Source organism: Polypterus senegalus, chromosome 11, assembly GCF_016835505.1.
Source record: "Polypterus senegalus isolate Bchr_013 chromosome 11, ASM1683550v1, whole genome shotgun sequence".
Taxonomy (NCBI): Eukaryota; Metazoa; Chordata; class Cladistia; order Polypteriformes; family Polypteridae; genus Polypterus; species Polypterus senegalus.
In genome coordinates, this window is record NC_053164.1 from 149,360,720 (window position 1) to 149,432,808 (window position 72,089).

Genomic DNA, 72,089 nt, shown 5'->3' on the forward strand with positions numbered 1-72,089 from the left:
CAAGTCCTTTTTCCTTCCGGGTCAGGGTAAATAGTCCCTTTCTTCAACCCGGAAGTCCGTCGCTCTTCCTGAGACGAACCTCCGGGTCACAGGGCACGAAGAAGCCCTCGGTCCTCCCTGCAGCTCCCTCCTGTGGCCCCCACGGCATCCAGCAGGGCTTTGCATAAAAACTCCAATGTCCATGATGCCCTGCTGGTCTTCTGGGGACCTCCTCGCTGCAAGGAGGGCTCCACCTGGCGGCTTGGGGGTATTGGCCGGGATAAATGGCCGGCCATCCATTACAATAGATAAAATCATTTGTATGACAGTAAATATGATAGGCATTTTGAAATTCAAAATTACAGCTCAGTACTTTACATGAAGCACTCTTGAAAAAAAAGTGTTAAATTGTGTGAATTAAACTTAAAATGTTATCCTAATTGCACTTTAAAGATTTAAAGCATTTTAAAATGCAGACAGGAGATAAATAAACTATGTGCAAAATCTGTAAAATCGGTTATAGAGCTTTGATTTTCTTTAGGCCTTGCTTGTCTACAATCCCAGCCATACCAGACATGCAGTAATTCATGCACTTTAGACACCTTCACACATAATGACCAGTCACCCTTAATTATGCTTTCCTTCAAAAGACCAATAACAGATTATCCTTGTTAAAAAATAAAATAAATACATGAGAATGTATTGCATTTGTTGATCCATCAGTGGGTGGCACAGTGGTGTGGATTTCCCTCCATATCTGCAAAGATATGGGTGCTAATGTGTGACTCTAAACTGACTGAACGTGTGTGAATGTATGACTACTGTAAAGACTGGTATCCCCTCCAGAGTTTGTTTCTTCCATGTGCCCAGCGCAACTGGAAAAGGCTGAAAGTATGAAATTGGATTAACTGGATTTGACAATGGATGGAATGAATAAGGGTTATTCTTTTGTCATTTGTTTGGATATGCAAGCTGAAGATTTTAGTTAGAGGTACAAATGAAATAACTGCTACTCAACAGATATGATGATCAAAGGATGTTGAATTAGATTTGAAAATATAGCATTTCATATTTGGCAGCCTTGTGATTCATTCATTATAATTTATACAGCCAGTGGAAAATCATAAAAAGTAACAGTCTTCTTTCTAGAAGAATACAGATGTTCCCTGTACCCCCAAAATGCTGCATAAAAATAATAGAGATTAGGAAATTAATGAATGTCAAATTGTTCACTTCTTCAAGAGAAATGCCTCACCTTGTTAATCATAAAGGAAATAACCTACTACACCATGTTAATTTCCCCCCAAGTTTTCAGTTCAGTTTTGTACAGTTTGGTCATGTGATATTGAGTATCAGGTAACCACTTCTGACAGCACAGCATTAAAAACTATAAAATGAAGTTAAATTAGTTGATCACAAGGGATATTTGTATATGATGGTGCTGATACAAATGACAGCTGCTGATGCATGGCAGCACAGGAGAACAGTGTGTGCTAAACAAAGCAGAAATGCAAAGCACATGTTTATTAGCATCACTGACTACACAAATGCTGGTAAACAGGTGGACCGTGTATCAAACTTGACCCTTTCACATCTCTGATTTACTCAAAGGATTATCCTAATTCTGGCACATCTTCAGTGTTGCTGATCCCATCTCTTGTTTAGTCATGACACTTTGATTTAACTTCTCTTTAAATTCTCTTACCAGGTTTAATCTAAACCTTTTTACCTGACACCACCTTTCCTGTCCTTTATACTCTTTAAGGGCTGCTGTTCCATATCATATTTTTCTTACCTACAGGAAAAGCTGGCTATGTTGTAGCTCACTTTTAAAGGCTTTCTTTATTTAACCTGATTATTGCAATTTATCTACCAAAAAATCCACACTTTGGTGAAGTATTGTCCTGCTATTCGCAACTCTTCTATACAGTACTTGAATTAAACCTGGTGCTGAATTGCTTCACTTTACACTATACAGTATTTAGAGGTCCATATCCATCAGCCCTCATTTCCACCTGACCCTACCATATCTCATGTTCAGACCTGATATTGACATATTTCTGTGTATACATAATTCTGTTTCATTTAATTTATAATCTAAGGTTCAAAGCACAATGTTGCCCAGACTAACCTCTTGGCAGATGGCAGACAAAGTACACTGATGTAAGTCGTTCTTGGTTTCTTTATTCAAATAAGTCAAAATGACTATGCAAATGCATGTATAAATGCACCCATGGCTGCAGGGCAATCAGAAGCTGCTCTGTCTTAGGACCTATCGTTATGGCCATGAACTGGCATGTCTATCAAACAGTGCTTGCTCTACTATGGCATATGGGGAATCCCCAAGAAACACTCTTTGACAACAATGAACAGTTCAGGTTGCCTGGAGACTACGTCATTGGTGGACTCTTCTCCTTACACTCCAGAGCTGTAAATCTTGACTCCCGAACAAAGCCGGAGTTCATTACCTGTGACAGGTAAGTGCCAACTGAACATGAGCTGTGTAATGCATAGTAATGCATGTAGTGTCAAGTTAACCACCACAATCTAAGTAAAATGGCAATATCAGCTAGGTCCATTCTTCAGTGTAACTGCCTGAAGAAGGGGCCTGAGTTGCCTCGAAAGCTTGCATATTGTAATGTGTTCAGTTAGCCAATAAAAGGTGTCATTTTGCTTGATTTTTCATTTCATCCATAATGGATAACAGAGTACAACACCCTACCATTGCCATCAAAGTGATAAAAACTGGCCTTGGATGAATTTTCATAGAGAATGATGGCCTCTCTGCTTCACAGTCCCTTTAAACCTCCTCTGGGCTCCTGTGTCAGCCACTCTGTTTTGACGCAGGTACTCGACTCCATTACCCGACTCCTGGGAAACTTGATCAGTTCTTCCAGGTAGGGCCCTTTAGTTCACATCTGCAATTAGCACTATCAGTGATTTGTTTTTTTAAGATATCATGTATTATACCTAGTTAGTTCTTTTTATACATTCATCTTGTCTGCTTTGAGAAGATCCTTGTGATGTTTTTTACCGTGAAAAATATTGCATCAAATAAATAAGAATTTGTTAATGAAAAATAATGAGATACAAACCAGAAAACCTTAGCATTAAGTCTGATATTATTAACCTATCTCTAACTGTCTGGATCCTTTCTTTTAGATCAGCTTATCTGATTTACAATCCTGATTACTAAAAGCCAACTGCACAGATGCACACATACTGTACAGTATGCTGTGATTTTTATTTTTCTCGTATACTGCAAAAGAATCAATAAATTGCCATTATCTGTCTAGCTCAGACTTTCCATATCTACTTATTTATCTAAATGTCTTTCTAGCTGCAGTATCTAAGGATAGCTGGATAAATGGCCTGTGGATTACAGCCAGGAAAAAAGAACACTGGGCAGGGCGGGGCCTAGCATGGCCTTGACAGAGAGAAACAGAAGGATGAAATAGGACATATGATGGTATAGATATGATGTAGAAAACTCTATGCCCTGCATAAGCAGTGGATCCTCCAGGTCAGGATGAAATGGCAATGCTTTTACAGACCTGTACAAGCCTAGCAACCCAAATGGTAACAGTTTTGCTCAGTTTTCCCTATACTATGAAGACGATAACATGTCAGGCAGCCTAGATATGTCTTTTAGAGGTAACTGAAGGCCCGGACTTCAGGAACACAATGGTTTACTAGAGGGAAGTTTAGCCTGGTGTGTTTGATGCAAAAGTAGGGGCTCCATCCCCCTCACTTGGGAAGTGAATTCCAAACTTGACTAGGAAGGCAGAGTAGTAGCTCTTAGGCTAGGGATCTGTGCTGGTATCTGGAAGTTTGCTGGTTCAAATCCCGTTACCGATACAAAGGACACTACTCTTTGACCAAGGCCCTTAACCTGAAATTTGCTCCAGGTGTTCTTTACAATGGCTGACCTTGCACTCTGATCCCCAAAGGTTATGTGAAACAACAATTTTGCCTCTGGGATTAATACTGTGTGCCAAATAACAAAATGATCCCTGAACACAGTATCCAGTGTTAGTCAGGTAAAGAAAATGCCAGAGCACAGAAAAAGAGAAAGATAGGGGAGAACTTGCATACTTCATGCAACTTTGTTGAGCAAGTGGTTGAGCCACCCCATGGGTGAAAAATGTATATTTAGGCATAGAAAGAATACAGGCTTTGTGATGTTGTCTCTTAACTTACTACTAAGAATTCTTTGCCTGTTCAACTTTCCAAAGTGTTTTCTTTCTTTAACACGTATTCAGTTTTTATATTTTTTCTTTTTAAAGTTACAGTAATCTTAATTCTTTTATATTGCCTTCTCTTGTGATACTATATTATATTCTAACTAGTAGACTTATGACAGGATTATGGGATATGTGCAATATGAAAAAAATGAAGAAGTTGAATATTTTTGGTTTAAGCAAATTAAGATTGTGGGATGACATAACTATTTAAAAATAAAAAAGAGAATGTGGGGTGGATAGCAGTTGTCACTTTAACATCTGATCTTTAGTAAGAACACAGAAGAAAATTGGTTGAAAGGAAATTTTGCTTTAATTTTGATTAATATTTCTTTATACAAAGAACTATAGATACATGAAAACTGCTACTGTGTATTGTAGTTGGGACCTTTAAATGTTGACTCAATTATATTTTTCAGATTGCTAAGGTAAATGACAACCTATATTATGCTGAATGGTTTGCTTCTCTTCTCATGTTGTTATGGGCCCATCCAACTCCCATCTCTGATTCTCTCCTTTTTTTCCAATCATTTTCTCCCTTATTGATTGTTTGCTCTGGTGGTCTAAATTTCTCTCCCTCAGCTTCTATCCCTCTGGTTACCGCTACTTCTTGACAATGATCTTTGCCATTGATGAAATAAACCAGGCCACAGACCTTCTTCCAGGGGTTCAACTTGGATATGAGGTCTATGACTCTTGCATGGAGATGTTAGGTACAGTGCCACCAAGCCTTCGCTTTGTGTCCAAGGGAGACAGCAATGGTGTTGCTGTGCAGTGTGATTACATGAACTACCAGCCTCGTGTTATAGCAGTTGTGGGACCAACCACTTCAGAGGAGACCATACCCATTGCCCGACTCCTGGGACATTTCCACATTCCACAGGTTAGCTATTTTTGAAGGGGGTATTGTCAAGGGCATACTGTCAGATAGCCTTATTCTGTGTATTAATGCTGTCTTGCAGATTGGCTATTCAGCATCCAGTGAGGCCCTAACTAACCGCCAGCGATTTCCCACCTTTTTCCGCATGATTCCAAGTGACAATGTTCAGACAGAAGCCATATTGCAACTTCTGCACCAACTTGGTTGGAATTGGGTATCACTGCTCTGCACAGATGATGAGTACGGTCGAGGAGGTTGCACAAAGTTCATCAACCTAGCAGAACAACACAGCATCTGCATTTCACACTGGCAGCTGCTGCCTCAGAGGGTGGAGGCCAAGAGTAACGCTCAGCTGGGACAGATCCTGTCTACTCTAAAGTCAGTCCAGTCCAACAGCACCGTGCTCTTCGCCAATGACTTGTATGCCACCGCCCTGTTGCAGGAGGCTGTGAGCCAGGGCTACGGATCAGGGAAGGTGTGGATCGGCAGCGAGGGCTGGACGGCCTCCCGCAGGGTGGCGGATATTCCTAATGTTGGCAAAGCCGGTGGTGTGTTGGGTCTGGCTCTGCAGAAAGGGCGAATGCCTGGGTTTGAGCCCTTCCTGGAGAAGTGGCTGAAACGGATGTCCAGCAGGCCACGGCAGGAGTGCCAGGCAGGTGGTGATCTTAGTCAGGGAGTTTGCTTCCCCAATTGTGCAGAGTGCTATAGCTTCACCCTTCAGAACTACAGCTATCTACTTGGGGGTACCCAGAGACGCACTTCATTTGCCACATACGCCAGCGTATATGTCATTGCTCATGCCTTGCACTCCCTGCTGCAGTGCAACCAGAGTGGCTGCCTGAAGAGCAAGGTGTGCACTCAAAAGGTAAGTAAGGTGGGAAGGCAGTGAGAGCAAGATTTGGATGGAAATGTTTAACAGTGGGGTACGGAAATACAGCAAACTGCAGATGTGGTATAGTGGAACAGAGAGAATAGGTTAAATATGAAATTCCTTTACAACAAACTGTGTCTTCTGAAAGCTGAAGCAAATTCAAAAATATGGTAGTGGTGAAGGGCAGATGAAATAAAACACTCAGTGCTTATGTACAAATAACAGAGAAAAATTCTTTCTGGTTTTACTGAGGATTTATTTAACAGCATAAAGCCAAAAAATGCTCACCATCACTGTCAATCAGAATGATTTGACAAGCCCATAGAGTCACATCTGCCCACTATTCATGAAACATGCACCTCATCCATCACAGAAGCTACACTTGAAGATGAATGTTCTACAATTTAAAGTTCATTACATTGTAGACTAACACTGGATGAGTTTAAAGAGTTTAAATAAACTACTTGGTGTAAGCAAAATAACTACAATAGTACATTCTGAGAAGACGACTTACTGTTATGTTGCTTCTCATTTTATGCTGTCTTGAACATCCATGGTTAAGTTCTTTTTTAGGATAGGGGCCATTAATGGATTTGGAGTACTTGGCCAGATGTAGGAAGATTAATAGAACTGGTAACATTGTTTTTAATATGGATTCAGTAGGCACAGTGGTTAGCACTGCTGTTTCATGGATCTTGTGTCCTGAGTTCACATCTGTGTCTAGGTAATGTCTTTGTACAGTATGCACGTTCTCCCTGTGTCCTCCTACACATCAAGGATTCTCCTTTTAACATAATTGGTGGATCTAAAGTGTCCCTTGAAGAATATGTTAAGGTGTATGTTCTGTGATGGACTGGTGCCCGATCAAGGATGGACTATAGCAGTTGGTAGACATGTGGTTGCTGAAACACTACATTGTGGTTTCAAATGCTACTGCTAAAGTGATGGCAGTGTGCTGCTCACATTGTCTAAGTTTTTGGATAAAGACATATTATTAATGATTCACAGATCTAAACTTAGGATTTTGGTAACAGTTTTGAACTCTTGCCTTGTTTTTCTCATCTTCATTTTTGTGTCTCATATTTTGGTTTTAGTACTCATGTAGCCCTCTGTTCTGGTTAACAATATTTAACTAACCCTTCATCACCAGAGAAGAATCACTCAGGGTAGACCCTCCCAACATCTCCCCAGCTGTCCACCCTTAGATATCAGAAATGGGGTGCATGATTTTTACATTGGGGTTACAAACTGCTAGTTCTACCTCTGCTCCAAAGTAAATCTACCTTAGCCAGATCTGGCTCTGTTAGTGGTGATGCAGCTTTTCCTGTGCTAAGTCTCTCTCTCTTAGGCTACACTCTAAGATCTTAAAAACACCTTCTTAGTCTTCTTCCGACCAGTTTATTTAATTTTATGCATTCTTGGAACAAGACACTTTCTAACTGGCCATAACAACAAGGATAGGAAGAGGCTTCCCACAGCCCTGAATTGATTTAAGCAGTATAACAGAGGCCATGGTAGGGGCTATAATTGCAAGGAAAATGCAGTAGTACAAGACAGTCAAAATGTTGACTGATCAGGTCACTAAATACACTGCTACTGTAACACTGACAGTGACACCAGACCACCACTGATAGATGGAACTATGTCCAGATGTAATACTATGAGATAAAAACTTCACAGGTACAAATATATTTAAGTAACAGCAAATGTAAATACTAACATGTGATAGCAGGTTTGCCTTTTAGCCTATACATGGCTTCCTGGTACATTCTGTGATGACCAGGGGCCTCATGTATAACGCCGTGTGTAGAACTCGCACTATAACATGGCGTAAGCACAAAAGCCGAAATGTGCTTACGCACAGAAAAATCCAGATTCAGGAATCTGTGCGTACTCCAACTTCCACGTTCTTCCGCTACATAAATCCCAATCAGCGTGAAAACAAACGCTCGTGCACGCGCTTTATGTAACGCCCCAAATCCTCCCAGAATTACGCCTCTTTGAATATGCAAATCAATATTAATCGCCCTTAAGCGCAGCCTTCTGTGAAAAGACAATGGGAAAAGCACGGGGGAAAATATAAGAATTTCAGCGAATACCAAGTGGAGGCAAAGGAAAAACATACTATTTGTTCAAATAAACCGTGGTATAATCAACAAAATGAAGTTGATCGAGTGACTTAGCGTGTTGGAGAAACTTGAAAGCTCACATTCACAAAATCGCACAGTGCCGGAAATAAAAAAGAAGTCACATATCAAAGTCGCCGTGAAAAGCCGAGTTGTAGCCCACTGTCTGAGTGTCATATGAAAGCTTATTAGGGTACAGAGAAAAAAGGCACACAGTGGGGAAAAAGCACGAAATGTCAACTTCAATCTCGAAATTTCCGCTTTAATCACGTAGTTTATTTTGTCATTAAAGTAGAACATCATAAACTTCATCTTAAAATCTTTTAATTAACCAGTTTCTCAAATCACATCGTAATTAAGGTAGCACGTTAAATGCTTTGTTTTGTATTTGATCTTCTATGTGCCTTTGTGTGTGAATCACTACTTGCCTCTTAAACCGGCTCTCTTCCTCCAACTGGACACAGAATCCATTACATTCGTGATATTACAGTTCTCTGAATAACTAAAATACTGAGATGTATACGTGATATCATTTTCATGATGATAGGAGCTAAAGCACATTATTAAACATGTGTTTCACTTCGATGAAATAATTTATTGCAGCAGTACTCAGGGGCGGCTCTAGGCTTGTGGTGGCACTGGGCAGAGGAAGAATCAGTGGCTCCTTCGCCCGTCAGTAAGGTAGCTTATGCACGGTGGATGGCCTCGTCCGTTGCAGACACTGCATAGCCGCCTCGTGCTCATGACACAAGCATTTAACTTTTGCCAAAATGTGTTGCTGCGTTTTTAGCTGTGTTGTTATTTTCTCTTTCTGTTTTATATTCAATATATATTGGCGTAGCCATCACTGCAGTCAGTGCTTTTCTTTCCCCAAGTAACCGATCGCCATACAATCAGCTCTGTAATAGAAGTTAAGCCATCTATAAGCTTAGTGCCGATTCTTGAAAACGTTTAAGGAACATTGAAATATCTTCGTAGTACATGTTTAATTATTCTATCCTTAACGATACTCCCAGTGAAGAATATAGATTATTTAAATGAAGTTAAAGTTTTATCTGTATAATTTAATAAACATTTTGCTGCATTTCACCTTAAAAATTATATCGTCATCATATGTAAATACGCGCTTTATAAAGTGGCTCAGGTTGTGCAATATTATAACTGTAGTGCAAGTTTACAGTGGGGTGATTGTACTTATAAATACAAAACAGTTCTACAAGGAGCAATTGATTGAGTGCATTTAAAGTTTTTGGGATGAAACTGTTTCTGAACCGCGAGGTCCGTACAGGAAAGGCTTTGAAACGTTTTGCAGTGGCTGAGACAGCGTGTCCTTGAAGCTGTATACCGATAATTCTCTGTCCGATCAGCTGCTGCTGTGATTCACACTCAGATACAGTGATATAAATACTCCGAGTTGTGCAGTGAGAGTAATATGGAAAAAGATGATCCGCTGTGGCAACTCCTAACGGGAGGAGCTGAAAGAAGAAGAAGAAGGAGAAGTGAGAGTAACAACGCTAAAGCAGTTATGGTATTTGGAATACTATGGCTATTCCCTGGACCATTATATTGTTACAAGTTAATTACAATCAGATGCATTACACTAATAAACAATATGCGGTTAGTTTCAGTGTATTTATAAAGCCGCCAGGAAAATAAGGAGTAACCACACAGGAACAGTAGCACTGCTTTGATGCTGGGTGCCGCCAGTCTGCAAAACCGAGCGGAGAACTTGCGTACGACAAGCCATGAGGTACCGTGGAAAAGTGCGTGGCTTTACGCCAAGTGTAGGTTTTATACATCACGATTTGAACGTGGAAAAGTTCTTACGCAACATTTCTGTGCGTACGCACCGTTTATACATGAGGCCCCAGGTGTTGGTCTAGCCGTTTATGAGGGAATGTGAGAAAAAAATAGATACATGGGCTTTCTAAGGAGTTCCATGATCCTCTAAGTAATTTCTGGATTTACCAAAGAAACAATTTCATGAGGGGGTCAAATGGGATTGGTATCGATAGGATTAGTGTAGAAAGTCACTTGGTGAGAGAAAAAGAGACCAGAGAAAAGAGGAAGAGAGAGAGAGAGAGAGAGAGAGAGAGAGAGACAGTGAGACAGACAGAGACAGAGACAGATATACAGAGAGAGAGACTGAGAGTTATTGAAGGAAGAGCAATCTCATGGAGTATTGTAAGACAGGAAGGAAGACCATCCACCCTATCAGGAAGATAGGGTTAGAAACTCTATAGAAACTCTTGAAATTCTATAAAAAGCACAGAGGACAGTAAGTCTGATGTTTTGTTATACCACTATTTCCAGTTTGCTGGGTCCTTTTTGTAATTTATTATTTATTTCTGTTATAACAAACCCCATTTTGTTTCTGTACTTCAGCCTCCTTGCATTCATTTAGTTTCAGAGTCTGCTCATGAGAGGCCCCTACCACCCCTTAAGTTTCCTATGGGTTATAAAAAGGGACGATTGGCCTTTCAATGTTGTTATGTTATCCTGAAATGACAAACATGTGGGGGTTGCACTATACTGATTTGCTTATTTCTGGTTCTGAGGACCAATTTTAAAACATGCTGCTTTGCTCTATCTCTTATAACTAAGAAATAAAACCATCAAAAGGTAGCTCTTAATTTTTACATTTTTAAATCTTTATTGTAAATGTACCTTTCAAATTTGGCACACTTTTAAAAGTAGGGTAAACAAAAGATTTAAGTGTCTTTTATGTATATTTTAAAATGGTTTATTTTAGGCACAAATAACATTTCTTAAAATTGCAAACAATAGATATCAGCATGTTGAGGGGGTCTTGACACAGATGTTAATGTTATCGTATGTCCATATATTATACAGTGCAAAACTCACCATTTTTAAGTAAAAAAGGTAATAAATTTCCTCCTTTCATCTGTTCTTCAAACCTGCTTAATCTAATCATAGGCTAAGGATCTGTGCTGGTATCCCAAAGTTTGCCGGTTCGAATCCCCGTCACTGCCAAAAGAGATCCTACTCTGCTGGGCCCTTGAGCAAGGCCCTTAACTTTCAATTGATCCAGGGGTGCTGTACAATGGCTGACCCTGCGCTCTGACCCCAAGGGTTATGCAAAAAAACCCAAGTAATTTCCTTCGGGATTAATAAAGTATAATAAAATAAAATAAAAAAAAAATATATATATATAGTGCATCTGGAAAGTATTCACAGCACATCACTTTTTGCACATTTTGTTATGTTACAGCCTTATTCCAAAATGGAAAGTATTCATAGCCTTTGCTCAATACTTTGTCAATGCACCTTTGGCAGCAATTACAGCCTCAAGTCTTTTTGAATATGATGCCACAAGCTTGGCACACCTATCCTTGGCCAGTTTCGCCCATTCCTCTTTGCAGCACCTCTCACGCTCCATCAGGTTGGATGGGAAGCGTCGGTGCACAGCCATTTTAAGATCTCTCCAGAGATGTTCAATCGGATTCAAGTCTGGGCTCTGGCTGGGCCACTCAAGTACATTCACAGTGTTGTCCTGAAGCTACTCCTTTGATATCTTGGCTGTGTGTTAGGGTTGTTGTCCTGCTGAAAGATGAACTGTCGCTCCAGTCTGAGGTCAAGAGCGCTCTGGAGCAGGTTTTCATCCAGGATGTCTCTGTACATTGCTGCAGTCATCTTTCCCTTTATCCTGACTGGTCTCCCAGTTCCTGCCGCTGAAAAACATCCCCACAGCATGATGCTGCCACCACCATGCTTCACTGTAGGGATGGTATTGGCCTGGTGATGAGCGGTGCCTGGTTTCCTCCAAACAAGACGCCTGGCATTCACACCAAAGAGTTCAATCTTTGTCTCATCAGACAAGAGAATTTTGTTTCTCATGGTCTGAGAGTCCTTCAGGTGCCTTTTGGCAAACTCCAGGTGGGCTGCTATGTGCCTTTTACTAAGGAGTGGCTTCCGTCTAGCCACTCTACCATACAGGCCTGACTGGTGGATTGCTGCAGAGATGGTTGTCCTTCTGGAAGGTTCTCCTCTCTAAACAGAGGGCCTCTGGAGCTCTAACAGAGTGACCACCGGGTTCTTGGTCACCTCCCTGACTAAGGCTCTTCTCCCGCGATCGCTCAGTTTAGATGGCCGGCCAGCTCTAGGAAAAGTCCTGGTGGTTTCTAACTTCTGCCTCTTACAGATGATAGAGGCCACTGTGCTCATTGGGACCTTTAAAGCAGCAGAAATGTTTCTGTAACCTTCCCCAGATTTGTGCCTCGAGACAATCATGTCTCTGAGTTCAACAGACAATTCCTTTGACTTCATGCTTATATATATATATATTGTCACGCACGCAGTAGGAGGTCATGGATTGATTCGACAGCACCTGGGAAACCACTCGCCAGGGAATGGTGGGTATTAACTTTCTCCCTCTGCTTTCTCATAGAAAGAAAGACCTTCCTGCACCATAGGCCTGGATTGACCGCAGTGCGATACTTCCGCCCTTCCTCCGCCATCTTGCCCTGACGCCATCCTTCCCATCCTCCCTTGCGTCCTTCCCGCATCCCTCCACTTCCGCTCCTCCCCAATAATGGCCGCGACGCCAGGAGTCGGCGCGCATTATGAACTGTTTGTTTATAATTTTGACCTGTTTTTGTTGTGTTTACAATATACGGGCCGGAAAACCCCAACCCTTGCTACTGTCTCCTCGGTCCTTACAAGTGGCGAGTCGGCAGGATAGAGAGATCCCGGAATGACGGAGGGACAGGACCTCAACACGTGCTGCAGGAATGAACGACCAGCTCCAGGCCCTGCAGCAAGCGCAAGCCGCCACCACCGGGAGCTGGAGGCCACGGGCAGGTTAGTGGAAGCCCAACGGGCGAGACCAGACCCGCCAGGCAGCCGCCTCCTATGGTCCGGCGGGCCCTTCGAGGACGCCGATGCCTACCTGGGCATGTTTGAGAGGACGCCACCCGAACGAAAGTGGCAGCGGTCCGAGTGGGCGCCCATCTTGGCGCCATACCTGAAGGGACGCGCCATGGGCCTATTATGACCTCCTGAGGAGGAGGCCGCTAATTACGACCTCCTCAAGCCCAAATACTGGCCCGCTACGGCATTAGCCCGGCCAGCAGGCGTCGAATGGCGGAACTGGGTCTTTGACCCGCCCGCCGCCCAGGCGCTCGAAGTTCTGGGGCAAGATGGGCCGCTGGCTACGCCAGAGAGCCCCGACGGGCGGAAAGTGGTCGAGCGGGTGGCCTGTGAAGGCCTGGTCAATGCGATGCCCAGTTCCCGCCCAGCAGGTCCGGGACACGCTTATCAGAACATGTCGGGCCTCCTCGACGCCCTGGAGCGCCAGTTGGCGGTCCTCCACTTGGGGGTCAGAAAAGCCTGCTCGCTGGAACCGCAGGGACGGGCGGCCACCCCGAAGCCCTCGACGCTGCAGAAGCGCCAGCCAGAGCCAGAGAGAGGCCGGGTCCGCCGCTGTTTCAAGTGTGGCGAGACCGCCACCTGCTGCCAAACTGCCCCCATCACATCGCCCGAGCCTATGGACTGCAGCTGGACATCATCGGAGAGGTATTGTACCCGCCGCATCCCTTGGCGAGTCCGGACACGGGAGTGGTGTTGCTAAATGGGCACGCCGTGGTGGCTTTGTTTGATTCCGCAGCAACATTACCATTGTTGCTCGCCGCTTGTCTTACCGCAACAGTGGTTAAAACAGCATTTGTTGGTTACCTGTGTGCATGGGGGACTAGGTCATATCGCTCCGCCACTGCTATGTCACCTGGAAGGGGAACCAATCCAAATGACGGTCGCTGTGTTACCTGACCCCCTTCCCAGTGATTCTGGGACAAGACTGGTCTAAAAGAATCAGCGGTAAGCCATTCGCCGCCCCGGGCCTCGCTGGATCTTGTTATGAGGGGAAAAGGCACCTCCCGCGCCTCCACGCCGCACAAGGGCAGGCCCTATGGGCGCTGGTGTCTCGGGGACCTTCCGTGGCTACGGACCTTGACCCGAAGATTCCGCCGGAGAAGGGACTAGCCAGGAACTCTTCCCGGCCCAGGCCCCAAGACTCCTCGCGCCTGGACCATCAATTTCGTCCACGCCGCCTCCTTTAAGAGGGAGCAGTGGAATGATGACTCCCGCGCTTTGCCCGAATGCGTCGTTCTGCCTAACAGCTCAACAGCGGACGGATCCACACCGCTGAACCCTTCTTTGTCCTTGAGAATGATCTGTTGTACCGAAAGTGGCTACCCATGAGGGCGAGGTGCGGAAGTTGTTGCTAATTCCGCTGCACCTTCCGGGCGGAGATATGCGAAGCTGGCACATGCTCACCTCCTAGGCCCACCTCGGGCCAAAAACACTGGAGAGGATTAAGCCCGCTTTTACTGGCCTGGGATCAATGAGGAGGTCCGCGGTTCTGTCAATCCTGTCCGAGTGCCAGACCCGCCAGATTCCTAGGAGGGACCGTGCTCCTCTAGTCCCTATTCCCTCGTGGACATCCCTTTGAAAGGATAGGGGTCGATTTGGTGGGACCCTGGAGCCCTCAACCCGTGGCCACAAGTATATCCTAGTCATGGTGGACTATGCCACCCGGTACCCAGAGGCGGTTCCCCGCGCCCGCTAATACTAAAAGCATCGCACGGAACTGGTTAATTTGTTTCACGCTGGCATACCAAGGAGGTCCTCACGACCAGGGTACGCCTTCACTTCGGATACGCTCAAGGAGGTAGCCAAATTACTGCAGATAAAGCACCTGAAAGCGCCAGTCTATCACCCGCAAACTGACGGGTTGGTCGAACGATTTAATCAGACGCTTAAGCAGATGCTCCGCAAGGTAGTCAGCGCTGACGGCAGGAACTGGGACCAGCTCCTCCCGCCGTGCTTTTGCCTACCGGGAGGTACCCCAGGCCTCTACAGGCTTCTCCCCTTTGAATTACTATACGGGCGACAACCCCGGGAATCCTCGACATCCTAAAAGAAGGCTGGGAGGCCGAGGCTCTTCCCTCCTCTAACATTTTGAGTACGAGCAACCGCGCCGACCACTCACAAAGATCAGGCCCTCCTAAAAGAGCACGGACTCGGCGCAAGCAGCGCAGGCCCGTGTTACAACCGCAACTCCGCCCTCAGGGAGTTCCGCCTGGGACCGAAGTTATGGTGCTCGCCCCACCTCCCACTCGCTGCTCGCCACTGGCAAGGGCCTTACGAGGTTAAGGAGAGAAAGGACTCGCCGACTATTTGGTGAAACAGCCCAATCGCCGAATCGAAAGTGAGAGGATCTATCATGTCAACCTGTTAAAGCCCTGAGAGATAGAGAGGAGCTCCCAGCCCCGTAGGTCACTCTCCCTTTCGCAAGCACAACTGCCCTTAACCTCGGCGAAGAGCTGACCCCAAGCAGCGCAGGAGTTAGCCCAAACACCCGAGCCATCCCCGAGGTAGTGAGCGAGTCACCCGCCGGACCGCTGATTGAGCACGATATAGTCACGGAGCCCGGGTAATCGTCCGAGAGGCCCTACCGACTCCGGAGGCAAAACGCCGCAGAGGTCGAACTGGAGGTGAAACGTATGTTGACATGGACATAATTGAAGAGAGCCATAGTCCCTGGTCCAGCCCTATTGTCCTCGCCTCCAAGCCAGACGGCTCCTGGAGGTTCTGTAATGACTTTAGACGCCTGAATCAGATCTCCAAGTTCGATGCCTACCCCATGCCCCGCATTGACGACCTCCTTGAGCGCTGGGTACGGCTCGATATCTGACTACCCTTGACATGACAAAAGGGTATTGGCAAATTCCTTTAACGGCATCCGCAAAGGAGAAAACGGCCTTTAGCACCCCTAGCGGCACTGGCAGTACAAGGTCCTCCCATTTGGGCTGCACGGGCCCCGCGACCTTCCAACGCCTGGTAGATAGAGTGCTGAAGCCCCACCAGTCCTATAGCGCCGCTTACCTGGATGACGCTTGTCATCTATTCCGCACCTGGGAGGAGCATCTACTGCAGGTCGCAGCTGTCCTCCTAACACTGGCTAAAGCCGCCTCCGCATAAACCCCGGAAGTGTTTTTGGATTAAAGGAGGCCAAATATTTAGGCTACCTCGTGGGACAAGGACAGGTGCGCCACAGAGCTCCAAAGTTAAAGACATCTTAGAATGGCCCCGTCCGAGTACCAAGAAACAGGTGCAGGCTTTCTTGGGGCTTGCGGTTACTACCGCCGTTTGTTCCTCGCTTCTCCAAAGAGCAGCACCCTTGACTGACCTGACAAAAAGGGCGCCCCTATACGTGGTGTGGACCGACAAAGCAGAACACGCGCTCAGTGACCTAAAGAAGGCCCTAACGCCGGCACCTGTGTTACGGACGCCCATTTTGGGCTCCCGCTTATTCTCCAGACCGACGCCGGACACAGGCCTGGGTGCCGTGCTGAGCCAAAGCGCCGATGGTGTCGAGCACCCTGTGATGTACCTTAGCCGAAACTGATGGACCGGGAGACCCGCACGCTGCAGTGGAGAGGGAGGCCTTGGCCATTAAGTGGGCAGTGACCCACCTCCGTACTACCTGCTGGGTCGCGAATTCGCTCTGGTGACTGATCACGCTGCACTTCAGTGGATGTCCCTACACAAAGAGTCGAATCCGCTGGGTCACCAGGTGGTTCCTGGACTTACAGCCGATAAGTTCACTGTCACTTATCGGCGGGCACCCTTCAGGCCAATGCCGATGCCCTCTCTCGTATTCACGACCTCTCGGTTAGGTCCGCCCACCTGACGGTCCTGGGCTAAGGGGGATCGTGTCACGCACGCCAGTAGGAGGCGCGGATTGATTCGACAGCACCTGGGAAACCACTCGCCAGGGAATGGTGGGTATTAACTTTCTCCCTCTGCTTCCTCATAGAAAGAAAGACCTTCCTGCACCATAGGCCTGGATTGACCGCAGTGCGATACTTCCGCCTTCCTCCGCCATCTTGCCCTGACGCCATCCTTCCCATCCTCCCTTGCGTCCTTCCCGCATTCCTCCACTTCCGCTCCTCCCCAATAAAATGGCCGCGACGCCAGGAGTCGGCGCGCGATTATGAACTGTTTGTTTATAATTTTGACCTGTTTTTGTTGTGTTTACAATATACGGGCCGGAAAACCCCAACCCTTGCTACTGTCTCCTCGGTCCTTACAATATATATATATATATATATATATATAAGTAAAGAAAACTGGGGTATCAAGGAAAAAAGAACATACATACAGGGAGGACATGCAAACTGCACACAGAAGGTAACCAGGCCAGGACTTAAATCAAGGACTCTAGAAATGCGAGGCAGCAGTGCTTGTCACCACACTACCATGCTGCCCAGTTACAATTACATTTAAATATAACTGAAAATTAAAAGGCATAAAACAGCAGCAGCAAATGAGCAAGTTCATTGGTTCAAGCATTAAAGGTTATTTTGAACAGATGGTGTACTTAATAGTCTTTAGAAAATCAGAAGAGTGACATGCTGCTCTAAGCTATTCTAAAAGCAAGCAATGAATAGGATTTACAGTACTACAAATGTCTTTGTCACCCCATATCTTGTAGCTTGACTTTGAAATTAAGTGGAATTCGGAGTATAAACATCAGGGACTGTGGGATGGGGGTGTGTAAAATGTATTCTGTGTGGTAACTTGAGAAAGGACAAAAAAAAAATAGTAAAAGAAAGCTGTCCTTGTAATTTATCGTTCAACAATGGCTGTTGTACATCCATTCATCTAGTCTGTTCATTCCATGTTAGGGTCAGGGACAGCATCAGGAACAAGGCAGCAATCAAAACCAGAAGGCAATGCCAGTTCATTGTACATTTATGTACATTTCATACACACACATATAAATTCACAGCTCAGCCTTATGGGGCCAATTGAGTGTCACCAATTAATTTACTGCGTATGTGTTTGGGATGTGGGTGAAAGAATGGTGTATCCCGAGACTAAACATGAAGAGAATATGAAAATTCCTCAGAGACAGTGACTGGCTCCTAAATTCAAACCCAAGACTCTGTAGCTGTGAAACAGTAGTGTTAATAACTGCACAGCACTGCAGGCTGAATGTTATAAGTGAAATACATAAGTTAAGAAAGGATCCTAAATAGATATTTGCATCAAAAGCTGACAGCACCAACCCTATCATAATGCCAAATTCCCTATCCCCCACCCCCATCCATCCCATCGAAAATCCACACTGTAAAAAGTATCCCTTAAGGTTCAAAATGTAAAGCTGCCCACATAGACACCGAGAATCTCTTTAGTATTCCATGGCATCTATCGCATTTGTGAGCTTACTTTTCAATGCTGAAGGTTGTGAGTAGCCAAGGCTTATCCCTGTAACAACATATGAAAAGGAAGAAATCACACTTGGGAGGACACACAAACACTCCTTTGGACAGACTTACACAGCCCAGTTTATCAATAAAATGTCTATATGCATGAGGACAGGATTATAGGCAATGTGCACTGGGTAATATGATAGGACTAGCAAAATACCCGCGCTTCGCAGCGGAGAAGTAGTGTGTTAAAGAAGCAATGAAAAAGAAAAGGAAACATTTTGAAAATAACGTAACATGATTGTCAATGTAATTGTTTTGCCACTGTTGTGAGTGATGAGTGTTGCTGTCATAAACATATATATATATACATATCTATACATGTACACATAAATATACACACACACATATATACATACATATATATATCTACATATATACACACAAATACATATATATATATACATACACACACACATATATAAACATATATACATATACATACATATCTACATATATACACACACAGCTATTTCGTATCAGTGCAATACGCTGCTTGTTAAAACGGATAACTCCCGCTCTTACGTGCAAGTCTGCGTGGATATTATGAACTATCAGATTTGTTCAAGTTCTATTTAAATTTTAAATAGAAGGAATTTTTATTTAGTCGACAGAAATATCTTTGGTAGGAATGGTAAAAACAGACAGGAATATTATTCGTGAATAAATCAACTCAAACCTTAAACAACTTATAATATTTTGCTCTCCATAAAAATATATCCTGTCTAAATTATACAAGTTAGAAATAAAGTAAACGTTAAAAGAACAAACATTCAAATTTCTTTACTCTTATGTAATTTTATATAAAAATAAACTTAGATTTTAAATATCCCAAAAGATTTTGCTCTCCATAAAAATATATCCTGTCAAAATTATGCAAATTCAAATATGAACATGCTGCATAACAAAACCTAGAAATATAAATAAAATGTGTTCCTTTCAGCAATAACAAATCAAATCATTCAGTTGTCTTTGCTCATATGTCATTTTAGAGCTGGATGCCTGGCATCTTTTTTTGGCAACAGGTTCGTTTCTGTTTGCTGTGAGGTTCTGTGTTGTGGAGATTCTCAGGATGGATTGCAGATGCTCATCAGTGAGGCGACTCCTGTGTGCTGTTTTGTTAGTCTTTATCACTGAGAAGAGCTTCTCACACAGATATGTGCTACCAAACATGCACAAGGTTCGAGCCGCATGTAGACGGACTTTTTGTTCTTCAAAGTCACCAAAGCGCCGTGCAAACTCAGTGCGCTCAGTTTATCAGCAAAGTGCGTATTTGGGAACACCGTAGTGACGACTTGGTTTAACATTACTTGGCAACAGGGAAAGTGGGGCAAATTGCACTGGTGCATTTGTGTCTCCCATAAAAGCAGCTTCACTTGAAATTACTTTGTGATTGTGCACGGGTAAAAACGTCCGCTGAAGTGTCAGATTCTTTAATTTATTTTATTATTTAATTCTTCTGCTTTCTGTATCTTCTGCATTGCATTCAGGTTACCCTGATGTTTTGTCTCATAGTGCCGTCTTAGATTAAATTCTGTAATTACAGCCACATTAGCTCCACAAATGAGACACACGGGTTTAGTAAACATATACTCAGCCTCCCATCGGTTTTTAAAGGCTCTATTTTCAGAATCAACTTTTCTCTTCAGCATCGTGTGAGCTAGCTTCGCAATAACTTGCAGCATCATAAGCTAGACTTGATTAACGCGGTAAGTGTTTCGGCAAGGCAGCTGAAGCGCTGCATTATGGGATCTGTAGTTTATTGTGTTACCAGCGCTTCATATACCCGGGCCATTAATAATAATAACAGAGTATATAAAATGATCTCGCGGGCCGGATATAATTACACGCGGGGCCGGATGTGGCCCGCGCCCTTGAGTTTGACACATATGGACTAAATAGAACTTGAAAAGATATATTTTTTCAAATGTGATCGCAATTCAGATAGAGTTGACACGCACTACAGCCTGCATGCCTCAATAAGTCATCCTCCCCTCGCTCTTACTTTTTTACCGTTCATCTAATGAATACACTGAGTATGGCTTTACCAAAACAATCATTGATGGCTAATAAAGTATCCATTATTCGAGTATGTAGATCGGGATATATATATATACATATATATATACCCGCGTATCGCAGCGGAGAAGTAGTGTGTTAAAAAAGATAGAAAAAGAAAAGGGAACATTTTAAATATAACGTAACATGACTGTCAATATACAGTATTTGTTTTGTGAGTGTTACTGAGTGTTGCTGTCATCAAGGATTTGATTATCATTATTTCTTTCAATCAGGTTCGTATTGGTAGGATGTGTTGTGTTCAAGTTACATTCCGTGTTTGTCAATCGTTGTAAAGATGACAGGTTTCATTCATCGATTCGTTTCTTACTGCATCAATAAACAGCTCGTCTTCTTCTTTATCTGAGACCTGACACACTGCATGCACGGGTTTTTTTTACACTGTCTTCCTTTAGCGGGACATTGACTTTTTCCAATGTGTGCTTTGTTTCCGCAGTAGTTGGATTTATGAATATGCTTGTATGTATCAGGCGCTTCATATTTTTTGCTGCCTTTTCAGTTGTGTAATTCGGTTTTTTTCAGCTCTTTGGAACTGTTGCTTTTTATCTGTGCACTGCGTCAGTTCACGTGAGCCACTCGGTGTACATGCATCGAAGGTTCCCAGCTGTGCTGGTGCCATCTCGTGCTATGTCCATGGCTGTATTTAATGTTACCTTAGTCCTGGCACTTAAAACTTTCTCTCGCAGTTTCGCTGAGTTTGTGTCAAACACCACCCTGACCATCTCATCTTCCTCTCCATAAGCACAGTCCTTCACCTGTGGTAGTTTGCTATTGGATTGCCGCTGACGGACGGCCTTATATGGGCAGGCACTAAATTACAAACGCCAGCGGCAGCCTGTCTATGAACTTAATTTAAAGTGTAGGTTTACATCGTGCTTTGTTTCCGAAGTAGCAGAACTCATGAATATGGTTGTATATGTCACTCGCTCGCTTCTTATTGTTTCGCTGCCTTCTCAATTATATAATGCATGTTTTCTTCAGCGCTTTTTGAGGTCTTCCTGGTTTTCTATGTACTGCGTGATTACGTGGGAGGCGTGATGATGTCACACGAAACTCCGCCCCCACGGCGTTGAAGCTCATCTCCATTACAGTAAATGGAGAAAAACTGCTTCCAGTTATGACCATTACGCGTAGAATTTCGATATAAAACCTGCCCAACTTTTGTAAGGAAGCTGTAAGGAATGAACCTGCCAAATTTCAGCCTTCCACCCACACGGGAAGTTGGAGAATTAGTGATGAGTGAGTGAGTGAGTGAGTGAGTGAGTGAGTGAGTGAGTGAGTGAGTGAGGGCTTTGCCTTTTATTAGTATAGATGGAATAGGTAAGGGGTGAGTTCAGTGCTGGAAGGAGTTTTACAAAAGTTGTTTATCCTGTCATTTCAGCTTGTAGAGGAGCTGTGGAAAGTGAACTTTACACTGGAAACATCTCCCATCAGCTTCAACAGCAAAGGAGATCCTCCAAGTATCTATGAGATTGTTAACTGGCAATGGCATCAGGGTGGGACCCCCAGCATAGTAACTGTAGGAAAGTACATCAATGGAAAGCTAAGCCTTGACCTCCCTAATGTTTACTGGAACACACCCGATAACAGGGTAAGCAGGATTTGGGTGCATCTGCGTGTGTGAAGTGTTGTGACCTTATACAAAATTTTAAGTCTTTCCTCCACTCCCAGCCACCCGGGTCAAACTGCTCCAGTCAATGTGAAGATGGCCAAGTGAAAAGGGGAAGCGGTTGCTGTAGCAAGTGTGATGACTGTCCAGCAGGAACCTTCAGCAATATAAGTGATGGTAAGTATAACTTGCAGAAGTGTACACCAAGACAGAAACTCATAGTCAAACAAGGTTTCAGTCAGTCAAGCATAATTTTGCCATCATTGAGTCATACACCAGAACATGAATCACTGACCTGCTGCTATGTTCATGCTTGTGTACACACACAGATTGGCACAAAGGCAAAGTGGGACCTCATGTATAAACAGTGCATACGTACAAATAATATTGTATAAGAACGTTTCCGCGTTCAAATCACAATGTATAAAACCTAAACTTGGTGTAAAGCCACGCACATTTCCATGGTACCTCATACCCCGGCATACGCAAGTTCTCTGCTCGGTTTTGCAGACTGGTGGCACCCAGCGTCAAAGCAGTGCTACTGTTCCTGTTTGGTTACCCTTTCTTTTTCAGATTTACGTTAGGGATTGCCACAATGGATCATCTTTTCCCATATTACTCTCACAGCACCACTCAGAATATTTATATCACTGTATCTGAGTGGGGAATCAAAGATCTACAGAAACTGAGAAAGAGAAGTATCGGTATACAGCATCAAGCATACGCTGCCTCAGCCATGCTGTCTATTGAACTGCACTCATACTGCAAACGTTTCAAAGCCTTTCCTGTACAGATCTTGCGGTTCAGAAAGAGTTTCACCTCAAAAACTATAAATGCAATCAATCAGTCATCAAGTGCTCCTTGTAGAATGCTTTGTACTTATACTGTAAGTAAAATCACCTCACTGTAAACGTGCACTACAGTTATAATATTGCACAACCTCAGCCACTTTATAAAGCGCACATTTACATATGATGACGATATCATTTTAAGACGAAATGCAGAAAAATATGTTTATTATATTATACAGATAAAACTTTAACTTCATTTAAATAATCTATATTGTTAATAATTAAACATGCAAGGACACGGTGTCGCAGCGCTAGCTAGGAGCTTGCGCTCAGTTCACGGATTTTTCCTGCCTCGCAATGTATTCTTGCTTGTGCTGACACTGGAAGGATAGATAGAATAATTAAACACGTACTATGAAGATATTTCAATGTTCCTTAAAAGTTTTGAAGAATTGGCATTCTAGGCTTACAGATATCTTAACATCTATTACAGAGCTGATTGTGTGGCGATTGGTTATTTGGAGAAAGAAAAGTAAGGACAAGAGTTGGAGGTTAGTATGTCTGAAACAGACAGTACTGCTACAATAAAGTATTTCATCGAAGGTCGTGCATGGCGCAGCAAGCATATTGTGTGAGACACGAACAATCACTGCGCCACTGTGTTCCCATGTTTAATAACATGAGTTAACTCCTATCATCATGAAAATGATATCAAGTATACATCTCAGTATTTTAATTATTCTGAGAGCTGTAATATCATGAATGTAATGGATTCGTGTCCTGTCGGAGGAAGAGAAAGCCGGTTTAAGAAGCACGTAGTGATTCACACACATAGAGCACATAGAAGATCAAATACAAAACAAAGCATTTAACGTGCTACTTTAGTTACGATGAGATTTGAGAAACTAGCAAATTAAACGATTTTAAGATGAAGTTTATGATGTTCTACTTTAATTACAAAATAAAATACATGATTAAAGTGGAAATTTCACGATTAAAGTTGACATTTCATGCTTTTTTCCCACTGTGTGCCTTTGTTTTTCTCTGTACTCTAATAAGCTTTCATATGACACTCAGACAGTGGGTTACGACTTGCCTTTTCATGGCAACTTTGATATCTGACAACTTCTTTTTTATTTCGGGGACTGTGAACTACGAACTTGAGTTTTCGAGTTTCTCCGACACTCATCTTCCTTTTGTTGATTATATCACTGTTGAAGCTAACAAATAGTACGTTTTTCTTTGCCTCCACTTGGTATTCGCTGAAATTCTTCTATTTTCCCTCTTGTTTTTCCCATTTTCTTTTCACAGAAGGCTGAGCTTAAGGGCTATTTATATTGATTTACATATTCAAGGAGGTGTAATTCTGGGAGGAGACGGGGCGGGACAGTAGGTGCGTGCATGTGTGTTACTTTTCACGCTGACTGTGATTTATGTAGTGAAAGAACGTGGAAGTTTGCTTACGTACAGATTTATGTATATGGATTTTTCTGTGCGTACGCACAATCCCACTTTTGTGCTTACGCCATGTTATAGTGTGAGTTCTAAGCACGGCGTTATACATAAGGCCCCTGGTAACCAACTACACCCTATCTTTAAAAATGATCATTTTAAAGCTATTAAATTTGTGTTTAAAATCGACACATTTAATATCATTACAGCATTTGTACCATTTTCACAAAAATCATGGGATATGAGTGAGAGGGTACAAAACCCTAGAGCAGCAGTTGTGGATGAAATTACACACATTTTATTAAGTACTAGGCGGCATCGCCCTCTGCTCACTTCGCTTGCCAACCCTTTTGGCCTGCGCTAAGCGCCAGCCACTTCACATCTCTGCCGCTCAAATATTTGGATTTCACTTACACCAAACAACAAATCTTTTAATTCTGGCTGATACGCCTCTTCATTGGTTAAGAAACACTGATAGCAACACAAATTATATGATCTACAAGTCACCAACTTAAAGTTTAAATCCAAAGAATATATTCAATCTCTTTTTGTTATTCCGTTATTTCGCTGAGTAATAATTTCCATTTGTTTGCGCTAATGCGATCTTTACTATCATTTTTTTGAGACTTTAAAATTCTAGTACTTTCATTATTCCTAACCTGCTCTGCATGTATATTGTGCAAACATTTCTGAATTCTTTACAATGAAATTCTTTACAATGTTCTACTTTGTCACCTACTCTTTGTCTTTTATTGCTGGCCCTGGGAGTGGTTAAATCTCTTGGCACAAAGTCTCATCTCGCGGGACGTGAAAGTATCCCCCTGAAAAAGTCATGTCTCGTCCCAGGCGAAACAGTTTTGTCTTGTCCCAGGATTATTTTATTATAATAGAGAGATGGGTGTGCTGTGACACCCAATAAAGTATGGGTTGAAGGGACACTTACTGAAAACACCTTTTTAACAGCAGCTATGCACTACATCAATGACAACCATGACTCTGGCTGTAGAATGCTTATGGCATTTGAACTCAAAATCAGAAAGATGGGTGACAACATTCAGTATATGCTGCTTTAGAAAAATCAGAGTTTTAGAAATGATGCTCTGTTCTTATGCAAAAAATAATAATTTTTGCTACTGATCACAAAACAAATATTGTCAATCTCCAGTGGGATTTTACAAGGATTAATTTCAATGCCCCTATGTTAAATGTTATTCTCATAATTACCTTCAATTCACTTGCAAAGGAAATGGCACCTAAGGCTACTCATCTACTGACTGATGTCAAAAAATCGGTCACTTATTTTACACATTGATCAGTTCAGTAACCTAAAAAATATTCCTTAAGCAATCAAGTGAAAGTTATTATCTCATAAATATACAGTGAGAGACAACAGGGCAGTTATTTTAGGTAAAAGTTTGCTGCAAGGTTCAACAAGTGAGGATGTAAAATGGAGAGGGGTAGGGTCAAGTTTGTTGTGCACCCATTACACATCAAAAGGCTACAATTACCTATTAGTTATGCACACTTGACTCAAACATCTGTTCAATAACACAAGGCAACAACTTTCTGTGGTCTTGAATAGTAAGTCCATAATAAGATAATATAAAGGAAACCTGATATGGAGTAACATTTTTGTATTTTATTTCATTACAGATTCCAACATATGCAGCCCTTGCCCCCTTGAACAATGGTCATATCCTCGCAGCAGCAACTGCCGGGATCGCATTGTTGAGATGCGCAGCTGGACAAACTTCTCCACCATATTTTTACTGTTCTTCTCCATATTGGCTATGGTTGTGTTGCTGTCTGTGGCTTTAGTCTTCGTCTGTCAACATCAGAGCCATATGGTTCATGAGGCTGGAGGTGCCTCTTGTTTTCTTATGCTTCTTTCCATTTTCAGCAGCTGCACAAGCCTCCCCTTCTTTCTTGGACCACCTTCCCCCAGTACCTGCCTTGCGCGCCAGCCTCTCTTCTCGGCAGGGTTCACTGTCTGCATTGCTGCTATGCTGGCGTGGCCCCTGAGGCCTCCTCACTCATCCACCTTGTGTTGCCAAGTTAGCCTACAGAGCTGCACAGGCCGCATTCTTGTCTTTACCATATCCCTGTTGCCACAGGTGGTGAACTTTTTCCTGTGGTTGTGGCTAAACCCACCTGCAGTTATTCCTAACTATGACATCTTGGACAACCTGGTGTTGCTGGAGTGCTTTGAGGGATCCAATATCTTTTTTGGTTTCTCTATATGCTACAATTGCATACTTGCTGCTCTAGCTTTGGCACTGACAGTAGGCCGGCTGGATCTTTGGTCCTACAACACTGGAAGGCAGGCCACTTTTTCTCTGAGTGTCTTCATTATCTCTTGGATTTTTTTCTTACCTACTTATGCCACATCTAAGGGTCTCAATGTTCCTTGCATTCAAGTCTTCTCTGGTCTAGTTTGTATCTACAGCATCCAAGGCTCATACTTCCTGCCCAAGTGTCGCCTCCTACTCTTCAAACCTAACATTGGTACTAATGGGTTTCTGCCACGTGCCAGCCTGGATCAGCCTGGCTCTATCAGAACTGTGGACTCCCAATAGAATTAATGGTCAAGACCTCACACATCCTTTTCATTTAGCTGCCTTGATATCTTTTAAATGTTTATTTTCTGAGCTTAAGATTGTGCCTTGACATGTTTTCTCCTGAATACCTACAAATAACCCAAATGCTTCTTCACTATCCATCTACTTTGAAATTCCCGGATTTCAATTTTAGTTTTGGTAGCTTCAAGAGTGTTAGCTCACATCCATACGAACATTTAACAATAAATTCTGTACACTGGCTTTTGACAGAGTATTTAGTACAATTTCGAATGTCTTAGTAAAGTGTTCATGAAATATTCTGGTGTTGCTACTCATTTATTTTCCTGTAAATTGTCTTTGAGACACCCCTGGTGAATCCATCACAAAAGCTACAGCTGGGTGAAGGATTTGGTTTTGGGCGGGGGGGTTGATAGTTGAGCACAAAAGTCACACGACAACCCACCATGACTCGCTTTGTGACACACTACCATTATAAACAATAACAACTTGCAACCAACCATCAGCACCCCAAGATCCAGTAGTGGGTCAGTACTTAGTGGTTGAGAAGCACTGTCCTAATAGAGATTATCCATATCTGTGGCATACAAACATTATTGATATCAATTAGGGATTATTGTTATTTAGGTTTAGGTAGACATTGTTATTAGTCCAGCGTCAAATGCAAGAGACTAGAAATTATATTCATTTTTACACAGGGTTCCCACTGAGCGGAATATTATTTCATGACAGTACACTGTTAAAACACAGAATTCATCATTGCTGCTAGAGTCACTAGAATTTAAAATGCCTCAAGTAATTTGAAGACCAGTGTTGGGTTCCTTCAGGGTAGTCATGCCAGCAATTATTTGTGGCATCACTTTTTAATTTGCACCTTTGGTCAACTGCAAAATATGCCTTGTAATAACACAAATAAGAAAGTGAACCTGAAAGCCTAGATGCACTGTGCTATAGACATTTCCATGCTTTTTCTGTCCAATTAGAGAGCACAACAAATAAATAAAATCATTCAAATGATTTTTGCTAGTCCAGAATGCAGCATAAAATCACACCTCCAAGTGACTGATACCCGACCCAGAAACCGTCAAATGTGCATGCTAGTGACCTTTGGACATTGGGATAAAATGAGAGGCTTACTGGAACAAAGATACAAGCCCTAAGGGCTAGAGCTTACTTTGTTTGCAATGAATTTAACCTTTAACAGTATCTCTTACATCTTCTTGTTGATGGTCAGGCATTCCCTGTTTGAAGGAGAACTCACTGGGATGCTTTGCCTGTCCATTTTCAGTACTGCCAACTTGAACATTTGTCCATACTCCTTATTATACTTCTCATTTTTTTGTCTCTGTCAAACTGATTTTTTATTTTTGTGCTTTTTTGCTTCTTTATATCTGTGACATGTTTCTAGATGTTTGTTTTCAAAAGCAGCTAGTTTCAATACTCAAGACACTGCATAAAATCAGAATTGACTGTCAAAATTAGGCGGCTTGTTTTTCACTTGTTTACTAAACAGAAGGGCAAATATATCTCCATATAGAGCTACTACAACATGTGGTCACTTTCTGCTTCTTGTATATAAATATATTGACAATTACCAGTAGGTTTTCAATGTCATAGAGAAAAAGTAATATGTGCAAATGCTAATACAAATCAAGAACATGGAAGCAGCTAGGAACCAAAAAAATAAGATAAAATTTCCATAGACAATGAAAGACATATATTCAGTCCTTGAAAGTCCTAGAAGCTGGGAGGGGTGCTGGTACATGTGGACCTAGTCGGAACAATAAGCTGATTCAACAATAAGAGAGACCAGGTGGGCATGCATCAAGTACATGTGTGGTATTGTTGACAATATGGTGCTGAAGAGGGTCATGTTTTGAGAAGCTGTGGCTGGAATGCTGTACACATTTTCCCCCTGCAGCATCTCGACTTGGTAGCACCCAATGCTTTAAAAGTTAAGTGACATGACTGTTCACATGCAGCTGGAGTGAATATTTTGTTTCCGAGGAGGTTTCATCATAGGTGAAGAGTAGGCAGCATTGAAAAGTAGACCTATCCAGGTCTTCAATGCTCCAGCCATTTTGCAATCCAATAAAGACTCTGACTATCATCCTCAGAGTAGCACAATCATGCCTCAGAGACGGTCAGCGACAAGCCTTCACTCTGAAAGCAGTGTGACGGAATCACATGGAATAGGTATTAGATCGGGGTGGGCAATGTCGATCCTGGAGGTGCACAGTGGCTGCAGGTTTTTGTTCCAACACGGTTTCTTAATGAGAAGTCAATTATTGCTGATGAAGCACTTATTGCTCAAGTGACATTTTAATGCTTCATTTTAGTGATCTGGCTTGTTAAGGTTCTCCACCCTTAATTGCTTATTTCAGTCTCAAGCAATTGTATTCACTGTTTTAATGGCTCCTTATTAGCAATTAGATGCAAATGGAAAAAGAGCCAGCAATTCTCCATCAAACTTGTTTCCATTTACACCTACAGTATGTGAATTCATCATGCACTATTTGGTTTAATAAAACACTTAGAAAAATGTGACAGACTGAAAATGATCCATTTTAGGCTTAAATCATTTGGATGATATCCTTGAAAAGGAAACAATCTATAATATAAGAACCTAACATTGTAGACTAATAAGCCATAAAATTAAATAAGGTTTGAGGCTGGCAATCATTGGTTTCTAATTAAGCAGCTGGGTTGGAACAAAATGTGCAGCTACTGTGGCTCTCCAGGACTGACATTTCCCACTCCTGTATTAGATGAACAGCCCAGCCACACAACAGTATCACTTTCCAGTACAACACTCTCCTCAGCCCCCTTGTAAAACCACCATTTGATTTTTATTTGCAGAATAGACCGCTGTACTAATTTCTTGTTTTTCTGACAGAGGCCGAGCTCTCAAAATGTCATCAGCAGCTTCGACTCATGGAGAGTGACCAACAAGCATTTGGGATTGTGTCACAGGAACTTGTCAAGAGGCAGCTGTGAGTGGCACAGATCCTGCCTGTGTGTGCAAAACCTTCAGACATTTGTGCATGGTCATGCAATGTTTGTGTATGTGTGTATGTGATGGTTTTTCATGTATAGGTGTACATGTGTACATGACATGTGAGGAAGCATTTAAGATAGGATCAATATATAATTAAATTCTTACTGACTGAATGCCTGACTTTCCTGTGCATGGTCTGTGTGATAGAATCAGTTAAGAACAAAGAATTACTGTATAAAGGGAGATCTGATTTACTGCCATATGTTTGTGTAGTTTTGGCATGCATGTCAGTGGCCTGACTGTATTGCCAACCATGTCACCTGAAGCTTCTTTGGCCTATCACCGTGCTTGTGTATCCCATATTAGTTTGGAGATTGAAAAACTTTCACAGGAACAAGATGAGCTGGAGAAAGAACTACGGAATCCAGTGAGCAGCATTGTTCTCCAGCGTGAAAAGGACAACAAAGAGAAGCTACACAGCCTATTGATCTACCTGGATGAGCTTGATCGACTACTGGAAGAAGAGAAAATGGCCTCTAACAAGCTGGATAAGGAGGTACATCAACACAAATGAGCAACAGAGAGACAACAGCCTTTGGATTATACCCTGGCATTCAAGTCAAAAGTAAGAAAGTTGTTCAGAATAACTATCTGGGTATCTGAAACCCACCTTTTTATTTGTGCTAGATCCAAACCTGGGAAAGAATAATGGCAGAAAAGAAGAAGGAAATAAGTGGTACTCGTGGGCCAAATTATGCACATGAACAACTGCAAAAGAGCAACTGGACTCTAGAAAATCGGCTAAATAAGGTAAAGCAAACGTCAGCTGAAAATTATAATGAGAGAACAATGTTGACTCATCACTGTCAATGAGATGCTAGAATTGTCTCTGATAACAGAATATAAGAATTACTGAAGATGTTTTATGTTCTTCATTCCACTGAATGCAAAGGATGACTATACACTGTACCTGTCTTTTCCTTGTCAGACTTGCAGTGAGGCAAAATCCATCCATGAATGAAGCATCCAAAAAAGGGTATTTGTTGCAAAGACACACTCAAGCACAGTCATACACTTCAAATTTAAAATTTCCAATTTACCTCACAAAACACAGCGAGAACATGCAATCTATGCTCAGAAGGCCAAAAGCCAAACTGTTGCCCCAGTGTAATGAGGTGCCCTCACTATCAAACTGCATTAATAATGGTACTCTTCTGCTTTGTTAAAGAATTACTGGTAATTAGAACTGTGGCACTTGTATTATCTTTTGCACCAGATGCCATGCTTTGCTTTCCTTTAAGGGAATGGTGCTCTGCTTTCTTGAGTTATTCTACAAAAACAGTTACTTCCATTAATTTAATTGGGACTGCTGAAGCTAATCATTGCAATATAGTATTGCAAGGGGCCTGAGCCTATATCACCTGCATTTACTCAATCAGAGTACATCACTGCTGGTCAATACAAAATTGCCAAGTAACGTAACCTGCACTCCTCTGAGATGAAATCCAAGTACCTGGAGAAAATTCACATGAGGGGGAAGAACATGAAATATCCACACAGAGAATGCCCAAGTCATTAAACAAACCAGGGCCTCCTACCACTCTGAGACAGCGGCACTAGACACTGCACCACCATACTGTCCATTACATACTCATAAAATCCTCGACTTGGAAAAATAAAATTCTTTGATTACAAGAAATTGATGATGAAATCAGTTTTCAATATTGCCATGATGTATGTTTCTTCCTGCCATTATTAATCATATGAAGAAACACAAGGTTATAAGGCATTTTTCGACCAGGAAGACTGTAGATGAGTATAACTAGACCTACCAGGATTTAAACCCAAGACCCGGGCTGTAACAAGTGTTGCTCTTGATTCATTTATGAAAGAGATCAATTTAATTGTGTCATATAATGATCCTTCTGACAAATGATTTATTTACAGTAAAAATTGATGTCCTTATTTTTCATAATTTAAAATGGTATGAAAATGACTTCTATAAGATTAATTTGTCACTTAAATTTCTTTTAATCTGTGAAATGCATCCAAATAAAGACATTAATTTAGCCTCTAGATAAATTAGGTGAAGAAATGAATCAAATAAAAATTACCTTAGCTGCAGTTAATCAATACAAGTGATTCTCTGAATTAATTCTTTCAAAAAGAATGATTATTACTGAAAGGCACGCTTTCTTCTTATAAACAGTGGGATACAAGAAGAAAGCAAGTTTGCCAAAATGTACAGGGCTATTACAAAACAACATGTAGGTGCAACTGCTAGTCTGCTACAATTGTAATAACTGCCTATATTCTCCATTTCTGTATGTATACCTACTTTAGGCACTTGTGAGGTTAAATCTACAGCTCACCAAGAATAGCGACCTGAGGAAGGAACTAGACTACCTCCGCAAGGAGCGTAGTCATGTTGAGCAGCTCTATAAGAAGATGGAGAAGGTGACATATAGGGGTCTCCTTTGGGCAACAGAGAATGATCTAAGTTCCTCTTTCTCACTTTCATGATGTCTGCTTCTGCAGGACCAGCAAGATTTTTGCAAGGAGATCAGTCATGGGATTGACATGTCTGCTTCAGCTTTTGTGGAAAGGTAAACATCTCTGCATAAGGTTGAACAGCAGACAAGTAGGTTAGTAGCTCATCTTTACTTTTCATGGTAGGACAAAAGCACAAAATAGCTTGGTGGTTCTGAGAGAGAAGGACATGAAACACCAAATCCAACACAGTGCTGACATTGAAAATTTGAAACGCACCATCAAGCACGACCGTAGCCTGAAGGACTTCATGCGTGTAAAGTTAGACAACCAGCGTGGGGAAGGTGAGTGACATATCATGGCTTAGAGTCCATCTCCTGACAGTCACCCACGAGACTCACCAGCCCATGTCTTTGTTCCTTGTAGGCATTGACTTGGCTGATGGGAAGACACCTGAATCCTGGGAGGACACTATGGAGACATATGAGGAGGCTCTTCAGAAGATTCAGGCAGTCACTGGAGAGAGGCGCACAGAAGACCTGGTCAGGAAATTGAGAGAAGGTAAAAACAGGCCTTGGCTTTTCAATGGTGAAAAGTGATACTTCCCCATTATATCCTCCTGACTCTTCCTCCTTGTCTTCTAGTGGAAGAAAGGAACTTTGCGCTCTTCAATTACGTGAATGAACAGAACAGTGAAATTGAGAGGCTCCAGGAACAAACAGAGGAGGTGATACTATCCTTCTTTTTCCAAGTTACATTTGTTGGCTGGGCTAAATTATTTGGTGTGCTTTTAGTGACCATGTCTTTTGTGATCAGATCAAGAAGGAGATGGCACTTTTCCGCAGTCAGGGCCTTGATCATGAGGATGATTACGAGCTTACAGTGAAAGACATCAAGATGAAGCTGGCCCGGGCTACTCAGCAAGCAGAGAAATATGGGCAGTGGGCACAAGAGATGGAAAAGATACAGGATCAGCTGAAAATAGGTTTGGGATGCAAGGATGGACTAATGAATTACAGAAATGAGCTATGATAGAATCTTGAATCTTAAGAAAGATAAATGGTCCAGAGGAGTGTAGCATTGACATAGATTGGTGAGAGGAGCTAATTTGTGTTGAATAAATAATAGGGTACAGACTGGAGAAATGACTCACATAAAGTAGACAGAGGAGTGCACAAGTGATAGAAGTCTTGGGTGAAACAAAAAGGTGCAGGACTAGTAGTTTATCAGGAATAAATGGAGGAGTTTAGCAGAGACAGAGACTTCAATTATACTGGATGAGTGGAATATACTTTAACAGGTTAACCTGAAATATTGATTAAAGGCAGTAACATGAATTGGCTAGACATGGACAGGAGGAGGTGTGGACAATAAATGTGAACTATAATGTAGATGGTTCAGATTAGACGTTAGACATATAGACGAGAGAGAGAGCTAAAGCTGCCTTGCAAATTATTTATTTAATCTATTTTAAAATGCAAGTCATGAAATACAAACAGTTAACAGCTTCAGAAAGATGATTAAATGCTTATACTTTATCTATAATTAACCCTTTGGATCTTGAGCAAAGCATAGTAATCACTGTGCTGAACTTTTTTCTGTTTAAATTGATGATAATCATTTCCCATTAAACAAATACTAAGAAATGCTTGAAATATTGTTAAGTAACATTAACCAGAATATAAAAAATGCTTTCCAATGTATGAAAGTCAGCATGGGCCAAAAAATGAAAATTTAACAATACTGTATGACCCTTATATCGAGGATTACTCTAGATACTGCCCAAAAGAATAAAGTCACTAAAAATCACTTCCTTCAACCTTAACAATTCTAGAAGGTCACAACAGAATGAATGCTTTTTTGCCTTGATATTGGAAAATATGGTTACTGCAGCATAATATTGCCAGTATACACTGATCAGCTACATTAAAATCACCTACATAATATTGTGTAGGTTCCTCTTGTGCTACCAAAACAGCTCTGACCCATTAAGGCATGGACTCCACAAGATCTCTGATGGTGTCCTGTGGTATCTATCACCAAGACAATAGCAGCTGATTCTTTAAGTCCTGCAAGTTGCAAGGTGGGGCCTCCATGGATTGGACTTGTTTTTCCAGCACTTCACACAGTTGCTTGATTGGGCTGAGATCTCTGGAATTTTGAGACCAAGTCAGTACTTTAAACTCCTTATCATATTCCATTCCTGAACAATTTTTGTAGCATGGCATGGCACATTATCCTGCTGAAATGAGTGCTGTAAATAGGCCACTGCCACCAGGTAGTACTGTTGCTATGAAAGGGTGTACATGGTCTGCAACAATCTTTAGGAAGGTGGTATGTATCAAAGTAGTATCCACATGAACATTATAATATTAAAACAATCCAGACGTGGACAGGCCATTCAGCTCAACAAAGCTGGCCAGTCCTATCCACTTAATTCTTCTAAAAAAAAAAATATGTAGTTTTAAAAGTCCCTAAAGTCCTCCTGTCTACCACACTACTTGGTTCTCTGTGTAAAGAAAACTTCCTAATGCCTTTATGAAATTTACCCTTTATATGTTTCCAACTGTGTCCCTGTGTTCTTGATGAACTCATTTTAAAATATCAGTTTTGATTCACTGTACTAATTTCCTTCATAACTTTAAAATATTCAATCATGTCTTCTCTTAATTTTCTTTTGCTTAAACTGAAATTGCATTAGCTTTTTTAATCTTTCCTCAGGATTCATCCGCTAGCCCAGAAATCAGCCTAGTCACTCTTCTCTGCACTTTTTCTACTGCTGTTATGCCCTTTTCATAGCCTGGAGACTAAAACCATACACAGTATTCTAGATGAGGCCTCACCAGTGTATTATAAAGCTTGACCTTAGCCTCCTTGTACTTGTATCCTACACATTGTGCTATATAACATAAAACTATGTTAGCCTTCTTGATAGTGTAGAGTGGGTTGGCTAAGTCCAATCCCGGAGAGCTGCAGATTTTGGTTTCAACCCGGATGCATAATTAGAAGCCAATCCTCACCAATAACAGATCTTATTTATTTTCATTTCCTGTTAGTGTTTTAACTCTACCATGTCAGTTTATTCTTCCCTTTCTAAAGATACATGTATCATCCAAGAGATTTGAAGCCTAAAACGGATGAGGAATTTTCAGATCTTTACTTTCTCTTCAGTTTCCTTCTGAGTACTTAATTAAATTAAATTACTTAATTAAACCAAAGCGTGATAACTAAAATGGACCAGAAAAATTTTACTTGAACAATAAGGACTTATCAAGAATGAATGATTAATCAAGAAGCAACTGGTTGGAACAAAAACCTAAAGCCAATGCGGCCCTCCAGGACGACGTTGCTCAGCCTTGATTTAAAAGGTCTGAGTCTTAAATAGCAAATGACTTAATTGAATTTAATTAGTAGCAAAAACTAGTCACTAATTAAGAAATGGTTAGAATGAAAACCTGTAGCCACTGTGGCTCTTCAGGATTGGAGTTTGCCACCGCTGGTGTAGAGTCCACTACAATTCCTAAATCCTTCTCATAAGGTTTACTAGGCCCCCTGCTCGCTTCACTTACCCCCCCCTTCTGCTCTATGTGCCAACCACTTCACATCTTTGCTGCTCGTGTTGGGAAGAGTTTGGTTGAACGCACCCCAAGGAGAAGTGATCTCTTTTCCAACACCCCCTCTTAAACAGCGACACAATGGGAAACACGTACAGTTTTTTTTTAACCTCTTCTTTGCTCGATCAGCTGCTGGCTTGCTGCTGCTGCCGTGCTGTGTGATCTGCATTTCGTGCGGCACATTTCTGTCATATCACCTATGTCCATATATTCAATCTCTTTTTGCTTTTACCTTTTCATCAGTATTGCATTGAATTTTGATTCCGTGTTTGGAATTACATAGTGACAACGCAACATATAACTGCCCGTGAGTGAATATCATTTCTTTCTCTTTACAAGAAATGTGTCTGACATAACCATGCAGGACTTTTCCAAATCTGTTTCCATAAACTCATGCCCCGGGCATGGTTACATTGCTTGGCACGAAGACTCATCTCGTGGGATGTGAAAGTGTCTCTGAGACAATCACGTCTCGTCTCCTTACAAGATTTTTTTTTTTTTTATAATCAAGAGACTAACTTTCAGCTTCCCATTGTGTATTCAAACCTAACATTTTTACTTACTACATGCAATACTTTACATTTGCTGACATTAAATTCTGCCATAAATCTGCCCAAGCTTGTATAGTTTCCCAGTCTCTCTATAATGATTTATTGCAGTGCTTCCCAAACTCAGTCCTGGGGACCCACTGTGGTTGCAGGTTTTTGTTCCAACCAGATTCATAATCAGTGACAACACCTGATCACATTGATCTCATTTAATTAGCTGGTATTTTTTTCCTCTTCTCTTATTCTACATTCAGAAAAGCACAACAGCATGATTTTACATATACTGTATAAGACATTTAGAAATATTTCTGCTTTTACTATAGATTTAAATGCTTAAAACTCTTTTGTTGATTTCATTATATTTTTTCCTTTCTCCATGCAGTTTTCCCCCTACATTGTATCTTATTAATGACAATTAAAAACGAGAATAGCAGACACCCAGGCGAACAACATTGAATAATCAAAGGCTGTAACTACTGTAGTGTCTGACCCACTAATTAGTAAATAATGCATTAATTAAACAAATAGATCACCTGGAAAAGTAGAATGAAAATCAATATGAAAATATTCTTAAAAAGAAAACAAAAAATACATTATTCCCATATAACTGCTTGGTACATTTTAATATACTATATTATTCCCAAAACACAGAACTTGGACAGTAACAGTTCACTTAATTAGCCCAGGGGTCCAATTAAAAACAAATCTGGCTAGAACAAAAGCTTGCAGCCACAGTGGGGTCCCCAGGACCAAGTTTGGGAAGCACTGATTTATCAGATTGTCTGTCAAAATACCTATGTTGGTATCATGTGCAAACTTAACCATTTTGTTATTTCTATTTGTATACAAATAATTTATATATATTACAAATAGTAGATGCCAATTCTGATAAGGGTCCTCGCATCATAACCCTCTGCTTCCTTTGTCTGAGCCAGTTTTTCATCGATGTGCAAACATCACCCTGAATTCCCACTTCTTTTAGTTTGATGCCCAACCTGTCATGTGGCATTTTATCAAATGCTTTCTGAAAGTCCAGATAAATAATATCATATGCTCCACAGTGATTATACTCTTTTGTTGCTTCCTCGTAGAATTCCAGGATGTTATTAAAACATGACTTCCACCTTCTGAAACCATACTGACTGTTCAGTAAAACTTCTGTTCTTGTCATGTGTTGCTCAATTCCTTCCATTAATTTTCCGGTGATGCACAATAAGCTTACTGGCCTATAGCTGCTTGGATCTGCCCAAAACCCTTTTTATATAACAGGATAATATTTACCATTTTCCAGTCCTTTGGAATTTCCCCAGTGTGTAGTGACTTCCTATAACTATGCATCAAGAGTTTATATATGTACTTACTAACCTCCTTAAGAACTCAAGGATGAATATAATCTGGTCCTGGTGATTTGTTTGACTTCAGCCTATTTAATCTAAGATGCACTTCTCCCTCTACAATTTCTAAATCACTCAGTTCCTCCTTAGTAGTCCCTTACACTGCTGGGATGTTATCTACTTCCTCACTAATGAAGACCTCAGTAAAATGTGTTTTGAGTATGTTATTTTACTATCTGTATTTTTTAATTCCCCTTTACTACTCCTGATGCAGTTCACTTCCTGCTTGACTGTTCTTTTGCTACTAAAATATTAAAAGAATCTTCTTTGAATCCTCTTTTGCCTTATATGCTATATTCCCCTCTGTCTTTTAGCCTCCCTAATATCCTTCTTAATGGTTGCCATCATGTTCCCATAAGCTCTACGATTCACATTGGAGTTGTTAGTCTTATACAGCTGTTTTTTTCCTTTGCAGCTTATTTTTTAACTCTTTATTAACCCACTTTTGAGTTTTTTCTTAATTTCCTATTAATTCCAAATTTAGGTATGTAGCTGTCCTTAATTACAACAACAACAACATTTATTTATATAGCACATTTTCATCCATCCATCCATTTTCTAACCCGCTGAATCCGAATACAGGGTCACGGGGGTCTGCTGGAGCCAATCCCAGCCAACACAGGGCACAAGGCAGGAACCAATCCTGGGCAGGGTGCCAACCCACCGCAGGACACACACAAACACACCCACACACCAAGCACACACTAGGGCCAATTGAGAATCGCCAATCCACCTAACCTGCATGTCTTTGGAATGTGGGTTAAAAAAAAATGTTACAAAAAAATGTAGCTCAAAGTGCTTTACATAATGAAGAATAGAAAAATAAGAGACACAATAAGAAAATAAAATAAGTCAACATTAATTAACATAGAATAAGAGTAAGGTCCAATGGCCAGGGGGGGCAGAAAAAACAACAAAAAAAACTCCAGACGGCAAAAAAAAAAAAAAATCTGCAGGGATTCCAGGCCATTAGACTGCCCAGTCCCCTCTGGGCATTCTACCTAACATAAATGAAACAGTCCTCTTTGTATTTATGGTTTTCACGGAAGGATTTGATGATGATGATGATGATGATGATGATCACGTGGACTCCTGGCTTTTAGTCCATCAATGCTGGGGCATCATGGTGCTTTGAGTAGGTTGGTGGTGGCGCAGGCCGCCACCACAAAGAAACCGGAAAAAGAAACAGAAGAGAGTAGGGGTCAGTATGGATTTTAGAGCCACCATGAATAGTTATTATGATGAATTGAACATATAGAGTATCAGGATTAAGATAAAGTGAAGTTATAAAAAGGCCATGTTAAAGTAATGTGTTTTCAGCAGTGTTTTAAAGTGCTCCACTGTATTTGCCTGGCGAATTCCTATCGGCAGGCTATTCCAGATTTTAGGTGCATAACAGCAGAAGGCCGGCCGCCTCACCACTTCTTTTAAGTTTAGCTTTTGGAATTCTAAGGAGACACTCATTTGATGATCTAAGATTACGATTTGGAATATAGGGTGTCAGACATTCCGATATATAAGATGGAGCGAGAGGGCGGCACGGTGCCGCAGTGGTAGCGCTGCTGCCTCGCAGTTAGGAGACCCGGGTTCGCTTCCCGGGTCCTCCCTGCGTGGAGTTGCATGTTCTCCCGTGTCTCGTGGGTTTCTTGAGCGCTCCGGTTTCCTCCCACAATCCAAAGACATGCAGGTTAGGTGGACTGGCGATTCTAAATTGGCCCTAGTGTGTGCTTGGTGTGTTTGTGTGTGTCCTGCGGTGGGTTGGCACCCTGCCCAGGATTGGTTCCTGCCTTGTGCCCTGTGTTGGCTGGGATTGGCTCCAGCAGACCCCCGTGACCCTGTATTCGGATTCAGCGGGTTAGAAAATGGATGGATGGATGGAAGATGGAGCGAGATTATTTAAGGCTTTGTAAACTATAAGCAAAATTTTAAAGTTAGTTCTAAAGGAAACAGGTAACCAGTGTAGCGACATCAAAACAGGAGAAATGTGTTCGGATTTTCTTTTCCTAGTTAGGATTCTAGCAGCTGCATTCTGCACTCGTTGCAAATGATTTATGTCTTTTTTGGGTAGTCCTGAGAGCAGTGCGTTACAGTAATCTAATCGACTAAAAACAAAAGCGTGAATTAATTTCTCAGCATCTTTCAATGATATAAGAGGTCTAACTTTTGCTATATTTCTTAAGTGAAAAAATGCTGTCCTAGTGGTCTGATGAATATGTGATTTAAAATTCAGGTTACAGTCAACGGTTACCCCTAAGTTTTTTACTTCAGTCTTAACTTCTAATCCTAATGCGTCAAGTTTATTTCTGATAACCTCACTGAATCCGTTAATTACATATAAAACTTTTTTTAAAACCTGCCCCAATGCTCCTCCACTAACTCCACACTTAAAAGCTTATTCCAGGCTATCCTCCTTAGATTTTGCTTCAAGACAAATGTAAAAGTTTTAGTCTTTGCATCTGCAATCTTCTAAAAACACTGAGAATTGTATTATATTATGGTCACATTGAATCTAGTGGTTCAATCACCTGTACACCCTCAATTCTATCTTGATTACTACAAAATACCACATCTAAACAGGCTTCACCCAGCATTAGTGCTTTAACATACTGTCTTAAAAAACAGTAACTAATTACTTCTAAAAACTCTTGTGGTCTGCTATTGACCAGGTTATTCCAGTTAATATTCGGGTAATTAAAGTCCTCCATGACTATAATATCCCCCTGTAAACTTGCCTTTTTTATAATTAATAAAAGATGTGCATTGAAATTACCGTATGCACTGGGCGGTCTATAGCACACTTCTAAAATAAGACCTCTTTCCCTAATGCTTTCCAGGTGATGCCAGATATCCTTACTAAGATGAGACTCATAGTCCAACTGAACAGGACTTGTTTTTAAATTCTGTTTGACATAAACAGAAAACACACCTCCTTTACATACAACCCGACTCACTTGTTTTATTTTTGATAGTTCTAAGTAAACCTATTTTTAGTGTGCTACTTATTATACATTTACATTTAAATGTTGTGTTAGAATTTACATTACTATGCATTTATTTTTTACACTATTGTTTGTTCTTCCATGAACAGTTCTAAAGCTGGCCCGTTCTAAACTCCCTGCTTCCCCATAACCAAGTTTAAATGAATGCCAGGTTCCAAGGTTTCCCAGCAGAACATTGCACCAAGCATCACACTGCCTCCGTCAATTTGTTTTCTTCCCATAGTGCATTCTCCTGCCATCTTTTTTCCAGATAAACGACGTGCATGCTTCCGGCCATCCACATAATCTAAAATAAACCATAATTGATCAGACCAGACCACCTTCTTTCATTGCTCCATTGTCCATTTCTGACACTCGCATGCCAATTGTTACCGCTTTTGACACTGGACAGGGGTCTGCATGGGCGCTCCAAATGGTCTGTGGCTATACAGCCCCGGTGCACTCTGTGTTCTGATACCTTTCTATCATGGCCAGCATTATGTTTTTCAGCAATCTGTGCTACTGTGGGCTTTTCTGTGAGATCGACAAGATAGACTTGACTTCGCTACCCACGCTGTCGCTTTTTCAATAGTTGTCCTTCCATGGATCACTTTTAGAAGGTATTAAATGCTGCATATTGCACAAAGCCTAATGTTTTGGAGATGCTCTGACCCACTCCTCTAGCCATTACAATTTGGCCATTACCAAAAATGCTCAGATCCTTATAGTTGCCCATTTTTTCTGCTTCCAACTCATCAACTTTAATAATTGACTGTAAAACCACCTGCTTAATCGCCTAGTCCTGAAGACTGATCTAGCAAAACAAAATTATTAACAGACTGTGGAAGGAGTTTCAGAAGTAGCTATAAACATTAACCTAAGTTAGACCAGTGATTGGGTCTATAGGACCAAACCTGCAAGCTGAATGTGGTAAGCTGGAGAAGCTGAGAGTTAAGGAAGACCATAATACAGTAAAAATATTTATTTATTTACAGTACACATAAATGAGCAAGCAGCAAATGGGTCTGAAACTAGACACCTCAGGTTGCCTCAAAAAAAAAAATATAACTCAGGGAGTCCCAATCCTTATATATAATTTCATACTATCCGTATGTATGGTGTTCGCATCAATACCCCGACTCAATACAAGTTAGAACCATGCAATGGGACTCTGCCTCTGTAGTTAGAACATAACGTGGCAAACGCGGACGCAGTATTGCATGATTGGCTAAGAATGTTCGAATGCTTCAGTAACGCCACTGGATGGACGAGTATAGTGAGTCGGTATTGGTTCGAGCAGATAACAGTAAGTTCAGTTGGTTTTTGGAACGTTGGTTTGTTGGGGCGTACTTTCCAGGACTAACATTCTCAACTGACTTAAACCCTTCGACAGCTCTGGAACCGTAAGTAATTTAGAATGTATCGCCATTTGCTTGGTACGTCAGAATCTATCTTTGGGCAGTTCGGTTTTGGCATCCATCCTTCTGACAACTGAGTAATGAAGCCTGGGTAGTAACAACGGTTATTGTTTAAATTTTAGCCAGTCTCAGATCTAAAATGACCACACCAACATAATTATTACTCCGAATCTGATTAGAGTTAGATTAGAAAATACATTTGTTTTGAAAATTTGTTTGCTGGAAAAAATCAAATTTGAGGTGCGCCGAAGAGCTGAGTTCATGTCTCGCAGCCCCGTTTAAACAGGAAGCTCTTCATTACATCGGCCGAAAAGGTCTATTTTAAGCACAAATCAGTGCCATGTTAACAAAATCATTTCAAGGACATAAAAAAACAAATACTTATTTGCAGAGAAAGTATGGATTTCACAAACGTAGAATTTGTAGCCCGATTCGATTGGGCTCCCAGTCACTAGTCCTTATATATAATTTGATACTATCCGTATGTATGGTGTTTGCGTCAATACCCCGTATGTATGGTGTTCGCGTCAATACCTCAACTCAATACAAGTTAGAACCATGCAATTTGGCGTTCTTCCTTCTGACATCTATTGGCAAACTGAATAATGACGGCTGGGTATTAACAAGGGTCATTGTTTAAATTTTAGCTGATCTCAGATCTAAAATGAGTGATGATCGCAACGCAGCCAGAAGACCAGCAGCCACGGAAAGGATGCATAGGAAACGAAGTCACATGACTGACGAGGAACGTAGACTTGCTAATGCGACCAGACGTACACAACGTGCACAACAAACGGATGAGCACCGTGTGGCTGCAAATGCGACTAACACTGAAACAAATCGTGCAAATTGGACACAAAGGACAGATGAAGAATGTGCGCTACAGAATGCTACTAACGCTGAAAGAAATCGTGCCAGCCGTGCACAAGCGACTGAAGAAGCTTGTGTAGCCGCAAATGCAGCATTGGTTGAAAGAAATCGAGCAGCCCATGCCTTGCAGAATGAAAATGCATGGCATTGCCATATGCAATCACACAGATATTATTGAGGACGAATTGTGGTTGATGTTAACCAATCATGCACCAGTCTGGGACTGGCAGCACATGATCTGCCATGCCAACATAATTATTACTCCAACTCTGATGAGAGTTGTAAAATACGGTTTGTTTTGAAAATTTGTTTACCGGAAAAAATAAAATGAGGTGCAACCCCGTTTAAACAGGAAGCTCTTCATTACATCGGCCAAAAAGATCTATTTTAAGCACAAATCAGTGCCATGATAACAAAATCATTTCAAGGACTTAAAATAACAAATAATTCTTTGCAGAGAAAGTATTGATTTCACAAACGTAGAATTTGTAGCCCGATTCAATGGGGCTCCCAGTCGCTAGTAGGAAATAAAATGTGACATTACACTAACTACAGCAGGGCTATTTTCTCTATAAAAATAAGTGAAAGCATTGTGAAAGTGTCACTAAATTAATCTAAAACTCATGTATGGCAGTAGAATACATGAGTGAATTAAAAAACAAAAGACTATTTATGACTATGTCTATGGTTACAATTTATGTAATTCATTCAATAATTTTACATTTTACAATTTCAGTTGTACCTTTGTTCATCTTTAATTTTTACATTCACTACAGTGTAGGAAAGAAATTAATCAAACATTTGTTGAAAAATGGTCCTTATATTAACTTGTTAGATCTCTTCTAACTACAGTAGCAGTTAAGTTTAGAGTGTTTCTGGCAAAAAAAAAACATTAATTGAATAACAAAACTTCACAATCTTATATATAGGCAGAGTATGAAAACATATGTGACACGTAATCTCCACATCATGCGACCGGCAGCAGACACAGCAACCGCAAAACAACACAGCCAGTGCAACACTGTAATAGTCGCAAAATGCTGTTGAGCTACAGAATGCAAAATGAAGTTTCTAGAATAATGATAGATTTAATAAAGCAGCTAAAATAAGCTACAAAAATCCCAAAATTTGAAGTAATAAAAATAAGGTTAAGAGTAAAAAATCCCAAATCATCACAGATTTATTTTTTAACTTTATATTCATTTAACAATAGACATATAAATATATTGTACTTAAAGTTGTAATTTTTCAGATTTGGTGATGTATTTCCACAGAAGAAAAAGTGAAGTAACAAGTCACTGTTGAAAAAGTAATTAGTGTTTTATCTTGAAAACTGCTTACAGCAGGGAATTTTGGTTTTGACAATTTTATATATAAGCGTCTATACATGGAAGTGTGTATGTCTGTCCGGCCTGGAAGTGAGAGGTGGAGTGGGGGTAAGGGCTCCGCCTCTGAGGAAACAGAAAACTCGCTTAGCCGCTAATAACACAAGCGATGCTAGCATGTCAGCAAAATGAATCCTCCTAGGAGAGAAATGCCCAGAGTAGTTCCTTTCAAGTACCTGACATCTCTACATTTCAATTTTTTTTTTCTGACGGCTTCAATAGTTTCTACGACCCCAGGCTTTTTACAGCACGGGCTTACACAGCTAGTATTAAATAAAGATGAAATATTTCTCCAGCTATAGAACAGAAAAACATATAGCTTTTATTTATTTCCCTCACATAAACAGCTTAATTTACAGAGTATACGGAACAAGTATCTATACCTTCATCAAGGTAGGGGTCTATATGTAGATATCAAGAGGAGTGTCGTTACAGAGCAGAATGTTTTTCATTTTCAGTGCCATGGAGTAGACAGGACATTTCTAAAGAGCTCAAGACATAAATTACAAAACTTGTCAAAATGATTTTTAGGTCCATGAAAACCTTCAACTGACTTTCAGATGAATATGAAGACAAAAGCTCAAAATTCCTTGACAAATCAGTTTACTTACTGTAATTGAACCAAACCTAGTTGTATTTAACTGATTCTGCTTCTTGAGTACATTTACTTAGCTTTTTTATTTGAAAAAGGACTTTATTGACAATATTAAAAAGGTGCTTTCACACTAAAAGTATAAGTAAAAAAGTAGAACAAATTCCCACTTTAATAAATGGTACATGAAAAGTTTAAAATTGGGTGCACTCAAATTACTGAGTGCACAATAGTTGAGTAATTGGAGTTATGAACTAAACAAAACATGTACTGTATGCACCAAAAGACATGACTTCTAAAATCATAATCCACAGAACTGTGGGATGAGATGGATGTGTGAGCAAGTACTACAGGAGCAGAACATCTTGCAAAAGAGAATTAAAGACTGAAATAGCTGGTAAAATGTAATAGAAAAATTAGACCATAAGAGTGGTGAAAGACTAAATCATAGGTCATAGAAGAACTAGGCAAGGTAAGTATAGTAGACCTGAAAGGATGTTCTGTAAGTACACCAGCAATATAAACATCTGGTTGTTCCTATAATATTAGAAAAGAATATACACACATAATCATCACCAAAAGAGTAGTTTATAAAATTGAATAAAAGCTAGATGTGGACTAAAGATATGAACCAGAAACACTGAATTGAGGTACAGACTGGTGTTTAAAAACAAATTTTTAAAAGACATAGACCAAGGAAGGCCCTTCATTCTAGATCTTCTCTCTTATAGGAATTGAGACTCTGTTTGACAAGGTAGGTTGTGATCACTCTGCAGTTCAAGACCTACTTGGGAACACCACTGGAATTCAGAACCATAACTTGATGACCTACCTTGGCTTGCTGGAGCTGAGAGCTAATGAGTTGCTTGCCATACATGCCTACCTGCAGTCTTTGGTACCTGCTGGCCACTTTAAAAAAAGTAATATTTAGACTCATGATTCCACTCTCATCCTTTGCAAAAGTTTACTTTTATGTCACTTATTTTCCAGCAGGAGGATGAAACACAGTGTGAGCCAGATGAAGCACCTAAAATAGTTCGCACTAAGAGTTCAGTGCCCCTAATTGAAAGACTGCTCATCCAGCCACCCTCTATTGAGTATGTGTCTGTCATCAGGGTTGGAGGGAATGGGCAGCAGACAACGTATATAACAGATATGTTTGTCTAACAGAGAGGATGGTGATACAGAAGACTCCATAGTCACAGATGAGGAAGAAAGGCCAATGACACAGGAAGAACTGCGGGAGCTTGTCCTCAGAGTGGTAGGCAGCAATAGGGTAAAAGTGAGGCACCTTATTCTTATTTTCTTGTTCTTTATCATATATACTTTTGAATTCTGTGCTTCAGATGCTGATGAAGCAAAAATCTCTGGGTATGCATGGCCCCAAGAAGGTCCGCGTACCCAAAACTGGCATGGCAGCCCACCAGAAGAAAAAATGCCAGGAGGAAAAGTGACCAGCATGTTGCCTGGCACCATATAGTAAGGTTTTCTTCAGTGCATTTGTGGTACTTATCAGTCTCAAGTATCTCCAAAGGAGGTGCCCTTGTTGCCTTTGCATTCACAATACTTGTCACCACATTCCCAAATGCACATACTTCACAGTTAGTAGCATCACAGCACAGATCCAGTGACCATGCAAGATGATCCCACTGGGGGGGGAGGAGGAAACATGGCTTGGGTAGAAACATTAGAATATCAAGTATTTAAGAGGTTTGGAATGATCTTGTAAAGAACAATATGAAGCGTAAGGATAGAGAAATGGGGAAACGGAAGGTAAATTAGAGTGAGAAAATATGGAATTGGGTGTGTACAGTGAAAGAAAATGGATTGATCAGTCAAATAAAGCAACATAATAGTAAGCATCACTGACAAATGTGAGCTGAAAGTGTGGAGTAAACACCAGGATTTTCTAAAGGTGAAGAAAAATCATGACAACTATGACATGGGGAAATGGTGTATATGTATGCATAACACTGTGTAGTTATGACAACAATGTAAAATATATTGTAAATTATAGGGACAGTGTTTTGTACATGGTCGAAATGAATAGAAATAAGAATATATGGAAGGGGGTATGTAGACTTAGTGTAATGGTGTGATGTTTAGAATAGTTGTCCTTTTCCTGCTTCTCACAAATATCTCATTTACGGATATATATTCCATATACAGATGCTATCACTAATCTAAACAAAAAAGACTGAAGATTTGTGGATGAAACACTTTATAGCCCAGAACTTGGCAGGTGAAATCATTTACATTTTACCATTATTTTGCTAAGTATATAATTATAAATACTAACTAGTTTGGTGTTCTGAAAGGAAACATGTACAGGGTGTCCACAACAATTATTAATTAAATAATATGGATGACCTATGGCAGGACTGAGTATAGCTGGAATATTCAATTAATACAGTGACTGTTGGGTTGGTGAATAAAGTGAAATTGGGAATGGCATGGCTTACATTGTAATAGCCCTCTATGTGCAAAGCATACTGACCCAATTGTAAGTCATTACGAAGGTCACTGAAATAGACAGTACAGCACAAGTATATAAGCAAGTATAGGCAGCAACTGAGCAGCAGAAGTTGAGTCACAGAAGGGAGTCATGAAATATTAGTGATTAGAACAAAAAGAACAACAGTAAAAACTGACATTAGGAGGTATCAAAGCAGTTTAATTGTGTAAATTGTGAAAAGTAAAAATGCGCAAGATGGGCAGCATAGGGGCAAACAAAAACAGATCACCACTAAGGTCAATATAATGCATCAGCTGTGTCATGTGGCATAGTGAACAGCAGATGTGCTTTTCCTAGGCTCATGTAATTTTCCTGCCACAGCCACATATGCTGCTGGGTTGAATGGTGGTGAGCGTAAGACAATGACCCGCACCTCAAAGCAGTCTGTCTAGTCTTTCCTAGTGGAGCTCCACCATCTAAATGCAGATGATAGTAGCCAAGTAGAAGGGCTATGCATTATTGTAGTGCATTGGTGATTAAGGGTCAGGCTGTACAAAGCTAAAATATGAGGAATAAAGATTCACAGCACTGAAGCCACAGCACATATTTTTCTAAGTGACACATGGAGGCGAGCCAGACACGGGCACAAAGTTGAGGGAGACAAGCATTGATAAGTGGCTTTCTCTGTGTTAGTCACTCTGGCTGTCACAAACTCTGTTATTGTTATTAATAAAGACATCTTTGCACTTGAGTTGTTTCTTATTTTCAGAGTTGCTCATATGTGGGGAAGTACCACAGACTACTCCTGTACTATATGGTCCTGTTTACAATCATGTGTTCTATTTAACCCTTGAGCTCATTAGCTGCTAGACAGCTGTGAAGGATTTGCAGTGTTGTTCAGCAAACACAATGATCAGCAATGGTAAGTCAACAGCTGTCCCTGTTTACGCTTTAAAAGCCTGGACAGGCCTGTGTGATCAGTAACAATATAAATTACTGTAAAAGAGTGACTATTGGGCCTTTCTAAATATAAATAGTAAGGGATGTGGCCGATCTTTCAACAAAGACTGAAGAAATTAAACAACTACTAAAGTATCTTGAGCAAGGCCCTTAACCTGCAATTACTTTGTCCTGGGTATGACGTTAATCTGAATTCAGCCCTGCAAGCAAGTCCTGCAAGTTACAGGGGAAACTTGGGGCTTGGTGGCAGGGTTGGCACTCTAGCCATCGTAAAAAACCTAATTGTTCCAGTGTGGTGCTGAGGTGTAACCCGTTGCACAGCTGCAGTTGAGCCCCAGTCCATGTGGTTCATCGTGTGGTGAGTGCAGCAACGTGCTGAAAAATCACCACATGCTCCCAACCTCCCTTTCTCTCCCTAAAGTACTGGGCTCTTATTACACAAACAAGAAAAACTAACAGAACTGCCCTTAATTTATAAAGTCGCTGTTCTACACCTAGTTGTTCAGAAATTGATAATACTCTAAATCAATATAGGCCTAATTAGAAAAATAAGAGTCAATCTGATATCAGCCAAAATGATGTACATTAATGATTAGATAGAACCAATATTAGACCATAAAGGCAACATTGGGCTTTCAAGAGATAAATACTTGAAACTATAATCATAATTTCATTGATTATTCCTAATTTGCCAGACATATAATCAAGCCAGACAATGTGTTGCCCAGAGTAAGAATTTAGCAAAGACAGTTGGATTCTTATGTCCTTTAGCAAAATGATACTAGTCAATCTGCCGCACAAATTGTTCTTATAAATCATTTTAAGTTCACCTATTTCTGGTATAGCAGCAACAAGTTTTTTTAAAATACTTTAGAATGGTCTTAACTTAATTAATTGAAATAATTTTAAAATGAATTTAGAGGTATTTTCCAAGCACTGTAAAGGAGAATAGCATTAAAAACATGAAACTTAAAATATGAGCTTTCAAAGACCAAAAAGAAGGCTAGAATGTCTGATCTTATAAATGTTATCTCTGAATAGAAGAAATTAAAAAAAGGCATGTCTTGGAGGGTGAAATAGAATTAATGCTTTAGTTAGCAAGGATTATAAAATAAAAAGGAAACTAAAATCAAAATGAAACAAGGTTCAAATACAGAATCTTTCTCTAATTATTTGCTTGAGTGGTAGTCACTCCCAAGTATCATTGCTTTAATAAACAATATTTTGGATGCCATGAAATATGCATAATTATTGCTTATAGTATGGTCATCATGATATCACTGGTCACATAACGCATAAATCACATGTCTAGCAACCCTGTAGCATCATAGTAACCAAAAGCTTTAAAATGGTGGTGCTCAAACAATGGAAATACAATGAAATGTTTAAAAATGTACACAAATGAAAATACAATTTTATTTATTTATATATAGAAACAAATAAAATTGCATTAAAACAAAAAAAAAAAAAAAAGCAAAATTTAATGGTATTTCTGATAGACCTACACAGAATTGGAATTGAGATGTGTTTCTGACAGACCTACACATAATTTGAATTGATTTGTTTAAAGCGGCAAATAGTCCCTGTTAGCCTTTACTTCAGTATTTGGAAAAAAAAAAAACTGCCTATTGAATTAAATAAAAAATAAACTGGATTCTACAAAGAAGTCATTAAAAAAGAAGACTTTCAGTAATGAAATGAAAAATTTTAAAGGTTGTTGCAGTAAATTCTAATTAATCTATACAGCTGAGTAGAACTCATGTATTTAATGAAGTGCACCAAAAACAAATGAGAATGTGTGTTTCATCCATGGCTCTTGTGGGCATTTTAAGAATAACTGCAATACTCCACAGAGATCTGATCTGCTCTTTCATTGTCAAGTAGTGGCAGCAATAAAGGTAACAGATCTCAGAATGTTAACTCGAACCATTAAAATCATCCTTCTGTAATTTTAAAATGACCACAGGCTTCATATGATATAGAGGCATTTAATGGTATTAGGGCTACAGGCAATTTTTATGTGTGGTAATTAAGCAAAATATTTAAATCTAGCAAGTAAGAAGAATGAGTAAAAAAGTTGGATTCAAACCTTTAACTAAGAGCCTATCACAAGCAGAATATTGAATTGAAACCTTAACTAAAATCTCTGTTGGCCTTTACACACAGAAACCCTGTTGTTTGAATTCTCACTGGACAATTTTGAGGTATTCATGGTTTGAAAACAGCAAGAAGATAGAAATCAGTAAAGAAATCTAAAATACTTAAAATGTTTATAGTATTATGTCTCAGCCAGGGTTAATCTCCAGCTTGGTCTCAAATTTATGTTTTTTTTTTTCCCTTTGGTTTTGTCCGTGTACATAAGGTGTCTTTGTAATGTTACATGTGTTTTGTGTGTGATCCCTAAGAGCTAGGGGGCCACCTCTCAATTATGTCCGGGAACTGCTCTCCACACTATAAATTCCATAGTTCCTGGCAGTTCATTTTGAATGTGCTCTGGAGTTGGTGGCTTAATTGTATTTTTGCTGTGCTTGTGGTTTTGGTATATTTTTGGAATTTTGACCTTCATGCTTGGCATTTGATGATGTTTTGGGATTTTTGTATTAGGACTTTGTTTTCATTGGATTGCCTTAGTGCTTTCATGCAATTCCATTTTGCCTTAGTGCTCTACTGAGCTTCATAGTGATTAGATCCTTTTTATGAAGAATAAATCATTTTATAAAGATCATGGGCCTCATATATAACACCATACATAGAATTCACATAGAAAACATGGCATACAGACAAAAACAGAAATGTGCATATGCACAAAAAAATCCAGATGCATAAATCTGTGCGTACAACAATTTCAACATTCTTCCCCTACATAAATCCTGGACAGTGTGAAATGTAACACATGTGCACGTGCCTGCTGCTCCACTCCTACTCCTCCCAGAATTATGCCTCTCAGATTATGCAAATCAATATAAAAAGCCCCTTACATTCAGCATTCTGTGAAAAGACAATACCAAGTGCAGGCAAGGAAAAATGTACTATTTGTTGGTTTGAACAGTGTGTGGAAGTTCAGCCGGGACACAAACAGGCAGACACAGATGGTTCAAACACACACGTATTTATTTACACTATTTACAGTCCCAATAATGTCCTGCACAGTACATAGTGCCCCTGCACCAAACAACACCCTTAAGTCCAGGCCTCTCAACAGTCCTTCCTTTCACTGCCTCTGCTGCTCCCTCTCGAGCTTTGCCCTCTTCCTCTTGACTCCAGCTAATGACTGGAGGAAGGCGGCCTCTTTTATATCCACCCGGATGTCCTCTAGGTGCCTTCTGACGAACTTCCTACAGCACTTCCTAGTGTGGCAGAAGTGCTGCATGAGCATCTGGAAGCACTCTGGGTGTCCCTGGTAATCCTTCTGGCAGCACTTCCGGATGTGGCGGAAGTGCTGACGTCCAGGGCTCCTCAATACTCCGGGTGTCCCCTGGTGGTGGCCACAGGCCGTTACAGTGTTGAGCTTCCATGCTTAGTTCCCGTGGCCCCCATACAAACCAGGGCAGCTGCCCTCTCGTGGTCCAGGGGAGGCATAGTCCCTCTCCCGGTCCTTCCAGGCTTCCCCACTGGGCACATCCCCCAGCCTACCGCCACAAGTGGTGTAAACAACAAAAGAAAGTTGATTGAGTGACATAGAGTGGTGGAGAAACTCAAAAGTTCAGAAACTTGCACAGTACCTGAAATAAAAAAACTGGTCAGATATCAAAGTCGCTGTGAAAAGGCAAGTCGTAGCCCACGATCTGAGTGTCATGTTGAAACGTATTAGGTTACAGAGAAAAGAAAAACAAATAGGGACACAATGGAAAAAAAAGCTCGAAATGTCAACTTTAATCTTGAAATTTCCACTTTAATCACGTAGTTTATTTGTCATTAAAGTAGAATGTCATAAACACCGCCATAAGTAAAGTAGCACATTAACTGTTTTGTATTCTATGTGTTGTTCTGTGTACTCTGTGTGTGAATCACTACTTGCTTCTTAAACGGGCTTTCTCTTACGCTGACGAGACACAGAATACATTACATTCATGATATACATGCAGGAACAATCCCTGAATGGGGCACTAACTCATAACTACCACTGCACCACCGTGCCCACAATTTTAATTAACAGTATACATTATACAAATAAATTTTTAACTTCATTTAAATAATGTAATATACATTCATTACTGCATTTTATCGCATGAGCTGCAAGAAGATAGCGCTTGGAAATCTAAATCAACTTAGAAGCCAGTCATCGTCATTTGTAAATACGTCCTCTCTTCTATTGAATTGAATTCAATTCCTTTATTGTTATTGTATGGTAAAATGAGATTCAATTTGCAAATCCTCCATAAAATTATTTTCCTATAAAATGATAAATAACAATAACAACAACAACAATAATAATAATACAATTAAAAAAAACAATTAAAATATACAATATGAAAGCATAAGTGGCTAGGTTGTGCAATATTAAAACTGTAGTGCAAGTTTACAGTGAGGTAGTTGTAATTCCAAGTACAAACAGTTCTACCGGGTGCACTTGATGGACTGATTGAATGTGTTTATAGCTCTTGGGATGAAACTGTTTCTGAACCACAAGGTCCCTACAGGAAAGGCTCTGAAGCATCTGCCGATTAGGATAAGTTCAAATAGACTATGTCCATCACTGAGGCAGCGAGTGCTAGATACTGTATTCCGATAACCCTTTTTCTAATCAGCTGCTGTATAGCTGTGATTCCACACTCAGATACTGTGGGTGAAAATACTATGAGTGCTGCACTGAGAGTAATGATGCTAAAACAGCTATGGTATTTGGAATAGTATGGCCATTCCATGGACCAGTTGTTACAGGTTGATTACATTCAGATGCCTTAAACTAATAAATGATATGGGTTTAATTTCAGTGTATTTTTTAAAGCCACGTCAGGAATGTGAATCTAAAAAACGGAAACCACACAGGATCAGTAGCATGGCTTTGACACTGGGTGTTGCCAGTTTAAATAAAAAACAAAGAACTTGCATACACAATGGATTTAGCTGGGGTGAGAATGTGTGTGGCTTTATGCCGAGTTTAACTTTTGTACATCACGATGTGAGCATTGAAAAGGGCATACACAACATTTTTATATGTACTGTGGGGCCGACCCGGACACAGACAGGCGGACATGTTGTTACTCACCACCACACGTTTATTATGTACAATTATTTACAATAGTTATGGTTACTCAGACCCAGTCCAAACCCCAACACACAGTCCTGGCCACACAAATGCCTCTCTTCGGGCCGCCTCCACACTCCTCACGTGCCTTGTCCTTCTTCCACCCGACTCCAGCCTTGAATGAAGGGAGGCGGCCCCTTTTATACACTCCCGGACGAGCTCCAGGTGGTTCCCGGCATTCCCCTCTTGGCCACGCCCCAGCGTGGCGGACCCGGCAGCTCTCTGGGTGTCCGTCTAATTCTTCCCCCCAGTACTTCCTGGTGTGGCGGAAGTGCTGAGGTCACAAGTCCCCAAGGCATTGGGGCGCCTCCTGGCGGTGACCACGGGCCCCTACAGGGTGGGGCTTCCATGCCCTGAACCTGTGGCCCCCAAAGCAACCAGGAAGGCGGCCCCCATGTGATCCCAGATGGGCACATGCACACTTCCGGTCCTTCAAGGGGTCCCGGCTGGGTCGTGGCTCCTGGCATCCTCGACAGTATATACCATTTATATATGAGACCCCTGGTGCTTGCCCATATTACTAGCAGGGGTTTGGTGGTGGTATCCTCCGCGGGTTGGCATTATTGGAGTATTTGGGACTATGTGCTTTGAAACTCTTTTGTGTTTGGGACTCCTAGTTTTTAGCTCAGATTTTTGGTATTGCCAGTTACTGTTGAATGTTTATTTAAAAAGTTAAAAAGTCATTAATTGCTTTTAGTACCTCTGAAATGAGTAAAATTCTTAGAAGGTTGGATGAACATAAGGTAGGCTATTACAAAACTTTCTCCAGTGGAAATGCATTTTTCCACAACTCCAACTTTCAACGTTTGGCTAAGCCTCTTCTGCAATTACAGTTTGTGGTTAATACATATCTGATACAGTATAAAGTATATGTTAAACCAATTCTTTCCCGATGGTGTCCTGAACCTCATACTTTACACCTCTATGTATTATTTTCCTAAAATGGTGTGTGAATTATTTGGCTTATTTTATGTGAAGTTTAGGTGAATCAGCAGAGTATGACACCTTAATGCTGGTGTCATAATACAGTGATTCTAATATGGCACACCAAAGTAAAACCATTCAACAACAGTGAGTAATTAACAGATAAAATTACTGTTGTGAGTTGTCTGTTATTTTTTTTTCCTTTGGGAACTTGGCTTATTTAAATCTTTCTAGTGTGGTTTTCTTAGCCCAGAATTTTGATTTTTGCATCTGAATTTTGATTGATTGTTATTCTAGTTACAAACATTTATTTTGAAACATCTTCAGCACAGTATTTGTTTATAACGGGAGTCACAATTTTTGTCTATATGTTGCTAGATACAGTGGGATGCAAAAGTTTGGGCAACCTTGTTAATAGTCATTATTTTCCTGTATAAATCGTTGGTTGTTCCGATTAAAAATGTCAGTTAATATATCATATAGGAGACACACACAGTGATATTTGAGAAGTGAAATGAAGTTTATTGGATTTACAGAAAGTGTGCAATAATTGTTCAAACAAAATCAGACAGGTGCATAAATTTGGGCACCACAAAAAAGAAATGAAATCAATATTTAGTAGATCCGCCTTTTGCAGAAATTACAGCCTCTAAACGCTTCCTGTAGGTTCCAATGAGAGTCTGGATTGTGGTTGAAGGTATTTTAGACCATTCCTCTTTACAAAACATCTCTAGTTCATTTAGGTTTGATGGCTTCCAAGCATGGACAGCTCTCTTTAACTCACACCACAGATTTTCAATTATATTCAGGTCTGGGGACTGAGATGGCCATTCCAAAATGTTGTACTTGTTCCTCTGCATGAATGCCTTAGTGGATTTTGAGCAGTGTTTCGGGTCGTTGTCTTGTTGAAAGATCCAGCCTCGGTGCAGCTTCAGCTTTGTCATTGATTCCTGGACATTGGTCTCCAGAATCTGCTGATACTGAGTGGAATCCATGCGTCCCTCAACTTTGACAAGATTCCCAGTCCCTGCACTGGCCACACAGCATAATGGAACCACCACCATATTTTACTGTAGGTAGCAGGTGTTTTTCTTGGAATGCTGTGTTCTTTTTCCTCCATGCATAACACCCCTTATTATGCCCAAATAACTCAATTTTAGTTTCATCAGTCCACAGCACCTTATTCCAAAATGAAGCTGGCTTGTCCAAATGTGCTTGAGCATACCTCAAGCGGCTCTGTTTGTGCTGTGGGCAGAGAAAAGGCTTCCTCTGCATCACTCTCGCATACAGCATCTCCTTGTGTAAAGTGCGCTGAATGGTTGAACGATGCACAGTGACTCCATCTGCTGCAAGATGATGTTGTAGGTCTTTGGTGCTGGTCTGTGGGTTGACTCTGACTGTTCTCACCATTTGTCGCTTCTGTCTATCCGAAATCTTTCTTGGTCTGCCACTTTGAGCCTTAACTTGAACTGAGCCTGTGGTCTTCCATTTCCTCAATATGTTCCTAACTGTGGAAACAGACAGCTTAAATCTCTGGGACAGCTTTCTGTATCCTTCCCCTAAACCATGATGGTGAACAATCTTTGTCTTCAGGTCATTTGAGATTTGTTTTTGTGACCCCCATGTTGCTACTCTTCAGAGAAAATTAAAGGAGGAGGGAAACTTACAATTGACCCCCTTAAATACTCTTTCTCATTATAGGATTCACCTGTGTATGTAGGTCAGGGGTCACTGAGCTTACCAAGCCAATTTGAGTTCCAATAATTAGTTCTAAAAGTTTTGGAATCAATAAAATGACAACGGTGCCCAAATTTATGCACCTGCCTGATTTTGTTTGAACAATTATTGCACACTTTCTGTAAATCCAATAAACTTCATTTCACTTCTCAAATATCACTGTGTGTGTCTCCTATATGATATATTTAACTGACATTTTTTATCGTAGCAACCAACGATTTATACAGGAAAATAATGACTATTAACAAGGTTGCCCAAACTTTTGCATCCCACTGTAGCTTTGGCAGTTGTTAAGGGCAGAGTAACGAAGGTTGTGACTCCTGTGTTAATCAAGTAAAAGGTTAATGGGTCAGCTATCACAGCATTTCCTCATTTGAGTTTGCAGATAGAAATCTTACCTTTGTCATGCTAACTTTTGCCTCTTTATTTCATTCTTATTGTATTTTCTGTTTTTGACACTTGCTCTAATATTTGTTTACTTTGATTTTTGATTCACTTCTTTGTACCTTCACTTAAGAGTTTAAGAGAACAGATACTGAAACAAAGATTGATTACACTACTTGAGGACAATTAACTGTTCTGCAAGGCAAATAGGATTTAAAATGAAAACCAGAAGATGAAACATGAGTCATTCACCAACGAAGTTTAAAATCCAGAGAATCAACCTGATCATTCACCAAATGCCATGGGTACAGTCTGAATTGATTTTCTTAGCAAAATTACAACTCCCGCAAGAAACAAGATGGCGTTAGAAAAAGAAACAAATTTTAATTACCTGAAAATGAAAGTAAATACTGGCAACAGATTCAACAACCCATTAAACCATAGAAAGCATAAATTAATATGCAGAAACCTAAATCAATAACTGAAAAAAGTTAAAATATTAAAGAATTATGACATTAACTATTTAAGGGTTTATGAATTTTAAAACAGATCTTATTGTATTTCTGTATTGTTTAGAGAGAACCAGATAAATATTTCAGAGCATCTCACTTTGTTACACTGTTTTATTTGTAGCTCTTATAATTAAATATAGGAATATTTTGGACAAAACAAATGAATAAAAAATGAATAAATAACTACACAAATACATAAAAAGTACTATGAAATGTGACAGAGAAAATGAGCATGAAATGTAAGTATAAATCAACAAATGTATTGTGGAATATGTTTTTTTGTACCTTATTTATTTTTGCCTGTAATAATTACCTTGGGCCTGAATGCCTAGACATACCATTAAAATGAATATTTGCTAAGCAAACTTTAAAGCACAAACAGGGTTTTCACAGACAAAAACAGAAAACCTAAAACACAACTTGTAAAAAAAATAAAAATGACCGTGAATAACTTGCAATGTGCACATTTTAACAGTGAAATCTGTTGTTTCAGTACTTCAGAGGCACTTAGTTATTTCAAACTCTCTCTTCATTTTTACTGTTAACTTTCCAATATGCTACCTTCTTCCAGAGTAACAAGAACTACCTGTACTTGATCCAATAATTAGCCCTACTGTGCCATGAATGTAGTGTCCTGGGTTCAAACCTGATGTCTGCCCTTTATTGTATAAAGTGTGCACATTATTCCTGTGTCTGTGTGGGTTTACTTTCCATTTCACCAAATGTTAATTGATGATTTTAAACTGAAGATGTGCCCCTCTAAATCCCCGAATTGGATTAAGAGTGTCGGAGAATGTGATGCATGCATTTCTTGTGTTGCGGCTCAACAGAATGATTTAATTTATAATCCAGTTGAGCAATTTTTTCATGAGCTACTAAATATTTACTGCTGTTTTCACATTCCTTGAGCACAAAATTATAATTATTTCAATATACTTTGACCATGTGATCTTCAACCAGATCAAGTAGGTTAGATAATGTTTGATTGTCCATGGAAATAACTACATCTAACTCATGAGAAATTATTCATAATATAGGATTTGTCATCTTTCTCCACTTCCCATTGTCTTGCTGGGAAAAAATTGTAAAATTTCTAATCCGAAGGTTTGAATTCATTTTGTCAGCTGTACTTACCATCTAATCTTCTTAACCATAAAGGATAATGGACATTAGTTCTATGTACTTCACTGGCCAATTTTAATTATTTTATTTTAACTTTCTTCCAAATTCTTGTGGAATTCTGAAACATGACTACAATAAACAAACATTTTTGGCATAGGTTAGTTGCATACCGGTTCGGTAAATAAGGTTTGTAGCCTTGAGTTTAGGAGGTGTATGTACTCACTTCCAACACAGAGGGAACTCAGTGGGTGGGTTCGGAGCAATAAATCTCTCTCACTGGCAACTTATTCACTATTTGCTTCTACTGTATTATGTTTTCACAAGATTTTTGGTACCAACGCTGTTATTTCCTGCTTTATCTGTGAATTCTGTACCAATCGGCCAGAGCCTCAACAACACTGTAATGATTATTTAGTCGAGTCTGTGTTGTCACGGTTGTACTTGCAGCTTTGTTTCTCTGTGTGCAGTTAAATAAAGACAGTTTAATTATTTCAGTTTGATTTATATTATAGAATACCTGTTTTTGGAGTAACAAGTATAATGGACAGAAAGACAAACACATTACTATATTCATCACAATTTGCAAACTTGGACTGGTTTAGACATTATTAGCAGTGCACAAACTCATAACTGAAATGCATAAATTATACATGGTGAAATGCAAACACTTTATACATCCACCCATTTTTAAAATCACTTGAAGCCTATCCCTGTAAACACTGGGCACAAGGCAGGGACAATTCTTGGACAGGGCACTAGGCCATCTAAGTGTGAACATACACACATATCAGTGTCCAGTTTACCATCACCAGTCTACCTAACCTGCATGTCTTTTGGCAGAATGAGGAGCACCCAGAGGCTACCCATGTGGACATGGGGAGAACATGCAAACTCTATGCAGAGGGCTGTCAGGACTTAAACCCTGCTATCCTCACCACACACGGTGTATATGTAAAGTGTGAATCTGTATTGTACAGACCGTAGCATACTTGCAATGTAAACTAATTGACTTGCCAGGTATTTGAAAATAAACTAAGAGTCACAAAATAGAGGAGGTGGTGAATTTATGTGTACTGCGCAGTAAATATTTCTGAGATGTGTCTCATAATAGAGTGTATTTTATTCCTGTCCTAAACTTTACATATATCTATTAAAGAAACCTTTGTGATTTCCCGTGTCTTTCCAGTGTATTTCTGTGCGCAGTTTTCATGGTCCACACATTCTAACGCAGGCTCCTAGGTCAGGATCTCTGGCGGGCCCTTCACCTAGGGTTAAGGAAAACGTGATACCCAATAGGAATCTAAAACTTTTTTTTATATATTGTTTTTAGTTTTGAAAATATTTTATGCTGTAATTGATACTCAACGCTGTAGGGCAGAGGTCACTAACAGGCGGACCGCGGTCCAGGTCCGGACCCAGAAGCTGTCTCATACGGAGCCAGACTTGCAGCCAAAGTAGAAGGTTATAATTTAAAACCTGACGGGGCGCTTCTATTTTATCCGACGCATCTTTTGTAGTCTTCACGGTAATGTTTTAGCGGCTGAGGAAATGCACAGACCAATGGTATGCGCGTTAAGCCATTTCACATGATACCACTCAGCCAATCAAGTCTGTGGATTCTTTTTGGTGAACATTGCTTTACTTTACAGCGCAGGTAGATGAGAGACGGTAGAAAGAAAAAGAAAAATAGCGGTACATGTAGAAAAAACAGGGGAAAATTAAGCCGAAGAAAGTGAGAAATACAGAATCACTGCGCTCGAAAAAGAAAAGACGGGTGAGACGGAGAAAGGGTCTGAAAAATAAGGAACAAATGGCGCTCTCCAAAAAAAGGAAAGTGGACAGCGAAAATAGGGCATTTAATCCGGAATGGACAAACTAATTTCTGTTCATACTTCCCACTGGGAACACTAAACCAGTGTGTCTCATATTTTCAGAAACCGTGGCACTTGTTAAACGTGCCAGTGTTAAACGACATGTTAAGCGAAACAAAGTTTTCGAACAAACATACCCACTCAAATCCGATTGAGATCACAGAAAATAATTAGTCTCAGAGCCCAATATTAAAATCCTGGCAGGACAAGATATAGAGCTCAGTTCTCTCACTGAGCAAAAAAGTGGCGCGATGAATATAAGAGGGGAAGAAAGTGAGCATTTAAAACTGTTTAATTGTTAAGATGTGTTGAGATTTATTATCTGTAAAATTGGTTGAGACTGTTGAGTCAAGATGTGAAACAGAAAAGGGGAAATTCAAGCTTTTTCTCCATTTATTTTATTTTTCTTAAGTTGAGCATTTTATTTAAACATGCACAATTTTAGTTTTATTTATTTTGTCTTATTTTGAAATGCAGCCCTACTTTTATTTAGTAAAATTAAGAACATTATATACTGTGACGGAACATTATACATATCTGCAGTCATACATACATGTTCAGTTATATGACAATAAATATTGTCAAGTTTTTGAACTGTACTGAACTCATTTGATTTGAAAGTGTGGTATTGATTACATGCAGATGCTGATACAACTACTAGGCTACTTAAATATATATGATACTAAATAGACATGATCTTCCGGACCATTGCCTCAAGAAATTTTCTCTATTTGGACCTCTGTAGATTTTAGTTGAATACCCCTGCTGTAGGATCAATACTTGCTTTCTGTTTATACGTTTTATTTGTGCATAATATCTACTCATCCCGCGCCGGGCTCTCTGGCTAGTGCCCTGTCAGGCCGCCACCCCCCCGTGGAGGCCAGGTCAGTTTTATCTTCTTTCTCCCTTTTGCTCATCTTTTCCTTTCCGGTTACCGAATATTGCTTATTAGGCATGTCCTTCTTAGGGTTTCATTATTTTAATGTGTTATTTTCATTCAGTGCACTTTTAAAGTCATTAATTGTTTATAGATTTTGTATTTTCACAAAATAACTATTTTCTGGAAAACAATAACATTTTCTAGATCTACTTTTGAAAATGGAATGCCCCTACCTGTACTTGTGGTTAACGTCTCACTCTTTCAAGTTGTTTTCTTAAGTTTGGTCAGCGTCGGGTGTTTTCTCTAAGTTTCTTGTAATGTGTTTAACTGAAAAATATATTTGAACAAGAAAATTAAAATAAACTTTCAGATATGGTACGCTTCCGACAACACACGTCAGTGCGATCCTTTACAATTGATGCCATTGCGTATTCGTTTTTTTTTTTTTTCAGAAACTTGACCGCACTGTCCAATCAACGCTCGCGTACGTTACGCAGGGCGGGAGTTTACCACATGGTTGAGCTCAGATCAGTTAAAAACAAGAATTTGCTTGTTGTAAGTATTACCACTTGTTTGACAACGTGCTCGGTTTTATTTGTTAAACCACTATGATGCTGATGTAGTAAAAAACAAAAAAAACTTTCGGCCTATATCACTCTGACCCAAAACTATTTGGCTTTTGCGTGTGGTTGTAGCAGCGTAGTCGCCGAACAAAGATGGTTTTCAGTCGACCATATGAAAAGTGGGTCAAGTAAGAGGTAAGTTTGACGCAGTGCCTGAACCGAACTGTTTGGTTAAATTTCCACCTAAAATCGCCAGCTTATGGCGTCTAACCAGTACGTTTAAAAATGCTGGGGAGAGAAATAAGAGAGTTGGAATGGGTCTGATTAGTAAGATGCCACAATGTAGGAGTTCTCTACGAACACTTTAAAATTACTGCTGTTATTAATAGGCAGATTTGTGACTATTCAACTTAACTCGACTCAAGTGAGTAATTCAGTTCTATGGAAGTGACCGAATACACGCTAGGCATAAAACGTCACATATCGCTATATGGTGGAACAGTTGATCTTTAGTGTGCTTCGTTAGTTCTCGGGCAACAGTGACGGCAACTAAGGGAACCTTGGCTTTAAATATAATTGCCCCACCACAATTGTGTTTACCTCGAATTCCTGTTTGATAGAGTAGTTCGCGTGCGGGTGTAGGAGTTGGTCAAGATAACCTTGGTTTTGACTAGCTGAACGGACAAAAGTCGTATGACGTTTAACACATAACTCGTTATTTCTAACCATGCGAAAAAAATGGTAGCCAACGACTTTGTAACCTTTTAATTGCGTGGTAAACACGACTTTGCCGGTTTTTGTTCAGTGTGCCAGACTGAACCGTGCTGGGGCAGGTAAAACGTGGAGCATTCTTTTTAGTCACTAAAAAGGACGAATGACGACATAGATGAAAATACTCAGTATATCTTGTAATTACCACTGAGCCGTTTAAAGCAGTTAATTCCCAGGCGTGTGGAGGAATAATTTCGGACAAAATTTAAATGAATGAATAAATACGCAAATAAATCAAAGTACAGTACTATGAAATGTAATATTACTCCGAACGCAACATAAAGGCTATCAGTTTCTCTCGTCAATCCTGAGAGGGTGGAATCTAGGACGTTCTGTGTTTTAATTGGTGAATCGTCTGCAGAGTGGATGTACGTGCTGTGCTTGTTTTTGGAATCCTGTGGCTCATGCGCATGCTCAAAGTTTTGACTCTCCACGTCTGGGTACGAATGCAAATAAAATGCTGCTACTTTAATTATGTATACTTCAAATTTATCATTAGGTGATTGCATCAGAAGTGTCTACTGTAAATGTCAAATGCAGATGACGATTCACCAATTAAAACACAACACTCGCTAGCCCCCGCCTCCCCAATTGGTGAGTGAAGTGACAGTTTCTTACATCTCTGAAGGGGCCCGAGTTGCATCGAAAGCTTGCATATTGTAATATTTTTAGTTAACCAATAAAAGGTGTCATTTTGATTGACTTCTCATTACATTGAAGTCCAATTGCATGTTGCGATTTGAGGAATATTGCGGACAAAATTAAAGAGCAGCAAAAAACATTTGGTGAAACTTATTTACGCACACATATGCTCTTTTTCGTTGAATAAATATATATGCACATAAAGGCACGGTGAAATGTGACAATAAACATTTATTTTTTGTCCAAAATATTCCTCCAGAGGCGTGTTCTCCCAGTATTAGCATGCAGATTAGAGGAAGAGTATTCAATCCCTTCACACATTGATCAGGCCAGTATTGGAGTTGGTGCCCTCCAGGGTTGTGAGTCCTCACCATGTGCCCTACGTTTTCCCCTCCCCCTGTTTATTATGTAGCACAGTTTGCATTGACAAGGTTGCAATAAATATATGTTCAAATTATTTAGCTAAAACAAGTAAAAAGCAGCACCCTGGTACAAGTGTATAGAGATTATTTAATTAGATACTTGGAAATAATTTGTCTGAACTTCAAATTATACTCTTAAAAGTTGGATCTGGATGCAGCTCTGTGAAAGCCACATTTTTGGAAGTCTAAATATATTCAGAGTTGTGCAGGTTAATAAACAATTACACATGAAATTTAAATTTATGCATGTTTCCGGAATAGCTAGTTTTCTGTTATGGAAGTCAACCAAGTGTAAAAGAGCATTCTTACTTTTTATTTTTCCTAACGCAGATAAATTCCTCAAAGACGACTGTCCATTGTAGTTAAGGTCTGGTGCTGGTTTTCAAATAAGGGATATTATCCAAAGTATTCCAATAATCAACAGTGATCATATGTAAAACTACAGGAATATTTCGGATGTTTTTAGTATTGGCAGGCACAAACTGAGCAACTACATTGGTGGATCTTCAGCAAACAGCAGAGATCAATTTCACTTTCTTTTCAGCCTGCACTAAAATTTATTTTTTCATTGTGATTGATCCATTTTACATATACAGTAGTTCAAGTTGCTTTAATGTAGATTATATTTAAAGGGAGTAACAGGGAAACAGTCATTCAGCACTTTTTAAAATAACCAAGAGACGAGAGTGAAGAATAATTTTATGAAGTTGCAATGCTTTAAGTAGATGATAGTCATTCATTTGTCTTAATATGCAGAGCAGTGTGATTAACAGAACTAACAGGAGAATTTAATATGGACTACCACCTTGGTCCATTTAAGAGTTTTCAGTGCATAAATTAATGTGATGAAAAGAAGACTTAAGATATTTAAGTTATTGTCATTGTTCACAGTATAATGAGATTCAATATGCAACCCCTCCATAAAATATTCCTATAAAGAGATTGGTACCGGCAAGCATATTAGCGTTTCATTATTTCTTCCATGTGGTGTTTCTGCTTTATTCTACTTAAAGGAAAAATCAGTGGTTGCTTATTTTTAATTCCAGTCATTTCCATTACTCGAGGATAATGTTAGCCTTTATTTGCCTAATTTAACCTCTTGGTGTGTTGTGAGATCTCCAATAGTATAATCCATTACTTAACATTTAGTTGTCATGCAGATCAAACTTCGATATTTTGCCTTTCACAGAAGGCATTTTTCAGGTGAGATCTTGCTGTAAAGGGATAAGTTAGTACCTTTTTGTTTTCAGTGCTTATAATGGTACTATTTATTAAGCACTCTGGTTATGTTGGCATAAACATTTGGTTTTTAATTAGCGGGGGAAAATAGTAATATTTCATAATTTTATGAAGAAGCAAGTTTCATGTAGACTACAGTATTAAAGTACATTGTTTGTTGTAATTATCAGATTATCAAATTCCCAGTGTCCCTTACTTTTCCATTGGATAAAGATTTTATTATTCTTATGTCAGGATAACTTGACTACAGTCATTTTGGGAAACTGAATGATAACTTTTATTGACAAGCACAAAGTAGGGTAATTGCTAGAGTATACTGCATATAGAAATGAAAACTGTAGCAAAGTAGATTTATGACACAGAAGTTACCAATTTTAACTTATCTAGAGATTTGTTTTTGGGCTTTTCCAAGAAATCTGATAAGTTTCTAGATATGACACATTTTTATTTTTGACAGTGTGAAAGATGGAAAATCCTAGTGTCCAGGGACACAGAAAAAAGCACTTGGCTCTCAGTTGAAAATAAACTGTGGTAAAACAACAAGCAAAGTATGGAATTATTTTGTTCATGTTACACTGGACAATGCCTTAACTGGCTTAATTGTTCACATTATAAACCTTTTAAGTGCAAATCAGGATAGTATGGACACAGCCTAAGGTCACTTCAAGATAGATGTTGAACATGAAAATCTTTGTCAGACACCAGGAAACCTCCATTTGACTGCTGGTTAAGATAGTAGTTTTGAAATGGTGCGTCATGGGACATAGGCAAATTCTTCTTCTTTTTTTTTTTTTATATTAAATGAAATTTTGTTCAAGTTATTGATGTCTGTGTTAAGGGAAAGTTTTTTTAATTTTTATTGTAAGGATGCTCTGATCAGGCTGATACGGGTCACTGATTTCATGTTGCTTGATTGACAGATTCTGATACCAATTAATATTTTTCCTCATATCCATTTAAAAAAGCCGTACGCTAAGCTCATGCATAACCAGACAAAAGCTGTATATCTTATTATATCAGTGCGTTTTTATAATTGAACTATAGACTGCAGGTGTTAACTGTTAATTGTTTTTAACAAAATGAAATTCTGTTGGCGCATTTAGTGACCATAAAAATACTAAAATTAAATATTCTTACAATACATATTTTAATAAAAATGTGTACAAAAATATATATCCATAATACATATGGCCTAAAAGAAAATGCTTCTCATAATTACAAGCTGTCATATTAATTTTTGTCTAATGTACTTCTCTCAAACAAGGCTTAATTTAAGCCTTTCTCTAATTAAAAAAAAAAAAAAGTATATTCTCGCAATCAATTTAATTGATATTGGCAATTAAGCACTGCTGAAATCTATACAGTAGTACCAAAAGCTTTTCGCAGTGACAGAAATGTGTATTGTAAAATTTGTGGCTTCAGTTTTTTCACATTGGCTTTTATATTGTGCAGAGTGATCAGATGCATATTAATTCATTGCAAAGAGCTTTATTAGCATAAAATTAATCACAAAAACAATTTTCGCTAATTTTGGCCCTGGCACAAAATGATCAGTTAAGAGTCCAGCAAGCATCATGACCGTCTCTTCCAATGCAGGGCTTGCTCTCTATTGGCAGCAGGTGGGTGTACTGTATCTGCATGCACAATGAGGCAAAGTCTTTTGGACAATGGCCTTGTCAAGGAGGGCAGCAAAGAAACCACTCTTTTGAAAGGAAAAACATCAAGGACAGTACAAGGATTGGACAGCAGAAGACTGATATCAAGAGCAACTTCTCCCAACAATCCATGCACAATTTGGTGATGATCTGTTAATTTTACAGCACCATGTCCCAAAGCAAAAGTGATAACGACATGGTTCGGAGATCCAAACTTTAAAAGTTTGGACCCGTGGCCGGAAAACTCCCCAGGTCTTTCTATCACTTTTAGAACCTGTGGTCAGTTCTCAAAAAAATAGTTGAACAAGCGGAAGCCCACAAATTGTGATCCACTCCAAGCACTAAAAAAGTAAGAATGGATCACTATCGGTCAGGATTTGGCATAGAAGCCAATACCCAGCATGCCAGAACAAATTGCAGAAGTTATGAAGGGTCAACACTCACTGTAAATATTGACTCTACATACTTTCAATGTATTTGCCAGTGAAAGCCTTTGAATCTTACGAAATGTTTATAATTGTTATTCAGTATACCATAGAAACATGTAAAAAAAAAAAATCTGAAAAGGCTGAAGCAGCAAAGTTTGCAAAAATACATTTGTGTCACTGCCAAAACTTTTGGCCACCATTGTACATTTTTTTTTTTTTTTTCCTTCAGTGTATCAGCTAGACATTTGTAGCTCTTGAGTTGTAATATGGACTTTCGTTTTAATTATGTTGTACTTGTTTCTTACCAAAACGTATGCCCCATAACACACAGCAACAAATATAGTACAAATCTTGAAAAAAGTCTATTAAGTAGCAATTTCAGATTCTTCATCTTTTTCCAATTAAAAGTGTAAGCTGCTGCATTTTAAACAAGAATGCTGTCCAAACTTAATTGGTGTCCTTTTCAACATAAAGGTCCGAATTCCTTAAAGTAACTTTACTTACTGTTTGTCTAGTTGCACAGGATGACTTCTCAGATTACTTACCCCCACCCAGTTTTTTGCTCCACTTTCCTTAATATAACAGTTCACTGATTTAAAAAAAAAAAGCTTCCAATCTCAGCTCTTTGTTTACACTACATACTACTGGAAGTTTTCTGCCAAAAGACTCCAGTTGGGCCAACTTCCATAATACCTTTACATAGAGAAGCACTACAACTAAATTAACATAAAGCTTAGAAAAATCAGGGGCTGAAAACGTCTGTTTCTGTGATCAGCATTTTTACTGATCATTGATCAAATCTTTTTTTAAATTTTAAATCCGAAAATCAATAAATCAGATCATTAATTTGTTTTTTTTGTTTTTCCTTTCGCCTCCGCAGAACTTCTCAAAGTGACTAGCAAAGCCATTTAAATCTGATAGTTTACCTAAAAAAAGAATGATATGGAAGGCTGAAAATTTGGTTAAGCATCTTCCAAATTTTCATTTGTCTATTGGGGTCAAGATATAAAACGTTGACTGATCCAATGGTTTTAGGGAAAGAAAATGCAAAGTGATGCCTTCAGCATGTTTTACAAAATCACTCAATATTTTTTCCATACAAAATTCAGTGAAATTATATGTGTGCTATTAGAAAATTACAAAATTATTTACATGTCTCGCTGTTCAAAACAAAGCCTGTCCATGATGAAACAGTTACACATTACATGGCTTGCATTGCCAAACAGTTTCCTACCGGGGAGTTCACACATTTCTTTCTGATAGATGTGGAATTTGCACTGGAACCAGTAATGGTAAAAATTTCAGCAAACACAGGAACAAAGTGTGCCTCAGTGGAAGGAATCTGCAGATACATGCCACCTAATTGTTTCACACAGATTTTGTTTCTTTGGCTCGGTGTCCCATGCTAACACATTGTTTTTCACAGTTATATCTTTTACTTATGATTGTATATCTTACCCTTTGATTAGTCCAGGAAGTGAATTGATGGCATGATTGGTTCTCTAAAATGTTATTAATACAGTGTTTACAGGAAGTCTGTATATGCAACTACTGTGCAACTAGAGACCAAAATATCTAACCTCCTCTGAGAGGAATGTGCATGTCAAAGTGTGCACAGACTTGCGTCTTAAAACCATTTTTCCCCTGTGACTTTGCAGTGATGTTGCATGAGTCAGTTCCTGTAAGAAGATGATGCGGTGATCATTTTCAGAGCTGCAGTTACATACTTTCAGATGCATTTTACCATTCCCTCCCCCAGTTGATACCAATAGTTTTAAAATAAGGTCTTACAAATTGAGAAACATCCTATATTTGTCTAGTCCATCAGCAATGTCTGATGGTTAACATTTGCCATTAGAACATTTTAGATGAGAATAGGCCATTCAACCCAACAAAGCTTCCTTTTCCTATCCACTTCTTCTTAAATAACATCAAGCCTAGTTTACCACACCACTCATGGTAGCTTATTCAATGTGTCTGTGGTTCTCTGTGTAAAGAAAAACTTCCAAATGTTTGTGTGAAATATGCCCTTAAGTTTCTAAATTTGTCCTAGTGTTACAAATGAATTAATTCTGAAACAGTGGTTTTGATCCACCTTACTAATTCCCTTGATAATATGATTGCATTATTTGTATAATTATTTGTATGGTGTGTGTACTTATGTTTCTTTATAATTTGGTTTTATTCCTGACTACTTTTACGTAAATTTCCTGTGCCATCAATAAAGTATCTCTCAATCTATCTCGTCTCCTCTTAAATCTTCTTTTGCTTAAACTGAAAAGGCTCAGCTGTTTTAATGTTTCCTCATCATTCATCTCATGTAGCCCTGGAATCAGCCTTGTTTCTGTTATCTGACTTTTTTTTTGTAACATAAAGACCAAAACTGCACACAGTACTCTAGTTGAGGCCTCACCAGTGCATTATAAAGCTTGAGCATAACTGCCTTGGATTTTTACTCCTTACTTCATGCTATATAACCTAACATTCTGTTAGCCTTCTTAATGGCTTCTGAACACTGTCTGGCAGTTGATCGTGTCGAGTCCTTTACATGGGATAATTTCCTTCTCATAAGGTGTACTTTCAATTTTGAGAAATCAAGTTGTGTATTCAAACCTAACATTTTTAGTGTGTGTGTGTATATACACACTGCTCACAAAAATTAAAGGAACACTTTAAAGAAACACATTAGATACATCAGATCTCAATATGAAGTTGGATATCTATACAAATAACGACAGGGCAATGTCTTAGGAACAAAAGGATGTCAAGTCTTTTAATGGAAATAAAAGTTTTCTGCCTACAGAGGGCTCAATTGTGTAGACACCCTAAAATCAGAGTGAAATGAAGATGTGGCAGGCTGGTCCATTTTTTCAAAAACTTAATTTCTGCTACTCAAAATGCTTTTCAGTATCTTGTGTGGCCCCCACGAGCTTGTATGCATGCTTGACAACGTCGGGCATGCTCCTAATGAGACAACGGATGGTGTCTTGTGGCATTTCCTCCCAGATCTGTATGAGGGCATCCCTGAGCTGTTGTACAGCCTGAGGAGCAACCTGGCGGCGCCTAATGGACCGAAACATAATGTCCCACAGATGTTCTATTGGGTTTAAGTCAAGGGATCGTGAAGGCCATTCAATTGTTTCAATTCCTTCATCCTCCAGGTACTGCCTGCATACTCTTGCCACATGAGGCCGGGCATTGTCGTGCATTAGGAGGAAACCAGGACCTACTGCACCAGCGTAGGGTCTGACAATGGGTCCAAGGATTTCATCCTGATACCTAATGGCAGTCAAGGTGTCTTTGTCTAGCTTGTAGAAGTCTGTGCGTCCCTCCATGGATATGCCTCCCCAGACCATCACTGACCCACCACCAAACTGGTCATGCCAAATGATGTTCCAGACAGCATAACATTCTCCATGGCTTCTGCAGACCCTTCAACGTCTGTCACATGTGCTCAGGGTGAACCTGCTCTCATCTGTGAAAAACACAGGGTGCCATTGATGGACCTGACAATTCTGGTATTCTATAGTAAATGCCGATCGAGCTCCACTGCGCTGGGTTGTGAGCACAGGGCCCACTAGAGGACGTTGGGCCCTCAGACCACCCTCAAGAAGTCTGTTTCTGATTGTTTGGTCAGAGACATTCACACCAGTGGCCTGCTGGAGGTCATTTTGTAGAGCTCTGGAAATGCTCATCCTGTTTGTCCTTGTCCAAAGGAGCAGATACCAGTCCTGCTGATGGGTTAAGGACCTTCTATGGTCCTGTCCAGCTCTCCTAGACTAACTGCCTGTCTCCTGGAATCTCCTCCATGCCCTTGAGACAGTGCTGGGAGACACTGCAAACCACCTGGCAATGACACACATTGATGTGCCGTCCTGGAGAAGTTGGATTTCCTGTGCAACCTCTGTAGGGTCCAGGTTTCGCCTCATGCTACCAGTAGTTACACTGACCATAGCGAAATGCAAAACTAGTGAAAAAAACAGTCAGAAAAGATGAGGGGAAAAATGTCAGTGGCTTCCACCTGTTAAACCATTCCTGTTTTGGGGGTCATCTCATTGTTGCCCCTCTAGTGCACCCGTTGTTAATTTCATTAACAGCAAAGCAGCTGAAACTGATTAACAACCCCCTCTGCTACTTAACTGACCAAATCAATATCCCAGAAGTTTCATTGACTTGATGCTATACTCTGATTAAAAAGTGTTCCTTTAATTTTTTGAGCAGTTTATTTATATTATATATATATTTATTTATAATATATATATATATATATAATATAAATAAATAAATAAACTGCTCAAAAAATTAAAGGAACACTTTCAAAACACATCAGATCTCAATGGGAAAAAGAAATCCTCCTGGATATCTATACTGATATAGACTGGGTAATGTGTTAGGAACGAAAGGATGCCACATCGTTTGATGGAAATGAAAATGATCAACCTACAGAGCCCTGAATTCAAAGACGCCCCAAAAATCGGAGTGAAAAAATAATGTGGCAGGCTGGTCCATTTTGCCAAAATTTAATTGCAGCAACTCAAAATTGTACGCAGCACTTTGTATGGCCCCTGTGTTCTTGTATACATGCCTGACAACATCGGTGCATGCTTCTAATGAGATGACAGATGGTGTTTGTGGGGGATCTCCTCCCAGATCTGGACCAGGGCATCACTGAGCTCCTGGACAGTCTGAGGTGCAACCTGGTGGCATTGGTTGGACCAAAACATAATGTCCCAGAGGTGTTCTATTGGATTTAGGTCAGGAAAGTGTGGTGGCCAGTCAATGGTATCAATTCCTTCATCCTCCAGGAACTGCCTGCATACTCTCGCCACATGAGGCCAGGAATTGTCGTGCACCAGGAGCCACTGTACCAGCATAGGGTCTGACAATGGGTCCAAGGATTTCATCCTGATACCTAATGGCAGCCAAGGTGCCTTTGTCAAGCCTGTAGCGGTCTGTGTGACCCTCCATGGATATGCCTCCCCAGACAATCATTAACCCACCACCAAACTGCTCATGCTGAATGATGTTACAGGCAGCATAATGTTCTCCATGGCTTCTCCAGACCCTTTCACTTCTGTCACGTGCTCAGG

At 40.0% G+C, this 72,089-nt stretch overlaps 3 protein-coding genes across 7 annotated transcripts in view; all 3 read left to right on the forward strand.

The window, feature by feature from the left end:
* The first annotated feature begins 2,259 nt into the window (after window positions 1-2,259).
* LOC120538619 (taste receptor type 1 member 3-like) lies at window positions 2,260-27,127 on the forward strand. Its single transcript, XM_039768005.1, has 6 exons — window positions 2,260-2,456; window positions 4,803-5,103; window positions 5,183-5,965; window positions 21,853-22,062; window positions 22,143-22,257; window positions 25,977-27,127. Exons 1-6 carry the CDS (start codon window positions 2,260-2,262, stop codon window positions 26,897-26,899), a joined length of 2,529 nt encoding a protein of 842 aa, XP_039623939.1. The 3' UTR covers window positions 26,900-27,127.
* Window positions 27,128-32,427: 5,300 nt separating this feature from the next.
* On the forward strand, window positions 32,428-33,746 carry LOC120539600 (coiled-coil domain-containing protein 114-like). The gene is made up of 5 exons (XM_039769848.1): window positions 32,428-32,503; window positions 32,574-32,731; window positions 32,814-32,948; window positions 33,032-33,114; window positions 33,204-33,746. Exons 1-5 carry the CDS (start codon window positions 32,478-32,480, stop codon window positions 33,417-33,419), a joined length of 618 nt encoding a protein of 205 aa, XP_039625782.1. The 5' UTR covers window positions 32,428-32,477; the 3' UTR covers window positions 33,420-33,746.
* Window positions 33,747-60,161: 26,415 nt separating this feature from the next.
* mov10l1 (Mov10 like RISC complex RNA helicase 1) overlaps window positions 60,162-72,089 on the forward strand; it is a 73,494-nt gene continuing 61,566 nt past the window's right edge. For 2 of the 5 annotated variants that reach the window (XM_039769844.1, XM_039769846.1), the window contains exon 1: window positions 61,747-61,834. The gene's annotated coding sequence lies outside the window, so the exon portion shown is untranslated. Of the gene's footprint in view, window positions 60,183-61,746; window positions 61,835-61,856; window positions 62,038-72,089 lie in introns of those variants that run through there. The other 3 variants (XM_039769842.1, XM_039769843.1, XM_039769847.1) reach the window with 2 other exon arrangements.

Coding starts and splice junctions, on each gene's coding strand:
- LOC120538619 (XM_039768005.1), top strand. CDS start 2,260: ATGGCCATGAACTGGCATGTCTATCAAACAGTGCTTGCTCTACTATGG. Junction 2,457..4,802: donor GAGTTCATTACCTGTGACAG/GTAAGTGCCAAC, acceptor TCTCTCCCTCAG/CTTCTATCCCTCTGGTTACC. Junction 5,966..21,852: donor GCAAGGTGTGCACTCAAAAG/GTAAGTAAGGTG, acceptor CTGTCATTTCAG/CTTGTAGAGGAGCTGTGGAA.
- LOC120539600 (XM_039769848.1), top strand. CDS start 32,478: ATGTCTGCTTCAGCTTTTGTGGAAAG. Junction 32,504..32,573: donor GCTTCAGCTTTTGTGGAAAG/GTAAACATCTCT, acceptor TTTTCATGGTAG/GACAAAAGCACAAAATAGCT. Junction 32,732..32,813: donor AGACAACCAGCGTGGGGAAG/GTGAGTGACATA, acceptor TGTTCCTTGTAG/GCATTGACTTGGCTGATGGG.